This window comes from Amphiura filiformis, chromosome 5, assembly GCF_039555335.1.
Source record: "Amphiura filiformis chromosome 5, Afil_fr2py, whole genome shotgun sequence".
NCBI classification, from domain to species: Eukaryota; Metazoa; Echinodermata; class Ophiuroidea; order Amphilepidida; family Amphiuridae; genus Amphiura; species Amphiura filiformis.
The window spans coordinates 66,054,111-66,126,199 of record NC_092632.1 but is presented as its reverse complement, the minus strand read 5'-3'; the positions used below and the strand labels follow the sequence as shown (position 1 = coordinate 66,126,199).

General features: G+C 38.1%; 3 protein-coding genes across 3 annotated transcripts; 2 read left to right on the top strand and 1 right to left on the bottom strand.

Annotated features, from left to right (window-relative positions):
- Positions 1–6,900: 6,900 nt before the first annotated feature.
- On the top strand, positions 6,901–17,270 carry LOC140153568 (uncharacterized). Its single transcript, XM_072176347.1, has 5 exons — positions 6,901–7,255; positions 12,412–13,688; positions 14,409–14,543; positions 15,011–15,208; positions 16,282–17,270. The coding sequence occupies exons 2-5, from the start codon at positions 12,435–12,437 to the stop codon at positions 17,251–17,253; spliced, it is 2,559 nt and encodes an 852-aa protein (XP_072032448.1). The 5' UTR covers positions 6,901–7,255; positions 12,412–12,434; the 3' UTR covers positions 17,254–17,270.
- Positions 17,271–34,556: 17,286 nt separating this feature from the next.
- LOC140153569 (uncharacterized) lies at positions 34,557–40,632 on the top strand. Its single transcript, XM_072176348.1, has 4 exons — positions 34,557–35,976; positions 36,570–36,707; positions 38,279–38,533; positions 38,980–40,632. Exons 1-4 carry the CDS (start codon positions 35,017–35,019, stop codon positions 39,745–39,747), a joined length of 2,121 nt encoding a protein of 706 aa, XP_072032449.1. The 5' UTR covers positions 34,557–35,016; the 3' UTR covers positions 39,748–40,632.
- Positions 40,633–41,430: 798 nt separating this feature from the next.
- On the bottom strand, positions 41,431–43,409 carry LOC140153571 (GTPase IMAP family member 7-like). Its single transcript, XM_072176353.1, has 2 exons — positions 42,921–43,409; positions 41,431–42,481 (listed from the first exon to the last, which is right to left on the bottom strand). Exons 1-2 carry the CDS (start codon positions 43,345–43,347, stop codon positions 41,859–41,861), a joined length of 1,050 nt encoding a protein of 349 aa, XP_072032454.1. The 5' UTR covers positions 43,348–43,409; the 3' UTR covers positions 41,431–41,858.
- Positions 43,410–72,089: the final 28,680 nt, after the last annotated feature.

Sequence of the window (72,089 nt, the reverse complement as noted above, 5' to 3'; positions counted from 1 at the left end):
ACTTCACCACACTATTTCACTGAGAATAAATATTACAGCTGCGCAACAGAATAGAACATGTTGCTGAGATAGAAACTGAAGCTGAAGTGAACTACTCACACACGTACACTCATATAGTCATACTATTATGCAACACAAAGAACCGTGACATCCAACATGTTCTGATTTCATTTCATTCTTAATTACATTTTGACTTAATAAAGATGAAACCTTCATGTGATTTGTCTCACTCTTGCGATACTCATTTTCGACGTCCTGTCCTCAATTTTGATCAATTTTAATCAGATCAACCTTGACATAAAGGGAGTGGAGGGTGGGAAAAAAATTTTACGTCCGATTCCGAATGCTTGACTGATATAGAATGAAAACCGGTACACATGTACCTAACGGCAACCCGGGCGAAGCCTTGGCCGCGAAACTATCACGTGACTTCCTTACGGAAGGCTATTTCCGCCACCGGGAAAATAGTGAAACGTGACTTCACTACGGAAGGCAATTTCAGTCGCGAGATAATATTATGTTTCATTAGACGAGCTAATTAAACTGCATTATCCCTAGACACTGAAATAAAGAAATGCCTCACACCAATTTTTGGACACTTATCAGTCATTCAGAAAGAACGCATAATTTATTCATGCAATGCTTTGAGAAAATTCATTGGAATCAGCCAACTAATATTTATTGATTTATGGTCAACTTTTTCGCTCAGAGTAATTACCCGACCGAGCCTCCCAAACAATTACTTCGAAAGCCAGTTGCGCATATAAACCAAAAGTTCCCCTAACAGGGAATGCACTATCTAACGATAGAGAAAATATAAAGACTCGATTTAACAATGGATAGAATATAAAGACTGCATCTAACAATGACAATATAAAAAGCCGCGGACTTACATATATCAAAAGAAATTAAATGGCTGACCCCTTTCTCATTTTCATATTATATTCATATTTAGATTACATGGTGGGCATCAGCATAAACCAACGCCAAATCTTCTAGTAGGCAAATACCCACGAAGATTGGAAAGACAAAATAGAATTTATTAATGTAATATATGTATAATTATGTACATTAAATTGATCATTTTAGAAAAGTGATCCAAAAGACTGCCAACCAAGTTCCGTAGACAAGTCAAGGAACTTGCCTGGCTCCCCCCCCTCTGATTGCAGTTTATGTTTTACATGACATCTACCCTTCCGCCGAGCTTTGCGGTGAAGAAAATGATTGACGGTTCAATTGACCAGTGCATTAGCCATCGTTATGTTTGGAATAACAAAAAGTCTGACGGGCAATAAATACTCCTACAATGTACTACTATCTTTTGGGTAGATTTACGAACAAACCCAATGATTATTAGCCTGCTTTAATATTGGCGTTATTTGAATTTTCATCCCTCAAGGCCTACATGTGATGTTCAAATGTAGGCCCTATATGCCACTGTCGACTTCCCAAGTTTTGACAAATGCCCTACATGTTTCATGCCCACTTAGGTGAATTTCCTTTTGTCTCTGGGTGTATCAACTAGGTGAACCTATTTAACATTGTGACATACAAACACCGTAAAAGAGAATACTGTAATTTGACTACTGGAGAACTAATAATAATAATAACAATAATAATAATAAAAATGATAATAATTTCTTATATAGTGCAATCACATCAAAAGAACTCAAAGCGCTTTACAAAACATGGTATTATATAAAACCACATACATTGTAAAAAATGAGAACAATATTTGAGTTTACAATTTTAGAACATACAAAGAGTTCGAGCAAATATATTAAAATATTAAAACTAGTTTTAAAAGACAAACAATATATTGCACAGTGTAAGCCTAAAAGGACACGATTGATCAAGATGCAATTAACCGTGGAATATACATTATAAACCACGCAAATTAGCAAACAATGCACACAGTACATATTACACAACGTAAATGCAACGGTAATTTTGAGATCAAAAAACAAGAACCCATGCATGGTTTCATGCCCACTTAGGTGAATTTCCTTTTGTTTCTGGGTGTATCAACTAGGCGAATCTATTTAACATTGTGACATACATACACCGTAAAAGAGAATACTGTAATTTGACTACTGGAGAACTAATAATAATAATAAAACTGATAATAATTTCTTTTATAGTGCAATCACATCAAAAGAACTCAAAGCGCTTTACAAAACATGGTATTAAAACCACATACATTGTAAAAAATGAGAACAATATTTGAGAAAACAGTTTTTAGAACATACAAAGAGTTCGAGCAAATATATTAAAACTAGTTTAAAAAGACAAACAATCTACAGTAAGCATGATAAGCACATCAAAACTATATAAAGCAGGTAATATTGAAACAAAATTATAGCAATATCGTCATAAAATCAATGTACATTATGACATAGAGTTAAAAAGAAAACCACCGCGATTTCGATAAAAGCAGAAGAAACATCCGTGGGCCCGTCACAAAGAAGCCACATTGCACGCTTATTGTTAAAAAATGACGATGCGATAAAGAAGGGAGAGGTTGCTAGTACATCACCCTTATGGATACACAGATCCAGAAATACATCAATGACAAGGCATCAAAAGGCAAGGCATCAATATTTGCGCACACTAACGTCTGATTTGATTAGTATATTTCAATCCCATCTGATTTCTGCTATAACGCTTGTCGCTATTTGTCCAACTAGCCAAAGTCAAGTTGTCCGATGTGGAATGACCCTTGTGTGTACAAATATATCAAAGATAATTTATGCAATAACATATTTGGTTAGCTGCTATCGAGATAAAACTCGCTAATTTCAACTACTTGCTTTCGGATCAGTTCAGCGCTTAATGTATGAACTTTTATTAATTGAATGATCCATTGATGACACCCAAGATTATTCTTTCATTCCCTCCAACTGTATCCTTACTGTGCTTCCTGAATTGTTTAACCTGGATAGATTGCCAAAGAATTGTATAAGCTCCTTCCACTGATACCAAATATTAAAAGTGTTGACCTTTCCATCAAGCTGTGAACCGATCTTCCTCTATTCCTCACTGCCTACCCATCCATAGACATGTTAGAATTCAGTTCCATAATTGCTGATGCTATTTTTACTCGCACGAAGGACTGTATAATATGTTAATATTCGAGATGCAACACTACTCAATTTGAGGAAACACTGTATTTTAATGAAGATGTAGATCCTTTGTCTCTTTGTCTGCACTAAATGTAGTTAGCCGTTGTAGGCCCATAATTTTCCCCAAATAGAAGTTCTCGTTCTTTCGTCTATCGTTCTTCCTTCTATCCCCCATCTCGTAAAATCCATACGACCTGCAATTAAAAACAGAAGAAAAGGGAAGCAAATTCTGTCTGCAAAGCCTACTCTAAATACTGTATGTCATATACATGTCTGTATATTATTAGCCTCGTATATATTCTACACTCCAACTCCTTCATTAATTTATTCTAGTTGATGCCAAAACGGAAACACGTATGGCTTCCACAATAAAAAAATAAAAAATGATTGCGATAAAATGTTTGAAATTGACATTAAAATTCACTCAAATTGCCATTATATCCTCAGAGAGATTTTCCAATTCCGAACAGAAATTTTGAGTATGATTTTTTTTTTTCTTCCAAATGTAAAATATCCCTGCTTGAGTTGAAATTTCATTTATGAAAACCTATATATACCAATGGCCGCCAATCGCGTCAAATGCACAATTAAAATGGCCTTTTTCTTTGACGACAATATTCAAGTTATCATTATTACTGTTATTATTTTTTATTTTGTTTGTTTGTTACGATTCGTTTCGTCAAAATGGAACACGGAACACTATCCAATTCGACCATTACGTGTCCAGTGCACATATCCTTGCGTTAAAATTTGACAATAACTTTCCCTCATAGGCCTATGGCCATTTTATACCAAGAGAGATTTTTCCAATTCAGAACCAACAACAACAACAACAACAACAACAAAAAATTGAACCGATTTTTACTAATAAATGTAACTTTTAATTTATTTAACCAGAACAGAAACAAGTTTCCTTCTTCCCGGTTTATGATGTGTTATAGAAATGGCCACCTGCATGATTCATCGATCTTTAGCATTCATGAGTACCAATAATTGTATTACTTTCTGATGGGACATACACGCATCTATTCAATTCTCTTGTCACTTCAATGAACATGGTGAATAGAACTGATGACCATTATGGTCATCTATGATAGAGGTCGCGCGTCCCTGAAGTCATGAATAGATTACGCAGAGTTGCCAAACCCGCGATTTGGGCGGCCAATTGGGCGATTTTCAACTTCAGTCCCGCGACAAAGAAAGTGCTCCCGCAATCTGATTACGTAGGCCTATTTGGATTGTTCTAAGAACATTAACCCAGATTTTCTACCCATGGCCCCTAGCTGAAATACAGCAAGATAACGTTAGATTGACATGTAAACCTGTATTTTAGAAGTAGGTATCCGTATCTGGAGCTATTCTCCATGGCTAATTTCTAAAGATGGGCTAGAACCCAGTTATTCACTGCTAATAAAACTGATTAACGGCAAGGTTTGACAAATTGTTGAAAACAAATATCTCACCGATTTATCCCCTGTTCTGCCCGTTGAAGCCGAATACAGAAATTGTGTTAGCCATCGGTCGTTGCCATTACACGTATGTTCAAGCATTAGAAACCCCGGAATATCAACACACACTCTTGATTATCGTCATACAGCGAATTGCACTCGTAACGCCTGACTTCCTCAGTATACTTGTATTATCGAGTAATTTACACAAAACTATGCAGACAACATCTTGATTTAATATCTGTTGCCATCACAGTTTATTCCATGTGAAGAAAGCTGTATTGTATAAGCTTGCTGATTTAATTCGGCCTCTTCGTTGTACAATAGACATGATACATAGAGAAAAAAATTTTACGTCCGATTCCGAATGCTTGACTGATATAGAATGAAAACCGGTACACATGTACCTAACGGCAACCAGGCGAAGCCTTGGCCGCGAAACTATCACGTGACTTCCTTACGGAAGGCTATTTCCGCCACCGGGAAAATAGTGAAACGTGACTTCACTACGGAAGGCAATTTCAGTCGCGAGATAATATTATGTTTCATTAGACGAGCTAATTAAACTGCATTATTGAAACAAAAAAGACATATTTAGTAAAACAAGGAAGTATAATGAACAGTCAGATCCGGCCGCAGTTTCGGCATGCAAAAATTAACAAGTATTTTACAAAATGCCTTAAGATGCCTTTTTCTGGTAAATAAACCAGTCCAAATGGCCTAGAATTATCGCAATGACTATAAAACATGCTATTAATAGTTATCAGGAAGAACTGGATTCCCAATACTCTTTAAATTCTTTATTTTGTTCAGGGGCCACAATTACCCCGCTTGGGGTAATTGTGGCCCCTAAAACATTATGTTAATTATTATGCAAATTGCAATATATTTTTATATTTATCACATCTTATAGGTACCCATTGCCTCAATCCACTCATGCAGAAATTTTACTTCTCCAGTTCATACTTCAAGATTACATGGTAAAAATGCAAAAGGGGGCCACAATTACCCCAGTTTCCCCTAAGCCTAAAACTAAAATTCGCGGCTCAGTTGGAAATCTGTAAAAAATATATGCTCCGAAAATAACCAATAAACAGTTTTGATGTGTCCGGAGAATTGAAAGTCTGCAAAATGTCGTCGAGGGAGCAAAGTTATTCTGCAGCATTTAAGCTCAATTATGAAAAAGAGCAACATTTTTTAGCATTCTCCGATTTCTCACGATCACTAGAAAGAGTGTATCCCGAGCCCGCGATTTAATTCATAAATTGGATAGTAAAATTAGCAGGAGCTAGCAGGCACTTGGGCTAGCTACAACCCTGATCATGCTGATTAGGCCTACTCGCAAAATTATTCCCGTTGCGCCAGTTCACGTTCACAATATCGTTTGCGGCTGGGTTTTGAGACTAGGGAGTATGTGATTTATGAGACGTCTTTGAATTATGATACTGTCAGGTGACTCGGCACTGAAGAGTCTTTGATATCAGAGACGTCTTTGAATTAGCAGTGCCCCCGAACTGATATAGTATGTTCGTGATAGCCGCATACAGTCTGACCCGAGACTACATCTAAACGCAATTCCAATAAGCTCATGGTGGCGCTATGCTGAGACAAATATATCTAAATATATAGGAAGTACCCACTGATTTACCTTGGGTGCATCGAACCAGAGAAGATGAGATTAGATTCTCATCTTCTCTCATCGAACCCCATAAAATTTTTCAGCATTTTGTAATGCCTTTTTTATCATTTTGGAACGTCATTTTTTGCTGCCAGCCGCAACGTAACTGCCTTACGGGAATTCCACGATTGACCAATTCACAATGGATGTCACCCTCTAGAGGGCATACTAACTGATTTTTGACTGATGTAGCATGCGGTTGGCGTTCCCGTACCACGTTTCACGTAAATTTCGTAATCTCTCTAATGGCCCTCATTAACCGTCATTTGTTAAACTACGATTTCTTTAATGATTTTATCGGAAAACTTTTCGGGAGTAATTAATTAATAATAAGTTAATTAATAAACAAACAAAAAATTGGTTGAATTCAATGTCAGGTTCTGACACAACTTATGCACATAATCGTATACCTATGTACACCAATTGAGTGTCTCAGTATGAAAACGGCCCATGGCACATTTTCAATTTTGAAAAAAAGTGACTTTTGCAATCTTGAATTCAAGGGAAAAATATGAATAGGTGTTTTCTTTTGCTTCTAGCAATAACTATGGAGTGTTTACAATAACTTAGTAACTTCATTGGCAGGTAAATAGAGGGCAGTATGGCACTTTCACCTCAAAATCTAAATTTTTTTGCAAAAATGTGCCATGGGACACTCAATTGTGACAACGGCTAAAAATAATAATAGAACCATTCTCTGTACAAAAGGTTTAGTTGTCAACCTTAACCTTGTAACCACCGTTATGTATGGAGTATATTAACTTTATGAATATAAAATACAAGAATTCTGCTAGGTCATTGTCTTTCCATGACGGTGGGTGTTACAGTTGAATGCATCCACTGACAATGACTGACATGCTTGCTTGACGAAGTACAAATAGAACTTGGAAAACCCCGGGGCATATAGACAGTGCCAGATTGCTGTCGATGGGCAATTACAATTGGAATATTGTAATAGTTCACACGACTTGGCTAAAATCTTATTGCAAATGGAATTGACCAAAACAGTAAGTACTTAAACTATTAAGTTCATAGTTACCATAGATGGACCAGAAGAACATTCTGTGTATATTGTCAACCTGTCATACTCGTATATTATGAGTGATTTAAGGAATACACTGAGGCGGAAATAAAAAAATGTTACAGTGTCACTTCTTGCAATGGAGTCAATTCTCTATATATACATGTAAACATGTAAAGGTGTCGTGGCCATGGCGCAGACGACATCGCAGTTAATTTTCTAGATTTACCAGTCCACCATTGGAGAATTGCTTAAGCTGGTTTTATGGGCATGTATGAATGATGTACATGTACTACGAGCTGAAAATCGGACCGCTTACCTTAAGTTGGTACTATACCCCCTGATAAATTTTGTATTTTTCTCAAAAAACAACTACACGCTGGTAACAAAAAGTTATGTATATAATATAATTTATAGGGGCAAGGAATCCAATTACTTCACTGAAATGTCAGTGATTCAAGACAAGTGGTTCATTATATGTTAAGAAACGGGGTACATTCTAGCGGTACCTCTTTTCTTATCATAAATAACGTACCGCTTGTCTTGAGTCACTGAAATTCCAGCGTAGTAACTGGATTCCTTGCCCCTATATACATAACTTTTGTTACCAGTGTGTTATTATTTTTTGAGAACAAATACAAAAATAGTCACAAATATATCAAGGGGTCGGTATGTAGTACCACCTTAAGTCTTCGATCCTGTAAGGCCAATTTTCATTATCTGATTCAATATAATTTGAACAAAACAAAAGTATATCTGTGGTATTTGAATTATTCTACACGCTCGCTATGAAATGATCAATGCAATTTTTCCAAAGCTCACTACCATTCGGAAGATGCTGTGAACTATCAGATCGGTACCAGTAGGTAGAAATGTGACTGAATATACCATGAATGTTTTCATCAATATCTATCAATGCATGAGGGGGTGGGGTATGGGGATTTCCTGGTTCCGGACCTGCTCAAGGTAGTTCTCATATAACAATGTCATACACACTGCATCCCCATCTCCCCCACACACCCCAACATAAGTGATCTATATATCATTGTGATACCTTGTTTTTGTTGTCATTGCTGTCTGATTTGCTCTCTGTATGCAGTCTGTGTAGAAGCCTTGGAGGCCCATCATACTGCAGTTACTGTCCGTTTTCCTATACAAAATACACAGTGCTCTTTCCCATTGACGCGTGACCTCTACAAATAGCCTACGTTAAAAGAATGGGGATATGCCTAGTTAACGTCGCTGTGTGAAAAATAACCGGCCAATATTAAAAGTACTCTTCTAAAGTTCTAGAAAATGTCCTAAATTTTTAGCTAATTTAGATGTTTGGAAATATTCGTACTTTGGTGTTTTAGTTAATGTTATAGGTAATAGTACATTGCCTAGTTAACGTCGCTGTGTGAAAAATAACCGGCCAATATTAAAAGTACTCTTCTAAAATTCTAGACAATATAGTTTTGTAACATGTCCTAAATTTTTAGCTAATTTAGATGTTTGGAAATATTCGTACTTTGGTGTTTAGGAATGATATGTAAACGACAGATAACACCAAAAAATATGAAGAAATTATTTCCAAACCGTGTTAAGGGATCTAAAATGAGCGTTTATTGCGTTTCGACAGTATTTTTTGTGGGACATGAGAGCACCTCGGACCTATCGAATTGCATTCTGAATACGAAGCATGTCTTTCTGATATCAAATAATTTTCATTTTTGAAAATCACAATATAATACAAATTTTATGACAAATTATAAAAATTTGATATTTGTCAAATTTTGATATATAACAGTCCTCGAAGTAAATTATATAAATCTAATGATATATTCTTAAAGTGTATGTAGCAGGGAGGAAAAGCCGACGGTCAATTGGAAATTTTGACCTTTCATATTGAAGATATGGATTTTTTTCCCAAAAAGACCTAATTTTGTTTGGTGTTTTGGGAAAAAAATCCATATCTTCAATACGAAAGGTCAAAATTTTCAATTGATCGTCGGCTTTTCATCCCACCTACATACACTTTAAGTATAAATCATCAGATTTATAAAGTTTACTTCAAGTACTGTTAAATATCAAAAATATCAATTTTTAATGATTTGCCATAAAATGTGTATTAAATTGCGAATTTCAAAAATCAAAATTATTTGATATCAGAATGACATTCTTCGTATTCAGAATGCAATTCGATATGTCTGATGTGCTCTAATGTCCCACAATAAATACTGTCCAAACGTTCATACCCCAGCCCTTAAGTCTGCAAACCACCATGTTTCTCATTTTCAAGAACGCTGGTTAACAATAAGCAGAGTTTTGTCTCATTTCGTAAACAAAAGCCCACACAGAATTGTTCTCTAGCGCTCGCTTTATAATCGTTCACCCAACTGAAACTATAATCCCAGCCATTGCTCCATTGTACGTGTAAAAGCAGAAACATATGATGTGTGTATTTAACCAGAGAAGATATGATTTAATCAGTTGAGCTGCTTTCAATGAGTGTTATCTTGGTTTAATAGCTTTTAATGGGGTTTAAGTCCTGCAAAGGTCGAATTGAATTCTACTGTAGACATGACTGCATCATGTGGACAAGGAGCAGTGCGGCCGGGGCCCTTTTAACATCTCCTTTATCAGAACTTATTTCATTTATCACCGACGCGTCGGTGCATCGGTGATAACATCTAACCAAAAAGTGAGCCTCTATAATCTATATGGTGTTACTTTACGTCGGCTTCATTCGATAATGGCGTAAGGTCTCGTAAGGTACACTCGCGGCGCGAGCACACACCCTACACACACATCCCTCCACCACATACAGTGGCGTAGCGTGAGGGGTTTTCAGCACATGATGCAGTCATGTCTACAGTAGAATTCACCACGAACTTTGCAGGACTTAAACCCCATTAAAAGCTATTAAACCAAGATAACACTCATTGAAAACAGCTCAACTGATTAAATCAGATCTTCTCTGGTTGTGCACATGTGTCTGTTTTATATGTGCGGTATCGCAATGAGCTGGTATTATAGCTTCAGTTGGGTAACCGATTAAGGAAACGCAAGGAAACAATGGTATGTGGACCTTTGTTCACGAAATGAGACAATGGTCTGCTTTTTTGTTAACCAGCATTCTTGAAAATGAGCAACATAATGATTGTTGACTAAACACGGTTTGGAAATAATTTCTTCATATTTTTTGGTGTTATCTGTCGTTTACATAATCCTTCCTAAAACACCAAAGTACGCATATTTCCAAACATCTAAATTAGCTAAAAATTTAGGACATGTTACAAAACTATATTTTCTAGAATTTTAGAAGAGTACTTTTAATATTGGCCGGTTATTTTTCACACAGCGACGTTAACTAGGCAATGTACTATTACCTATAACATACACTAAAACACCAAAGTACGAATATTTCCAAACATCTAAATTAGCTAAAAATTTAGGACATGTTACAAAACTATATTTTCTAGAATTTTAGAAGAGCCGGTTATTTTTCACACAGCGACGTTAACTAGGCAAATCCCCATACTTCTAACGTACGCTATTTGTAGAGGTCACGCGTCAATGGTAAGAGCACTGTGTATTGTGTATAGGAAAACGGACAGTAACTGCAGTATGAATTTTTCTAAATTTTCAAATTGATCGCCCCTAGCCATACACCCCACGTCCACCCCACACACGAACACGATGTTACATAGTAATCCGTTGACGTCAGTCAAAATCAACTGGACAATTGATCCTTCGAGTCATGTCGGCTAGACAACTTTCAGTTCGTACTATTAGATGATACCCATTTCAATGCTTTCAAGTTTCATGATTGGTTTCTGTTTATATGAGATGTAACTACATACCGTAAAATTCCGTCTACAAGCATATATATGCCTCTAAACGAGGTTTTTTTGACACAAGAGACAAGAGGCAGACACTCTGAACAAAAACGTTATTTGGAGTTTGAACAACTATATTACTGATAAAGGTGGCTGTACAAACATGTATATTTGTAAGACCAATCTATTGCAATGTTTTGAGAAGGGTATTGGCCTTTCATATCTTTCGTTAAAAAAAACCCTCGTTTAGAGGCATATATGCTTCTAGACGGAATTCTACGGTATGTATATTGCTGTATTCATTGATCATTAGACATAACGTTTGCTGGTATGTCATTCGAAATCATTTTTGTAAACTCCTCAAAAAAGTTTGTAAACTTTCAAAAACGGCTGTATATAAGAAATTTTTGAAATCTATCTCCATATTGTTTCATATCGGTGAAAACATTGCTTTTTCCTGTCAACAATGACATCTCATTTGTGACGATAACTTATTCCACGGCTGAGTAACTTTCTGTTAAAGACAGAGAGGTCTCAAAGAAAACGTGAACATTATCTGCGCTCATTTCATTGGTTTGAATGAATGAACGAGTGGGTTAATGCATGAATAAACGAATGAATAAAAGTCGTTTGCAGTATTATCATTTCTGCACAACCTTGGACCGAATGCTGTTCTACAGAATGATAACACTCGACCACACAGGGCTTGTAAATGACTTCCTGCAAGAAGAAGGAATTCAACGCATGGAGTGACCAGCCAATAACTCGGACTTAAATCCTAAACAACATCGCTGGGACCAACTTCGGGCTGTGCGCAGAGTGACAAAACAAACCACCTTGGCTGGTTTAAGACAGATCTTGCTTGAAGAGTAGAATGCCATCCCTCAGGAGCTTGTGGCCAGGTTGATAAGAAGCATGAGAAGAAGATGCAATGCTGTTCTCGCATATGGGTTCTCTACTCGTGACTGATTTTGTTTTAATGAAACAGTGCGATATTTGGCACATTTTGTTTGACACCTCCAAGTCTTTCCAAGACAGTTACTCAACCATCATGACATTTGTGACAGGAAAGAACAATGTTTGTATTGATATGAAACAATATTAGATTTCAAATATTTCTGATATATAGCAGTTTTGAAAAGTTTCCAAACTTTTTAAAGGAGTTTATGTATTTGAAGAGCTTTGATTCAAATATCCTCCGGTTGTATTTTGGTAGAGCCAGATCCACAAGGCCACTACTTTACAGTTCTTGATCCCCAACACTAATACCCAAGTACTTTTCTTTAACACTGTTTTATATTGTGTTTGTCTTACTTTTTAGGCTATCAAACTGGAAACCTCATCATGAGTTCAATGTTCATACACGGAGCAGCCCAATCTCCGCCTAATGAGCATGTAGCGATGCGAAAGATCTCCGTGGATAGTGGCCATGGTTGCAATATTCCTGATGATGACGGTGATGACGTCGTCATCAGGACTCAACCAACCGGGCAACAACCAACCAACAATTCTCTTTATAATTCTTCAGAGATCCACAAGGAATTTGACCCTGCTGACAATGACCAATGCTGTATGTGTAAAATTGGGAATTTTATGTACGGTTTCCCAAATGAAGAGACACTAGAAGAGACTCGCCGTCAATCTGGGCCTCGTTCGCAGAGCGTTATTAGTCGCAATTCCGATTCCGCGTTTTCTGAACTATCAAGCAGTCGTCATCAATCCTTTCTAGCAGCACCGAGTAATAGCCCAGAAGCATTGATTGAATCGTTTGATTACATTCACACTGACTGCTCTCATGAGCATTTAAAACCTTTTAGAAATAGAAGCAAACGCGTATCGTTTGCAATCCAACGTGATGCAAAAGAAAACGAGGATCCAATGGACGTAAGTAATATGCAGTCAACGGAAACCAACGAGAAAATTTTAAACCAGCAACAAGGTGAACAGACAAATTCACTCCATGCAGCCAAAGAAGAAGACAACGAGTGTGATTTTATTCTTCAATGTATCAAAGATTCAGCACAATTCTATGAATTGCCATCACATGAACTGTCTGGAAAACGATTCGAACTAGAAAACTTTGCCGCTATTTTCATCGGTAAAGATTTTGGCGCCGCAACCCTGAAGATACCGGGAACAGATATTTTCCTTTACATACCACCCAATGCCATGTTAAAAGAGAAACCAGAGCTTGTGTATATCTACCAACCGAATGAAAAGCCACATCTAGCTTCTGATAGTAAAGAAGCATGGGCTACACCAATCATCAAATGCGGTCCTTCCGGTCTGAAGTTTTCCAAGCCGGTGTTCCTATCGCTTCCCTATACGTTAGCGGTAGACGCATCTCAAATGAGCGTTTCTGCTTATCACAGCAAACGCTTTTCGAAAACTGGAGGCAAGTGGGAAGGTCTTCGAGATGGAGATGATACTGTGGTTGTACCACAAGATAAGGGGGTCACTATCTTGATCGACAACTTCTGCAGATATGGTTGTACTGTACAGCAGGATGCTAGCAAATGGATGCACGCATCAGTGCAAGTAGATCACGAGGAAGACAGAAAGTGCACCATTGGACTTCAATTATGTGATATTGACCAGGTAAACGAGTTTACTGCTATATACGTTAACAGAAACTTAAGGTTAAATACCACTACTTATCTATTACATGGTTTTCAATGGCTAATTTCGGGCGGAATTTTTTCATAATGAACTCTCACAGTTAAACGCCATCAACATCAGGTAAAACTTGATGATTTAGAAGCCCAATGATCAAAAACTCAACATAGGTTGACCTGAGACTTTTCTTGTTTTAACGCACTGAACCGTAAACACCTTAAAATGGCAGTGCGCCCTCGAAGCTGAAAGTAGGGCGAATATTTACTAAAAAATAATGCCGTGCGGAGGAATATTTGGTAATATTACAACAAAAATGTCATATAATGAGAGAAAATATACCATTTTGAAGGATCAAAACCCAAAATGTACTTTTTTTTTGGTATATAGCTTGGGCAATTTCAATGATTTTAAAGCAGTCTTTTCAGATGCCACACAAACAAATAGTTCGTCCTATTTCCATGCATCGCACAGGCTAGTATTAGTTATATTTAACCTTCATAATAAGATAATACGAAAAGATGGTATGAACGGCGCATTTTTTTCGGTAGCAAGACAACCATGGGTTTGGTTATTACGTATAGCCCAACAAACAATAATCGTATGTCCTGTCATATAAACGGTTGTAAAATTTCCCTACAACCCCTTTGCCTAAAATCGCTCTTACTAATATTGTTTTATTTGATCTGTGTCTTGTAACCATAGGTACAATCACAGAAAGGTGAGGGAGAAAGAGGAAGACAATCTTCAGTTATCCTTGTCAACAACAATGGCGGACCCATGAACATCTCCATCAATGGAGTGGACCGAAGGTGGAAACTGTCGAAAGGTTCATTTCAGGTAACGAATTACTATGAAAATCAAATATTTTATAAAGTTATTATAAGTGTCATTAATAGTTATGTGTCGGTAAATTATGCAAGCAAGTCTTGTTAGTATCTCTATCTACAACATGGTGGCAGCGGTGTCAAATACATTTTACAGGATCAAAANGAAGGAACTTTTTTGGAATTTTGGTACAGTATTGAAATAAGCTATCGTCATGGTGGTGAAGTTTGACACAAATCTAAGTTTGACGCAAACTTGTGAACTAAAAGCGGGTGTCTTGGGTTTTTATGCGCCGCTTACGGCAGCAAGTCGCGTTGGCATAGCTGTCTACAACAATTATTATATTAAGAAGTTGCAGTGATTGACAGAAATTTGGGAGTTCACTCTAGTAATGAGACAGCACACAACATCTACTTATTTTTATCTGAAATACATTAAAATAATATATTTCAAAAACGTGTTTATTCAATCATTTACAGCAAATATCGTGTGAGCAGCTCTGGTCGTCCCAATCACCACTAAAAGTAACATTTTGCGCCGAGTTAAAAGCCGACGCAGACGACGTTGATTTTGGCGCCAATGTAGACATCTACCAAGATGATAATGACCAGCCTAGAGCAAGCTTACCAGCAATAAGTACAAGACATAATAGTTTACCAACGCCGGACAAGACCGCGGTAAGCTCTAAAAATGTTAAACTTTTATCTTATAGATGCTGAGAGGTCAAAAATTACAGGTGCCCAGTGGGCACTCTTGAGCAATAAAATAAATATGAGGTCAAAGGTTATACAGGTGTCAAAACTCAAAAATTCAAAGTTATGCCAAAATATTCCTCAGGTCACAAGAATTCAGAAAATTGACCTACCTACGTCAAATCAGTCTGGAGTTATTAGCGAAAAGGTCAAAGGTTGAAAATTGGGCTCCATAGGGGTCAGACACATAAAAGTTTCCGATTTTGATTTAAAAAATGGTCTCAAAATGTGTGTCTGGTTATAATAATTCAGAAAAAGAATAGTTTTCACTATATACGATATTTCGTTACCTAGGTAATGCGAGAATACGTGAACCTCAATCGTAGATAGTGCAAATTAATTGGGGAACTTTTCTGTCTTTGACACCTATAGAGCCCAAATTCCAACCTTTGATCCTTTCGCCAATAACTGCAGACTGATTCGTTGTAGGTAGGTCAAACTATTTATTTTCTGAATCCTAATATGGGGAATGTTTTGCAATAGATTCTAACAAAATTAGAACAATTTTGAGTTTTGACCCCTGTGTAAACTTTGACCCTGAATTTCTCGGAATACTCAAGGGTGCCCATCAAGGGTGCCAACTGGGCACCCCTTATATTCTTACTCAATATTCTAGTACCTCAGATATCAATATTAAAGCAAAACATCTTAGTCATCCCAACTTTACACTCATAAGCAAGTTCTATCCGACTAAAGTTATAAATGATCATCTAAATAATGTTCAGTATGTTCAGTAGATCGTACATGTTTTTAAGTTATCTTAGTATAGATGAAGGCATGTCACTGACGAGACGTATATTTGTTAGTGTAAGCGCTTATTAAGTAAACCCCTAAGGGATGAAATCAAATATAGCGGTCGACAACCGGTTCCGGGCGGTTGGAGCCGATTTCTATTGTTCTAAACAATGGAATGCGGTTTAATCGGTGGTCGAAGTTTGATTTCATCCCTAAACAATGTAATGTTGTATTATTTATAAGATCAATATGTTTTATTTCAGAAATTCCAACAGGTTCGACAAACCATTGATCAACAATTTCTTCAAACTGCCATCAACCAATCACCCCATTTCATGCGCCAAGACAGCCATCAAAATTTGTGCGCTGAATTAGATACTGCCATCGAGTCTTGTGGCTGGAAGCAGCTCGCCAACCAGATAGGATTCGAACGCATGACAACGATACGATGGATGGACCACTACAGCAAACAGAGCGGCAATTACAGCCCAGGATCTATACTGATAGATTTCTACTTGAAAGACACAACAGATGATAATATTACTGAGAAGCTGCAGTGCCTTAGTAATTTCCTCCTGCATATCGACAACGGAGCAGCTAAGAGGTATGTTGATGAAGAAATAAGTCTGAGAATACGCGCTAATGAGCTCCAAGTTGCACTTGACTCTCTGGCTGAAACTTCAAATCCATCTAACACAACGAACCTAACTCCTGCGAGACAGAACAGAGTTGTACGCGCCACAAGTATCGCTTGGTCTAAAACAAAGAACTCCCTGACAACATTCGGTGAATTTATTAGAAGGAGATCTCAACACGATCGCCATGTTTCCGGTAATTCTCCCGATCAAACCAACTACTTGGAAAGTATGGAGCGTCTAGATTACGAATTTGGAGGAGAGAACAATCAAGGTTTCGGCGCTTCTGAAGATACTGCCGAGTCAGAATCACATAAAACAGACAGACATGCCGAAAGCATCACCCAAAATAGTGGAATTCCAAAAGTCCAAGTGTCTCACAGCAGTGGAGACGAATCATCATCTGATTCTCAACCAAATAACAATATTATGAAGTTTTTTGGTTTGCAAGTACCATTCAAGACAAATAGGAAAATCTCTACGGAGAGTCACGACAGTGGGATGGGTCAAAGCCGGCCATGCTCTGGGATGGATCGGCCAAGCTCCTACAGTTTTCCAGCACAACAAATAATGTCAGATGACTGGCAATTGAATTTTTAATATGGCAGCGGAACGTCATTTTTAAACATTTAACAGGTACAATTCTGGTGTTTTCAATACAATTCTGGTATACCATGCGCACCCTATTTTGTGGGGTTGGGGTTGGGGTTAGGGTTATACTCGTGCCCAGGGTATACCAGAATTATTCCAAAGATTCATGTCTTTTGATTGGCTAATTGGTTATTTTTGCTATTTTTTTAGCGTTGTTGGCTGCAAAAAGACTGTTGTACTCCGCGCGCGAGTGCAATATGGTCAATGTTCAGGGGCGTAGCAAGAACCTCCTTGCCCATGCCGGACAAGGAGTAGTGCGGGCCCTTTTAACATCTCCTTTATCAGACCTATCCCTAACCCACATGTTTGCTTTTGCTCGGGCCCCCTGAAACCTCGAGCCCCTGGGTTTCGTCCACCCTGTCCAAATGAAGCAGTGACCACCTCGACTCGCCAATTACAGATGTGGGTGTCACTTCTAAAATAAATATAGTTTAGATATTTTGTAATTTATTTTGTTATATAAAACAAACATTTGTTATATAAGTTATGTAAAGTTATATACAAGTTATATAAAACAAATTATTAAGTGTTTTTATTCGTTTTAATGGAACGAATATTTTCATTCCGTGAAATATGGACTGTTCCATTTATCTTGGCAAAGCCTCATTGAATGGAACAGTCCATATTCACCTGCCTGTTTATTCCTGCAATTGACATCATTTTATTCTGTATAGGGTCGAGACATCACGTTAGAATTAATACTTTGTAGAACAAACGTGGTGCCCTGATATTTTAATTATTTAATATAATAGTATTATAGAATTGTATCATTGTCATTATACTCCAGCTGCCATGGTTGCCATGGCTTCAAGAAATGTTCAAAAAACAACTTCCTTCGAATATTGCACAACTAATTGGCTTTGGTATTAAGTACTTAAAGTACAAATCTTATGTAACTTTCATAATATGTAATAAGAAAGGATCATGAAAGGATTATGATTATCTTGGTGACATCAAGTCTAACAGTATGTATTTTAAAGCAATTGGATATCACAAGGATAATTGATAAATTCAACCCAAATAAGGGTGCTGGTAATGACAACATCTGCAACTTAATTATACAAAGAGTAGCAAATGAAATAGTGAAACCTGTCATGATTATCTATTTCCACTGAGCTTGTTCCAGAAAAGTTAAACATAGCAAAGGTTGAAAAACATTCATGCCGAAAAATTGTCAAGTTACCGACCAATGCCGTTGAGACAAACGAAACTACAATAGGTATCTTTTTAGACTTATCAAACGCATTTGATATTATTGATCATAATACCGTAAACGTTCGCCTAATGGCGCTTTTGGATTCTTAGAAATGTGAGAGCGCCATCCTTGTAAAATCTCAACAGCATTAAGGATACGTGTATGTTAAATTGAGCAACCTGGACATAATGCCTCAGAAAAAAATATCGTGACATGACAGCAAAAGTTTTGGGGTTTCTTCAGGTATTCTTTCTCAAAGTGCCATTGGACTTAATTTGTAAATCGATTCATATGTTATACCTAACTCATTTTGGTAAATCTTTTTATAACATTGTAATTTCTTCATATTTATTTAATATTCTTCAGTTCAAAATTACACCCGTCTATTGTCTGACCCGTTAGCTCAGTCGGTAGAGGGTGCGCCTTGAATGGTGAATGGTACTTGTTCGAATCTTGATTTCTGCCCCCACTTTTATGTGAAGAAGGGTCAAGAAATGTTTTTGGATTTTGTCCCCATTTTACGAACGAATATTGTGAATTTTTTTTAATTTAATTTTTATTTTCTTATTTTTTTTAGATTAATAGGCACTGCGAACAAACGGCAACAAAAACCGCTGACAAAATTTGCTCCACCTGCTACCTATCAATGCGTGATATATTCCACTACATTTAACAGTTAAATGACCTTTGAAAAATAGAACGGCCTCAATGTTTCAAATTGTGCAACTACATTACTTTATTCATTTATGCATTATAAATGATCAGCTATTTTTTCTTTTCTTAAAAGGATCGAACCCAAGTAGATCAGACCATTGATCATTATAACTATCAGACCACGAAGTAGTTACGTAACTCCGTGATGGTATCGGAACCAAGCACTGTTTGGTATGGCGATCATTACGATCACGCTATTTTGGTATGCCTTTTTTGTGTACTGATTGTTTCGATCGTGGTTCAAAAGCGCGTGATCCCGTTGACATAGTAACATTACGTAACTTCGATACCGGGCTTCGATACTGAATAGTTGTTGAGTGCACATAATATGGAAAGCCATTGGGGTATTGTGTGCCTTCCAAAGCGCATTATAACATGCTCTCATTGTGTTGTGGAACCCTAGCCAGTATTCAATGATAGCTATAGAGGCCTTGTGTTTATCGATTGGCTCCAAACAAAGGATTTGAACCGGTTTCTTTCCCGTAATCATGGCGCAGTGCAGTCCATTCAATCAAATGTTGTCATCAACCTATTTGATCGTAGTGCATTTTGTTATGTGTGTGAGACGAACTGTCGCGGTAGATGCAATCATGCTTTTGTTGAATGCATTTGAGTAGTCCGCCATATTTACGGGATGATACGTCATATGCTCAGCCTCTATTCAGTTGGTCGTTGTATGATTTTGTTCGTTCACTCATTCAAATTTTATTTATATCATTTGAAGACTGAGCCTATTATGATACATCCTCCGTGGAACAGTTTCAAACAAATATAGCTAGGGATTATTGGGGCAGAGCTTATCTTTTGAATCCTCTTAGGGGCTGTGCAATAATTATGAGCCCTGGGGAGGGTAAAATTGGGGGGGGGCAAGAAATTTTGGCGAGCCAAAGGGGGGGGCAAGCAATTTTTGGCAAGCTGAGAGGGGGGGCAAGCGATTTTTGGCACACATTCATGGGGCGCCTTTTAATAAAACGCTCTAAAAAGGCTTAGGAAAACAGTACGGAAACGCTTAAATATGCAAATTTTCCTGCTCGCTGCGCTCGCAACAGGTATATAGACCATTTAAGGTTTGTAAATTGGGATCCCAAAATTTGGCATGCGCAAGGGGGGGGCAAAGAATTTTTGGCGGGCCGAGAGGGGGGGCAAGCGATTTTTGGCAGGCCGAGAGGGGGGGCAAGCGATTTTTGGCGAGCCGTTTGGAAATTTTACCCCCCGGGGGGGCTCATAATTATTGCACAGCCCCTTAGAGGGCTATCATTTTTTTCGGAAGGGGGTCCCAAATTTACAAAAAGTCTGCGTCAATAAAATTGCGCACCCCCTATTTCGGCAACAAAAATTTTATGATCCCAAACCCCAAAATTGTATTGAAATCAGTCTTTTTGAATAAAATAACACCCTTTCTGTGGTCATCGTGTGACTCCCTAAATTTTGGTCATAAAACATTTTATGACCCCCTCCTATTATTCTTTCCAAGACTTTATGACCCCCGTATATTTGGGACCCCCCCCCTTTCGAATAAAATGATATACCTCTTATGACCACTGGTGCATTGGCAAGGACACTCGCGCGAATTGAAAGACTTGTCGCACAGTTCGTCTCACACACATAACAAATGCCTATACAATCAAATAGGTTCATTACAACATTTGATTGAATGGATTGTTGAGTTACTCTAAAATGAAACGATAAAAACAAAGAATCATGAAAAAAAGACACATACAAGATAAAATAATAAAATTATATAAACAATGTTAAAGATAAAATCAACAAAATAGAGAATAAAATGTCCTCAAATCAGAAAAAAATAACATTGACAGACATCATAATATGTCAGAAATTACTGCATGAGATTCGAACCATCAATCTTCTCCACAAGTTCTCTTTATCCTCGCACTATAGTCTAATGATTACCGCATTATCATGAACAAGTTTGTTCGATCTTGTTCATAATTGTATGTGTCGATAGGTTTCACCCTTTAACTACACGTACCCTTAATGATCAGTGATAATAGTCGGATTTTACAGGGATGGCGCTCTCTCATTTCCATGAACTCCATAGCGCCATTAGGCGAACGTTTACGGTATACTTCGGCACAAATTGGAACATTGCGGATTTCGTGGAATTGTATTAGAATGGTTTATGTAATAGGAAACATAGGATGTGAGTCTGATCATAAAGATATTATCTGTGGTGTTCCACAAGGGTCAATACTAGGCCCTCTACTTTTTATACTTTATAGTTATGACACAACTATTCTGTACTTGCATCCCAACATTGAAAATCAAATCAATCTTATAAACGAAGAACTAAAAGAAGTAAACAATTGGTTCAAAGCCAACAAATTATCAGTTAATGCTAGCAAAACGAACTGTATGATTCTTGGAACACCATGGTATAAAATATTGATAAATCTGATATGAATGTAATTTTAGACAATACCTGTTTGAAGAAAGTTAAATATAGCACGATTGCCTTACATGGAAAATCATATTAATTGTGTGTCCAAAACAATTGCTATAAATATTGGTGTGATGTATAAACTTAAACACTTTATCGCTAGCCGTATATTATTCATTCTTTACTGTACCGTTATTTTGCACTATGGTATACTTATCTGGGGAAATACTTGTAAATCCTATTTGGACAAACTCGTCAAGCTTCAAAAGCAATAAGGACAATTTCTAATACAGGAGACACACTGGGGTCCATTTTTGCCAAATACATTGTTTTAACCGTAACTGATATGTATACTTTTGAATTGGGTGTTTTCATGTATAGATACTCCGTGAATGAGCTACCTTCCTCATTTAAATATTACTTTAAAGGAAATCTGTACCATAAACTAATCAATGGCTAATATAGTTATATACCCCTAAATTAAACATACCAGACGGTCTATATGAATTTCGGAATATTCCTAACAAAGAAAAAGCACTTTTAATCCTTCGTTTCTGCGATTCATGGAAGCCGCCATGATAGCTGCTTGCGAATCCTTTCTGCCACAAGCTGTAGTGTAACCTTTCACACAGACCCTCGGCTACCTTCGGCGAGCGTGTGTTGCTTTATGGTATTCGCGACCCCCACAGCGAATTTTGTTTTTAGTGCTGTTTTTATACTTTTCGTTCTCAAAAGACATTGTTGATCATAAATATTACATAATATACATTTTTTTATGTTCTTCTGTAGTTTTATGGGTAAAAAGTGTCGCGTTTTCTTTTGAACGAATGTTGAATCTGAACTTTGGTAGTATTCGCTTCGTGTCACCAAAGTTCACGAGGGACGAGGCTTGTGGCACGGATTTCGCTGGTTTCAAAATCGGGGTACCGTTACAGCGTAATAAAAAATACATCGGGTATCAATATGGCAGCCATCGATCGGCTGATCGTCGTAAGGAATTAAGAATTTCTCCTTTATTTGGACGTATATAAGCGTGGGACTTTTACTGTTTGTCGTTTTTATTATTACTGCAACTATATAGCCATTGATTAGTTTATGGTACAGATTTCCTTTAAGAAACGGTCTGATATCCACAACTATTCGGCAAGTCACTGTAACAACTACAATCTAACTAAAAATAAGAAAACATTTTCGGATCATTCTGTTCGCACCAGTGGCCCCTATCTTTAGAATACTCTAGAAAATCAACTAGTAAACATTTCCGTAATCAATTTAAGCAAATGCTAATTTCAACTTACGTTTGATTTTTTTTTCTTTTGAGCACTTAAAACAAAACTTAAACTATATGGTTTATAAATATCTTTAAGCACCCGTCCTTTGTCTTGTTCCGTACTTGTTTTATCTGGTTTTGTTTTAATATATTTTGTTTGTTTCCTATGGGGGAAGGCTTTTTACAGGCCTCTTTGGCCTTCCAGCCTTACTGTTTTACTGATTTTGATGTATTTTGTCAATTTAACATTGTCTGATTTTGTTGTGTGTAATTATGTAAATTTTCGATATGGAAATATGACATATTGACGCTTAAATGGTCAAATATGGTTTAAAGTAGAACAAATGGAACGTTACCATGGTGACAGGAAAATAATACATTGTACCTTAAAAGATGCACTTCGCCGTGTAAGGAAATCAAAGTCTTGACAGATTCAAACTAGTTTTTAACTTCCGATATGAAACACACTCAAGGACATTTTTCTCGATAAGTTTATGAAACGTACTAGATATTTAAAAATGTATTTGAGTATGTTTCATATCGTTATAACAAAAAACAAAAACAAAAAAAGCGCAGTGATTTATAGTGCGCTACGCACAGGCACAACGCCTAGACGTTGATCCACAAGCTTCAGCAAATTTTACAGGTTGTCGCTGACCACTATGGCCCACATCATTCCATAAACCATTAAACTACAATTCAGGAACTTTGCTGCTTCAAGAGCGCACACCCTAGACATTCCACAAATAACCATCGCAACCAGGATCAGCTCCCCGAGTTTCGTACGGGTTACAACGAAACAAATTAGCGGTGACTTCCTTGTCCAGGGGAATTTCAAGGTAACTCAATTTACGCAGCAGTTAATATCAGTATTGTATTGTGTCATCCGGAAATATTATTTTTGATACGTATCAATAAAATATATTTATCCAAATCCTTATTGTCTAAGTTTTTGATTTGTTTTATTCATTGCTGTGACTGAGTTATACCTACGACCCAGGGGCTATTTGTAAAGTCTCGATGATCAACCAGCTGTGACGAGCTTGCGGGGAGGGGTGGAGGGCTGGTCCCTCTCCAGCTTTGGCGATTTTTAAAAATCATGCATTTTAGTGACTCATTTTTGACTTTACCTGATTGGACACTTGACACTCATTACATAGCAATACTTAATCTGTAAACAAACGTGCAAAATAGGTCTGAATAAAATTTGAATAAAAAAGCAACTTGGCCGAAGGTCTAATAAATTTATTTTAGAGGGGAAAATACTGCAGTCAAACGCTTTTCTCACTTGTAGGGCGTTTAGGACTATTTTTACTGGCAAGTTATCAATGTTATTAGCTCAAACGGGTGGGGTCCAAGGATCCACCTTAGATCCTTTGGTGGAATCCATCGTCAAAGCCCCTTGCTGGGGCAAGGAGTAGAGTCTCAAGCTCCCGAGTTTTTTAAAGGCCTTTTTTTTATTAAGTTTTCATGATTAACTTGGAAAGCGTTTTCGTGAAGTCGTTTAATAACGCCATCGAGATTTACAAGTTGATCATATCATACGATATTTACTTATTGTTTGGTGAGTGTAGACAATAATTTGGTTTAATTCATTGAGTTAAAAATTATTTTATTTTATGACCACTCAAACAGTAAGAACTTTCTTCTGTTGTGGTGTTTATTACTGACAACATAATCCCCACTATTTTGTTTCCAAACCACGCATAGTCACATGGATTTGTGCACACAAAAATCTAGATCCTGAAATGAAACGACAGGTAACCTACTTTTAGCCTTGGTTCAAGGCGTTAGGCTGCTTTTTTCACACCACTATTTTCTTTAAAATTGTTTAGTTTATTCACCATGGTCTAAATGGCTTTACTGCTTAAATATTGTTAAACTATGTCAAACCATATAGTCGGGATTGGGAACATTAGATTTGGTCGGGAACCTGGAATTGGAGTATAGGCCTAGTTTCAATTTTTTTTTCGCTTTTCTTGATTATTTATTATATCAGCCATCTTAAAAATCGTTTTTAAGACCTTAACCAGACATCTAGATGCTATTAAAAAGTTTTGACCAAAACCAAAACGCGTTTATAGCATATGTTTAGAACGTTTTCAAAACATTTTACCTATGTCTCAATGTCTCACTGAGACGAATCCAATTTCACGCATTCCTACACCTCAATGGCAGCCATAGCTGGGTCCCCCCTCCCCTTAGGTCTATTCCACTTAAAATGTGAAATGATGTGGCCTTGGGGGGATATTAAGCTGCATTCCATCACCCGTGTTACACGTAATACAATTCAGCATCGATTTTTAAGCGGATTTAATACACCCAATTGGGCAGTACGGACACAAGTTTTGTGCAGACGGGACCCAGTAATGGCCGATTGAATTCTGACCTTCACTTGGCTCGTTGGATGTGTCAATATATTATCTATTTGCCGAGATATGGGTTAAATTTGCTTATTTTAGAGATATTTCGACTCGGTGACTACATTGCAACCGTAAAGAACTATGTAACAAATACACAGCCTTCTGCTTTTCCATTTTAAAAATGTTACGTCCATTTCACAGTGTTTTGGTAGGCTTTGAAATTACTCAATGATGACAAGCGAGTCAAGGTCCAGAATTTTATTCTAAGACAGTGTCAGAGGATCAGGACCAACAAAGGAATTGCAACGATACTAGCGATTATAACCTTTTTAAAAATCAAAATTAACGATTATACATTTTGGATTTTGTTTAAAAATTTTTGGCCCTAAAATGATTCTCATAAGCCGTTAAAAATGTTGATGGCTACTAGTTACTGGGAATGATATATATTTTATGTAGCGTAGGCCGGAAAAAAGTAACAAATACAACCATCTTACATGACTGTTTTAAATACATTTTAAACTATTATGTCTTTTGGGTTATTTTTGGTCATTTTGGTGCCCCAAAAGAGGATTTTGTAAACATGTTAATGTCATTTATCGACTGGTATCTACAAAGAGTAAATTGTGACACCGAAACGAGAAAAACATTGAAGGCAATATGATTGTATTATTATTTTCTCAATTTAAATTCAATTTGAGTAGTTTTTGGTAATATATAGGTGATATTTCTCAATATATCCAAAGCTCAAAACTTCATCATGTTCACCAGGCTACGCCAGTGAGTCAGAAACAAATTACTAACAAACTACTACATTTCTGGTCCTTTTGGCCAAATTTTATCTCTAAAATGAGTGTCCTAAGCATTTTAATGCTATTTGATGTTTGATTATCTACTTGGAGTAGATGTGGTATACTTAAACTCCGAAAAATCATGCCCTTAATAGAAAGCAATTACCATTTTCTCAATTTTGGGTAAATTTCAGTCATTGTACATGTAGTCATATTTTAAATAGCTCAGTGATGACAAATAGGCATGTCGGATTTTATGTCAGGACATGTCACGTCAGAGAATCAGATACAACAAAATAATATAACTATAGACGAATCCAACAAGCCAAGTCATGGTCAGGATTTACTCGGCCATTACTGGGTCCCGACTGCACCAAACTGGTGTTATTACTGCCCAAATGGGTGGATTAAATCCGCTTAAAAATCGATGTTGAATTATATTGTGTTGTAAACTTTCATCATTCTTTTGTCTACGTGTAACACGGGTGATGGAATGCAGTTTAATATCCCCGCCAAGGCCACATCATTTCACATTTTAGGTGGATTAGACCTAAGGGGGACCCAGCTATGGCTGCCATCGAGGTGTAGGAATGCGTGAAATTGGATTCGTCTATACTGTAATTCCACGTTCACCTCAAGTACAGCGAATCCCGCACGTTTTGACTACATAATATAAGTTTATTGTACAAATGCGCACGAAGCGCGCGAACATTTTGCTATATTGAAGCTAAAATGGTGAAATATGGTGCAAAAGTAGAATAATTTGAATGAAGAGCGCAAAAATGAGCACGGGGATAAAATGACCAAATGAGATTAATTTGGACAGAAACCCACATACAGGTGTTACGTCAACGTGGGGGTGATTGTATATACTGTGCCCCTTATCAATTTTTGGTAGTTGCCGCACCCAACCCCATTTGCCACGCAGGTTGACAAAATGGAAAGTGACCAGAATTTGTTTTAATTGTAAACACTATCATGACTATCGTGAGCAAGGCGTGAGGGGAGGGAAAGTTGATGATACTAGCGGTTAGCAAACTATGTCTATAATATGCATGAGGCCCTGTGAAAATTAAAGAGTTTTCTAGAAACATGAGAAAGGGGTAATGAAGTGTAAAGGGCGGCCAGCGCAAAACCTTTGCCATTTCATCTGAAAATGACCATACGGTAGATGCTATATTTAAAGCATCCATATTGAGTTTGTCGAATAGCATAAAAATATTTTAAGCACGGATTTTTAATTCTCACTGCACGGATTTTTAATCTCACTGCACAAACGTGCCAGGAAGCACGTTAAAATAGCCCCTGCTACGACCTCATAATAGGTATGCGTGCGATTACATTTACTTCTGCTTTTGAAGTGTAATTTTTGCACGGGGTTGATGTACATAGACCGCTCGATCACTTGTTCAAAAAAGTTCAAAATAAGATAACTAAGTCGAAGCCAACCAATTTGCATGTACTATATGAACGATAATTGTACGAGGATTACTTAGCGACTTCAAAATTTGAAGAAAAAATCGCCTTCGGCTTAAAAATCCGGTAAAACTTGAAAATTTATGAAAATTCAGCTCAAAATCCAAGATGGCGGCCGTAAAGTGAAAATTGTCAGAAGAAGAAAACTAAATCGAAGCCAAGCCATTAACATGTCTCACATGATAGGTAATTGCATACAGATTAATTGGGGACTTTAAAAAATGAAGAAAAAATTCGTCTTTGGTTTCAAAATGCACAAATTGGCAAAAATCCAAAATGGCGGATATACGAACAAATGATCAGGGCCAACACCTGCTAACCACCACAAAATACCGGCCCTATTAAACTGTGTAAGACTCTCGTTCATCTGGGTATTTTGAAATTAAGATTTAATTTAAATCTGGGCAACCAGACATACCTATTTTGGACGGACGAACCGACGTTGTGACTGAAGCCTTCAGTCTTCAGCTGGATTGTGATGCAAATGAACCGTGGAGGAGTCAAACTTTCACACGGTTGGGACAGAATCATTAAGGATATTCCTCGCCGATTGTCATCTATACCCGAAGTGTCCGGTACTCAAGGTCATTTGCATCACAACTCAGCTAAAGATTGGAGGTTGCAGTGATAACGTTGGTTCGTCCGTCAAAAATAGGTATGTCTGGTTGACCAGATATAAATTAAATCATAATACCGGGCCTATTGATTTGTGTGCAAAATTGGCGTAAAAAGGAGCAGAAAAAATGATGTATTATAATTAAACAAAATAAACTAATTTCGGATTTTATATGGCACATTTTCCAGAGGATTGAAAGCGTGTAATTTCGCTGCGTGGTGAATCATCACAATCAGATCGCATCAACTAGGCTGGTTGCAGCCGAACCTGACGCAAACCTATCCGCACTTAGATTGTGCAGCTTTCTGCAGCTCCGTAAATTCCATTGGGTGAAGGAAGTTATTTGATAACCAAACAACTAATCACCGATTTTGAAAGCAGGAGGAAACCGGAGATCCAGGAGAAAACCTGCGAGAGCGAGCATGGATCGGGATAAACCAAGTGCACATACAGTCCTTGGGCACGGCTGGGGCTTGAACCTGGGACCTCAGTGGTGCAAGGCGAGGAAACAACCGCTGCGCCAACTCGCTCTCCCTTAAAACTCGCTCGCCCTATAAAAAATCTTCCGAATAATGTTCATATTACGCCACGCTGTTAGTGATTTCTAAATGCAACTTACATGCAACTTATAACACATAATGGACAAATTATTGACTTCAAGGAACACGCCCCCATATTAATACACCGTGATATTAATAGATCCCACATTACCTAGCAGGTTTGCGAAAAGGTTAACTGGAGTTGGGCTTTACCATTGCCCAAAATAGGGAACATAATTAACATAAGTGTTAGCATGAAAGTTCATCTGTATTGGTAATCCATATATAGAAAGATTTAACTCTTGATCACAATACAAAATATTTACCTCCGAAATTTTCAGCTGTTGATACTACAGCTTTCTTCAGCGGACTGACCCGATCGAGCACACTTGAAGTGTGACGTAATGATCGGGTCACCTTGGCAGCTTGTAGCGCCCTCCGTCCTTGTTCAGAGATGGTTGGTTGGCCCTGATGTGTATGGCTTCCTTAACTCCCCTCTCGAACCAGCGGGGCTCCCTATCCAAAATTTGGACTTTGTCCAAGTCAACGTGGTGGCCTGGTGACTCAATATGGATGTGGTTGGAAACCTCGGACGAAGTGGTGCTTGGACGTCTGTGTTCTAAAAATCTGGTTTTAAGAGAACGTTCCGTCTCACCGATGTATGATTCTTGGCAGGTTCCTCTTGTGGTCTGCCCCTGGCATGGAATCATATACACCGGACCAGTGACGTCCGTTTTCTCGGTTTTGTCCTTTGGCGCCACTAAAAATTGGCGCAATGTTCTTGTAGGTTTAAATGTCACTCTTATACCAACTTTCTGGAAGTTTCTGCGAAGTGCTTCCGAAATTCCTTTGATGTAAGGTAACACCACCTGTCCTTTAGATGTAACAGTACTGTCCCTGTTGTGGTTAGATTTCGCGCTCTTGGGTTTGTTGATTTTGTTGAACGCCCATTCGGGGTAGCCGCACTTAGTGAGAGCTTGCGTTATGTGCTGTTTTTCTTCTACCACAGCTTGGGGTTTAGTGATCACAGACTCCGCACGGTGAAACAAGGTCTGGATTACCCCAAATTTATGTTCTAAAGGGTGGTTAGAGGAGAAATGCAGATATTGATCTGTGTGGGTTGGCTTGCGGTAGATTTTTATTTCTAAGCTGCCGTCAGCTTGGATCACAGTGGAAGTGTCCAGGAACGCTAATGATCTATCCTCCTCTCCTTCAGTTGTGAATTTGATGTCTGGGTCTAATGAGTTAAGATGGTCTGTAAATTCCTCCGCGTACTCCTTCTTGAGTTTCGTGTGCGTGTCGTCGACGTAGCGATACCACCACACCGGGGGGTGGGGTGCTGTTCTAATGGCTATTTGCTCTAAATGTTCCATGTATAAGTTACACACAATTGGTGAAACCGGCGAGCCCATAGCTGCCCCATGAATTTGCTGGTAATATGTGCCATTATAAACAAAATACGTGCAGCGAAGGCACACTTCAAGAAGCTTGACCACATGGGCCGCAGACAACTGAGTTCTTTCTTTCAAAGTCTGATCGTTTTCAAGTCTGGACTGTATAATTGGAAGTGCTTTTTCCACAGGCACAGATGTAAATAATGCGGTTACGTCGTATGACCGAAGTTCTTCATCATCGTCAACGCGTTCACTTTTTATACAGTCCGCGAAATGTTGGGAATTGGTGACATGGTGTTTAGTCTTACCAACCAAAGGCGTTAAAATTTCAGCCAAGTGCTTAGCACAGTTATAAGTTATGGTGCCTACACTGCTAACAATCGGTCTAAGTGGAATGTCCGGCTTGTGAACCTTTGGTAGCCCATAAAACTTTGGTGGCGACTCAGTGGTGGGATAAAGCTTGCGATATTCTACCCTATTAATCCCTTTCTCATTCTCCAACTCTTGCAACACTGCCACTAGTTCTTTCTTATACTTAGGCGTGGGGTCTTTTTGCTTTATTTCTTATAGGTTGCTGTGTCACTAAGAAGATTTTCACATTGTGGTTGATAATCTGAAGTATCCAAAACAACAACAATTCTGCCTTTATCGGCAGGCAAAATCCGAATGTCCTGATCTTTCTTTAACTGATTAAGAGCTTTATGCTCATCTGCATTCAAATTGGATTCAAGTTTCTTTGGCCGACTCAACAAACCAACTACTTTTGATCTAAGTTCACTAGCATCCCGTTCGGGTAACTTACGGCACGCCGATTCAGTGCTGGTAATGATGTCAACAACGGGAACCTCTGTTGGTGCAACTGAGTAATTCAAACCTTTAACCAACACCGATAGCTCAGAATCGTTCAGGAGCCGTTCAGAACAGTTTTTCACCCATTTACTGATGCAATCGGACGCTAGAGTGTTGTTAGTTTTGCGAGATTCAAGCTCCTTTTTCCTTTCCAACAATCGCGAAAATTTGTTTTTCTGCCGTGTTTTGGACAGCTCGTGTTCCTTGACCTGTGACCTTTCCGTACGTGTTTTTATTTCAGCTGTGACGTTGCTTGGTAACTCACTGGCGCTATAAATAACCGATTCAAGACGATCTTTTTCTTGGTTTAAATTGTTGATTTTGTTAACAATTTGGCCTACACGCACATTAAGTAATGCTCTCTCAGCTCTCCGAAGAATATTATCGGCTTTTCTCCCCTTGACAGTACTTGACAGGCGTAAACTTACTGGTGTTATATTTTGATGTTTGCAATGAAGACTGAACCGAAGATGGTTGCGATATCGGGCGATCTTTTGGCCCGTTTTTTCCAAATGTCTGATGTTATCAAGGCAATCCTTGCCGTAATCAGTTCTGATATTAGCATGAAAGTTCATCTGTATTGGTAATCCATATATAGAAAGATTTAACTCTTGATCACAATACAAAATATTTACCTCCGAAATTTTCAGCTGTTGATACTACAGCTTTCTTCAGCGGACTATGGTTACAGTGGTTATCCCACCACTGAGTCGCCACCAAAGTTTTATGGGCTACCAAAGGTTCACAAGCCGGACATTCCACTTAGACCGATTGTTAGCAGTGTAGGCACCATAACTTATAACTGTGCTAAGCACTTGGCTGAAATTTTAACGCCTTTGGTTGGTAAGACTAAACACCATGTCACCAATTCCCAACATTTCGCGGACTGTATAAAAAGTGAACGCGTTGACGATGATGAAGAACTTCGGTCATACGACGTAACCGCATTATTTACATCTGTGCCTGTGGAAAAAGCACTTCCAATTATACAGTCCAGACTTGAAAACGATCAGACTTTGAAAGAAAGAACTCAGTTGTCTGCGGCCCATGTGGTCAAGCTTCTTGAAGTGTGCCTTCGCTGCACGTATTTTGTTTATAATGGCACATATTACCAGCAAATTCATGGGGCAGCTATGGGCTCGCCGGTTTCACCAATTGTGTGTAACTTATACATGGAACATTTAGAGCAAATAGCCATTAGAACAGCACCCCACCCCCGGTGTGGTGGTATCGCTACGTCGACGACACGCACACGAAACTCAAGAAGGAGTACGCGGAGGAATTTACAGACCATCTTAACTCATTAGACCCAGACATCAAATTCACAACTGAAGGAGAGGAGGATAGATCATTAGCGTTCCTGGACACTTCCACTGTGATCCAAGCTGACGGCAGCTTAGAAATAAAAATCTACCGCAAGCCAACCCACACAGATCAATATCTGCATTTCTCCTCTAACCACCCTTTAGAACATAAATTTGGGGTAATCCAGACCTTGTTTCACCGTGCGGAGTCTGTGATCACTAAACCCCAAGCTGTGGTAGAAGAAAAACAGCACATAACGCAAGCTCTCACTAAGTGCGGCTACCCCGAATGGGCGTTCAACAAAATCAACAAACCCAAGAGCGCGAAATCTAACCACAACAGGGACAGTACTGTTACATCTAAAGGACAGGTGGTGTTACCTTACATCAAAGGAATTTCGGAAGCACTTCGCAGAAACTTCCAGAAAGTTGGTATAAGAGTGACATTTAAACCTACAAGAACATTGCGCCAAATTTTAGTGGCGCCAAAGGACAAAACCGATAAAAAGGACGTCACTGGTCCGGTGTATATGATTCCATGCCAGGGGCCGACCACAAGAGGAACCTGCCAAGAATCATACATCGGTGAGACGGAACGTTCTCTTAAAACCAGATTTTTAGAACACAGACGTCCAAGCACCACTTCGTCCGAGGTTTCCAACCACATCCATATTGAGTCACCAGGCCACCACGTTGACTTGGACAAAGTCCAAATTTTGGATAGGGAGCCCCGCTGGTTCGAGAGGGGAGTTAAGGAAGCCATACACATCAGGGCCAACCAACCATCTCTGAACAAGGACGGAGGGCGCTACAAGCTGCCAAAGGTCTATGACCCGATCATTACGTCACACTTCAAGTGTGCTCGATCAGGTCAGTCCGCTGAAGAAAGCTGTAGTATCAACAGCTGAAAATTTCGGAGGTAAATATTTTGTATTGTGATCAAGAGTTAAATCTTTCTATATAACATAAGTGTTATTGATCTCTTCAAACTTTATGGTGTGGAGTTAATTAATAGTTATTAATAAGCCCCTCAAAATCACCTGTACATAATATGAATACGGGTTACTTCAAAATATGTGGAACGAATTATAGTCACTTACAATCGGACTGACGGTACACAGTGTCTTCGACCCTATATCTTCATGGCAGGAATCGCCATGGTAGGTTAAATCCACAGCCACGATTAGCCATTTGGTTCAAAACTTTAAAGCTCTTTTAAACTAATAATTAGTCGAGGGACATAACTAAGGCTACTCACAATAGCCGGGTAATCGATCTTGGTTGTGCGTGATTAAGCTTGTATACCCCATTGAGGTCAATGGTCATCGACTTTTATACTGCCTACAGTGAGTGCAGCTGTACTACACGCTGCACGCTGTAGTCCATAACAGGACCAACGCAATATAAAATGGTCAAATTTTGAGTTCAAAGCGCACGGCCAATTTTCAAAGCGCATTCTAGCGACTATCATATCTGTTCAACACGTATTCCAAGTTTATGAGACCAAATCTGGTTTCTTGAGAAAAAAATCATGACGGGAGATATTCATCATTTTCTAACCCGGTATCAGAAGATTTTCGTCTGATATCAAAATCGTGCATAGCAATTCACGTGTATCGATCCCGTGTATTCATTTTAGTGTGGCTTCTGCACCAAATAATTATTAGCCAGGCGGTGTCGGTGTGCGGTATTGCATGCATAATAATAATAAATACTATATATTATTATATACCTCATATATAGATTCCTGTCATCTGATTGGTTGAAAGTGCAGTCATTGAATTAACTATGCCCGCAAAATGAACTATGGACCGGTCCATGGAAATGAACTATGGACCGGTCACGTGCGTCAAGATCAAACTGCGCGTTTTTCCCAGCGTAAAATGATATTACGCACGCGTTAATGTTTTCACGCGTAATAATTACGCAGAAATCGCAGATTGTAATCTGTGTGCCGTTCGCATTGAAACTGTTAATTTCTCTTCCCAAAATCGATGCTTTTAACCAAACAGATGACAAGAATCTTACGATTTGGTATATAAAACAAATATTGACTGCTTTTTATTCGGGGCATGGTTTAAATTATAGGCCCGCGGTGATCACAAAACCATGACTATGCCCTCGGCTACGCCTCGGGGCATAGTCATGGTTTTGAGATCACCTCGGGCCTATAATTTAAACCATGCCCCTCATAGCAGTCAATATTTGTATACTATGAAAAAAACCCACAAACAATAGTTGAAAATTTCAACATAAAATATGTGTCAAAGGTGGCCATGAAACGGAACTTCCTTGTAGAAATTCCATGAACTTCTTTGTCGAAATTCCACGCATCATTACTTAAATTGCCGGGTGAGACCAATGTTGACATCAGGCTGTTTGGTTGATATGATCATGTAGCTTAATGTAAAAGGAAAATATCTTTATAAGATATGACAAGCAAATTTTAAACCTCTGTGTCATCAATACTGATTCATTTAAGATGAAATCCCACACAATCCCACCCACATACGATGAGTTCATAATATTACGCACATAGTAGAGATCAAGACCTATTCATTTCCAACAGAATATGTTGTTAATTACACTTCTGTTATACTTCTGTTCTTTTGCTAGACACAGTTTGATTAAGAACTGATAAACGAATCGGTTATTATGTCAAGTAAGCATTCGGTAATACATTGACTTTGGTTATGTATGGTACAGTGAATCTTTTCTTAACTCCTAGTATTCTGCTTTGACAGTATTCGTAATTACGTACACAAGTTACAACTCGACTAGCAAAGTTCCAATTCGTTAAATCATGGCGGAAGTGAAAGACACCAAGTTGATTCCAGTCAGTAAAGTGAACACCAATTCTGAAACTGAAGGTAAGAATCAACCTCATCAAAATCAACGATTTGAAAATGCTGTTGATTCTGATCAAAGTCAACCATTGGAAGGACACAGCATTGTTGGAAGTAAACCACCTGCGTCGCCACAATCGTGTCATGGGCCTCTGGAGCATATTGAGAGTGGAAGTAGTGGTTATTCATCCACTCATGTAGTTTCTCTCGAACAACTACAAAATCTTTCAAGTCAAGAAGAACTTAAAAAATTTCTTTCACCTCAAGACGAATCTTCCCAACATGGTAATCCCGAGCTTCAAGGTTATTTGTTAGTATTCAATGATTGGGTGCAAACTCACGTCGACAATCCCAATGCTAGTCTGGCCTATATGTCACAAACGGGTACCTTTGCGGCGGCCATCTTTGATAAATCTGGAGGATACCTTAACCTCCCCAGATATAACACATCTTTGTTTGTTCCACCTGGCGCACTTCGTAGAAATCAGATCCAGAAGTTGTATATTTTCGTGGAAATCAAATCTCCGTTAGCCGCGTGTCCAGTGGAAGGAGCGCAATGGCAGTCGTATATCGTACACTGTGGTCCACCTGGTACGCAGTTTCAATCAGACATTGTATTGAGTTTCCCTCATGGACTCTCTGAACAACCTTCTGATAACATGGGAGCTTGTCTCAGCAGTTCTGATGGAGAAGAATGGGCAAACCTTGATTCGCCAAATGAAGGTCTTGTTGCGTCTCATGAAAAGCTGGTCACGATAATGATTGACCATTTCACCAGATTTGCTAGTTACAGCTTCATGTATGATGTCTTCCGCGATGGAGACCCCCTCTCATTGACAGTTGGTGTGTTAATGCGAAGAGTACCATCAGCTGTCCAGTTACATGTGATCCTCTGGAATGCGAGGAAAGAAGAACAGGTAAGCTCAGTATAGTTAAGTTGACTGCACCGAACGATTGATCAATGAGAAATCTTGTGAATATAGCTATTTGTAAATACGACGTAGTGTATACATGAACACGATACCATTAATGTCTTTAAAACAATAAAGTTTTCGTGATTAAATTGGTTTACGTTCTTTCTTTATGTTTTGGATTTTTTAGGCCATGCATAATATACGATTTCGGTCAAATTTTAATTTTCCTATTCTTTACCAAAAATTGAAAAACTATTTTTTATGACTGACAGGAAAGTTTTCTGTCCATTTTATGCCGAAATAATGAGGTAAAATATAAGAAACCCCGTTTACTTAGTATCTTGGTCACTTAACTGTGGAGCTCTATGGGTAATCCATTGGGGATTTAATGTCTTAATATTATGACATTAATTCTGTTGTCTTATGTGCACAGCGAATGTGGCTGATTCCAGTTGGGACATGCGTGAACATAAATATGTCAATACAATAAGGTTTGAAACACATTTACCATATTCAATTAAAAAGACATACATTATGACTTTAAGCCATATGGTGCACAGAAATGTAAGTAATCATCAAATTCTGTTTTATGTTAGGTTGTGAATGAAGAAGCCTTGTTAGATGCTCGACTGTGTGACCGAACTAGAGCATTCAGAGTAAAGAATCCAGAGAAGGATGTTACAATCTACCTTGGACTGTCAAACAACGTCGGCCATGTCGTTAAGTATAGCAAGGTAAGATCATAATCATCATTATGATCGATTGACACTGGCATCGACCAACAAAGGATCTTTGAACGGATCTTTTAATGCGAGCCTGTCAACCTGTCACCTCACCTCATATGAATCATTCTACAATTAACCGGTCTTAAAATGATCATATCAATCATTTTAGTGCAGCGATAGCGCCATCTGTTGTTATTAAGTTTATGCCGTATGTAAAACGTTTTGAAGCTATATTTAACATCATAGAGTATAAGAACGTGTAATTTTGGGTTGTCGATAACTTTAAGGTTACGCATAATTATGGTTAAGGTTACGCATAGTTAAGGTTACGCTGGGGCCCAGTATCAACAAAAAGATTTAAAAGAATCAGCTATTGGAGTTGCAATATATAATGGCCTGGAGGGCAAGAAAGCAAGGCGTAACCTTAAGTTATCGATTTGTAATTGTTTTTAAATCTTTTAATTTTTACCGCTCACTTTTCCTCTTGCTACAGGCCCAGCCCACTGTCGGTGGCTAATTCATGGGTTAAGCTTGATCGCTATTGTTTTGGAGCAATATTGTTTCTTTTATAATCCTGCGTGGCAACCTTGAACAATATTGTTTTTGAGGGCTTTTGTTTTGACGGCCCATATCTCCCCAAGCCTCCTCATACTTCATTGAGGAATTTTACTTATCAAAATTTATCAAATGTTTTTATATTCTATGGTCTCAAGTGTAGCCTCAAAACGTTTTATTTACGGCATAAACTTAATAACAACAGATGGCGCTATCACTGCACTAAAATGATTGATATGGTCATCTAAAGTTGGAGAATGATTATGATCATTTGCATAGGGAGACTGGGTTAGATCCTGTAGGCTGTATCATGGTCACTTTCGCAAAGAGAGGTGTAAACTTTGTCACTGTCCCAATTCGTCTTGATGCTATATACAACGATTCACAATCAATAAGATTATGTATGTTCAGAGACATCCAGTATTTCAAAAGGTAACAAAAGGTTAATCAAAATTCTCGAGTCATCAACGATTTTGAGTTGCGTTACGACCTGATCACTGCACTGGGACTTCATCAGACTGGGTTGAGAGACTTAACGGGTGTTTTTGGCACGTGATGATAAACCGTCTTAATAAGACGGTTTATTACGATGGAAATGTTAGTCGAACGCGTATGCGATGTTCATAACAATGGCGTGCAGGACGGTCATACACACACATCAAACGATCGTACCGTAGCACGACCGACGGAGTAACACGCATTGGCGCTGGTAGTATATTCCATTTTTTTTGTTGCTTGTTCGGCTCAACATTAAAAGGGGACATATCTGACAGTAAAAGCTAACATTTTATGGAAAAAGAAATACTACTCTATTTTTATGGAAATGTTACAATATGGCTTTAAGAGTTATTCTCACGGGTGAAGCATATTCATTTTTTTCTAAGTCTCACACAACAAGTCAAATGTGCACACTGTGACAAATTTCACCGTAAAGCTTTTATTTTTCACATTCCCCTCATCTCAAGATAATGCAAGTGCCCCTTTATTTCACAAAGCTTCTATTTGTTACATTTCCCTCATTTAAGGTTATCAACATTGGAGCCATTCTAGACGAGCTACGCGGTTCACGGTATACATCACCATCACCATCAGTGACATTCGCAGCACTGACAGACTTGAATCCACCCGATCTGTTCACGTCTACGGTGCTTGTTACGCAACAAGAAGACGGCGACTGCAGTGGTGTCGATGCCGTGGAGTTCCTTGTATTGCCTCCGTCGTCACGTGTTCCGTCAAGTAATCTTGCCAGTGCAGGAAATTGCCAGATCCGTCCAGCTCATGTAAGTATTATGCATCGACGTCCCATGCCAAGTAATACTTCACGGGTAAACGAATAAAACGATTACAATCCCGTTATATTTTGCGTAGCGAAACACTGCGGCCTCTGATAGTGACAATTCCCTGTAAATAAACAGTATTTGCGCAATCCCACGGTAATCAGAGCCCGCGTGGCATATATCTTAGAAAGAAAGAAAACATAAATATAAACAGCAATCTCACGGTAAATCTCGAAAACAATGTTGATAGGGATAAGATCAAAATCCGAACGCCGGTTGAACGGCGGTTACCGGTGGTTGAACGGCGTTCCATTGAAACAATAGAAACCGGCTCCAACCAGACGGAGCCGCCCGGAACCGGCGGACGTCCACCGGTCGAGTTTTGATTTCATCTATAAGTTTAATACATACGTTACATCGCACTATTCTTGAATTCTTGTTTTTAATAGATACGGAGAGCTCAGTTCGCGGACGTTCGTAAGGACAGCCCAAACACCAGTTTTCGAATTTCTCAATCAGATTTAACACCGCCTGCGGGCGCTTTTACGGAATGTGCCCTAACAGTAGAAGAATTTACGCATCTTGCTGAAGTCATAAGCCGTGAGGATCCCAGAGGCACAGGTGATTGGCGATCATTTGCCGATTTCTTAGGTTTAAGGCCATATTATCAAGTGAAAGAGCGTGCTGATCATCAGTGTAGAAGTCCTGGAACTTTGGTACTGACTTATTTTCTGGCTAGAACGGGAGCTCGGTTGGGAAGGTTGGGTACTTTGCAAAAGCTACTTGATGTAATGCAGAGATGCAGAATTGAACATGCCGCGTCACTTTTGAAAGAATGGCTACATTTGAAGGATCCGTATGACGTGTGCGAACGGGATCAAGCAGAGGGTATTGATAACTCACCAAAGAGTCCAAATATAGCAGTGAGTGAATCACCATATTGCTTTGAATCAGATTCCGAAATGGACATCGCTAAAGTTCATCTAGCTACAAATAACCACGTCAACATGGTAAACAAGTCAGGTTCTTGCGAAGCAGATAATAACGACCCTATTGAGGCAAATCAGCATAGGTGCAGCCCAAACCTTCCATCTAGTCTCTCAGACCATGGACTAGGTACGTCCATAGACGCGTTGTCTCCAGATAGTTCCCGAAATAACAGCATTGGAAGCAAAGGATCTTGGACGATTATTCAATCATTATCATTGAATAATTAGAGAATAAAGGTATATAGCCGCTGTCGTGCATCTATCGTTTCATCGACATCATTATTTTTTGGCGCAAAACGTTGTTTTACTTAAAATGATGATGTCGCCCGTGTTATGTGAGACGATAGATGCACGACAGCGGCTAAAATAATACCTTTATTCTCATTCTTAAACACTTCGATTTAAATAAAAATATCATGAGTATACCAAATTTTAATCAAATAAAATCCTACATTTTGCAAGGAAGGGTAATTACCTATACCGAGTACGGGTATCGCGTCGATGCGCATGCGCTTAACAGTGTCATATCACACGGGTAAGAACCAATAAGATTGCAGGAACGTTCTCTAGTGTTTAAGAATACCCAGTAAAGTAATAATCAAGTTATCCCGGTCAGGAATTCAAACATCAACAATGAAGTTCTGAATGTCACTTTGAATCGTTCATAACCGTTCACGATTGTTTGATGGCATGTAAACTGTAGTCATTTTTAAGTAAAGGTGAACAATGATGGCGCTATTTATCTTAAATCTTGTTTGCATAATTACAAGGGGGTAGACACTTGTATAATGGTATTAGAACATCAGAGAAAGACCAACAAATGGCAGGGAAATTTTCACAAAAAAATTGAAATATAAGGAATAACTCATATTACTTGGCTAATTTTAATTAAAAAATTAGATGTAAATAGCGCCCTCAATCTGCACACAAATGTACAGTTTGTGGAATAAACGTTACCACCAAAAGAGAAAAAGATGAATAATTTGATATAGAAACGAAAATCTATGTTAAATATCGTTAAAAAATATTTGAATATTAGTGTGATAACTGTTGGTATTTGCCGGGTCTACACTCTTAAAACAGCGTGATCAAAATTGACCCCGTATTAGTCAACTATGCGTCGTCGTCGTCGTCGATCTACTCATATCTGAGTATTCGTGACCTTTCTGACGAAGTTTCTCCACTCATGTCGATCTTGTGCTTTGGTGTAACAGCTGTAAATTGACATTTTGGTTAACGAAACAATTCCATCTGTCCACCTGAGTCTCTGTCTTCCTCTGCTTCTCTTCCCCTCAACTTTTCCGAACATTATCACTTTCTCTAGATTGACTCCTTCTCGCCTGGCAACATGTCCAAAATACTGTAACTTCTGTTTCCTCACTGAGTTGATGAGTGAGACTTTCTCTCCTATTTCATGCCGAACACTCTCATTTGTCCTTTTGGCGGTCCATGGGATGCATAGAAGTTTTCTCCAGCACCACATCTCAAACGCTTCAATCCTTCTTTGATCTGCCGCATTGATCACCCACGTTTCACACGCATATGTTGCGATCAGGAAAATCAAAGAGGAGACAAGTCTAATCTTTGTTGACTTGCTGATGCTTCTGTCCTTCCATAACTTGTGCATGGTGCACATTGATGTTTTGCCATTGCTATGCGACGTCTGATCTCAGTAGAGCATCCGCCTTGGTTTGAAATCATGGATCCAAGGAAGTTGAACTGTTTGATAACCTCAATTGCTTGGTTTCCTGCATGAATAGTGGTGTTCTCTTCTTGTTGGTTGATGACCATCACCTTGGTTTTGCTTACATTTAGAAAAAGCCCAAAGTTTTATCCTTTATCCTTAAAACATGGTCAAATTTTGACCGATTTGTGGTTAAAATTTGACCACAATTAAGGGATAAGGTGCATAGTTGACTACTACTACGGGGTCAATTTTAACCACGCACACGCTGTTTTAAAAGTGTACAATTGAACATTATATGTTTTTTTCGATAAATTAATAAATGATCACATCAAACAACCGTGCGTTGACTCAGTTTTTTTCGATGAAATTTATGATTTATGCAACGGAGTAACCTTAATGTTGTGTAAAGGTTTGACTGTACTGAAATATTGACTACATGTTGAAGGATCCATGAAATTAGCCCATTATGTGACGTTTGTGAAGGTTGTGAGTCCAGTTGATCAGTTTTATGTTTAATTCAATACCAAATATGTGACATCAACAACATAATTATATTGATGACCAATGCAGGAATGATTGACTCCCCAGTTTTTTAAAGCTTCTTAACCGGACAGAAGCTGACAGGGTTTAGTTTTGACAACTCTAAACCTGTTTATAGAGACAACTTGACACGTTTACCCCCATTTGTACCGATCATTTGATTAATCAACGCCATTAGTTGCTTAACTTGATCTTGGTTGCCAGAAGAGTCAGGTGGACACGTATCAGCGAATCCAATATACCTATTGCCACAGTCGTGTAGTACCTGCTTAACGTCAATGTTTCTGTTGATGTATTCACTTAACGGTAACAGACTTGCTTCAGAAGCACCAAATCCTCTCGTGAACAGAACAACCACATGCTTGCACACATTCTCTCCAAAGCATCGACGCAGGTGAGCTACGGTGTTGCGTATTGTTTTAGGTGGCGAATTAATTCGAATAACCAGCAAGAATGCATGGGGTCCAGGAGCTGATTGAAATTTCACCTGAGCAACGATGCTCTTTATTCCAGTATCGCTGACTTGGAGACCTTCAGGGGTGTCAACAATGGAGATGGCTGTGCCAAACACCTCTCCTTGGAGCCGCTTGCAGGTTCTGGAGATGCCATGTAGCGCACTAGATTTTTCCACCTTTTCATCATTACGAAAAATGACGCGTCTTGATACAGCTGTAGTTCCAGCTCCCTGCGATCCGACGACAACTAACCTCAATGCATCAAATCTTGGAGTGTTATCTATAAAACAGAGGAATTACAAATAGTTGAAATTAATTGCAAAATAATGTCAGTGCCCGCATTTATAATTTCCCAGAATTTTTTTTCGACGTAATCAACGTAATCAACAGTTGTTCGACGTAATCAACATTTGTTTTGACTATTGAGGGTGTCCTTTTCAGCAAATGTTACAATATGGCTTTAATTGTTTGGGTATCTTAACGCCGCAACTAACTGGTGTGGTTGAGGAAGGAAGTCTGATCATTTAATCAGAAGAGACATAGGAAAAACTAAAAGCTCAATCTTGGAAAAGGAAATGGTGAAGAATAGTACTTACGAGAAACCCAATATGTACGCAACTCACTTTGTATTCTCATGAAAATATAACATTAGTAATTAGTAATTGCTTTTGATAGTTTGAGAACGTAACAGCGGACAGTACAAATCGTCGAGTTCTTACCTGAATGCAGAAGGTGTACTATGTCATCTGCCGTAGGTCTATCTTCTGGTTCCTTACTCCAACATAAGCGCATTAATATTGCAACAACCTTTGGACAATCACGTGGTACATCAGGCCTCAGATTGTTTTCGACCACTTGGTATACCACGTACTGCCATTCTGATCCTTCAAACGGTTCTCTACCTGATACCATCTCGATGGCAAGCATTCCATAAGCGTAGAGATCAGAAGCAAATGAGAAGTGGTTCTGGCTGTTGATCTCCGGTGCCATGTAACGCCGCGTACCTTTCTCGCTAGACGTCACCTCGGACCCATCAATAGCAATGTATCTGGCAATCCCAAAATCTGCTAGTTTCAGAAGGTTACCTTCAAAGATGATGCAATTGGCTCCTTTGATGTCCCGATGAATCACGTGATTAGCATGCATGTGCTGAAGAGCAAGCGCTGATTCTCGTAACCACTTCAAGAGCAGATCTCCGCGTACTGGTGTATAACGCTCATTCTACAAAATCCGGTGCCAATAGCCCTTTTTCCATTCTTTGGTCCACAAATACTTTGTCGAGCATTTAGGGCATCAAATATGTTTTTTTCTGGTAGAACTAAACGAGATCTACACGGACATATATAGTTGTCCATACTTTAAATGCTTTCTTCAGCCTGATTAACCCTTGCAAAGGCTCGAAAATCGCTAAAATTGCGTTTCCACTGCTCAAGTGTCAAATCTGATCCTTAATATTTTCTTTGAATAAATGTGATATCTTTACATATTTGTTGTTTTTTAATTAGATAAGGCGTCATCATATTGCATATCAACATTATTTTTTAGTGATTAAAACGTCTTTGTGTAATTCTAAAATAAATTGCACTTTCCACGAAAACGCTGTGAGCTACGTTACCACTTTTTAACACACGTTATTGGAAAGACGTAAAACAGAGGTATCAACGTAGTTTACGGTTTTGAAAGGAAACACTCATAGGTTTTTAAAAATAACAGTAAAAATCGTGATGCTGTAGCATTTTTGGCATAGAAATGTTGTAAACATTGAAATTTCGACCGACCATGTTAAGATTGGTGAGCTACGTTACCAGAATTCCATAGTATGCACTTGTATAACAAGTACTTCCTAATAATATGTGATAGGTACCAGTGATCGAATCCCATTTATATTAGAATTAACCGACATAACATTCTAACGTTCGCAAATCACATCAAAACATTAAAAACCCGTGAACTACGTTACTGTGAGCTACGTTACGCACTCATTTATGCATCTTCAAAACTTCTATGAAATGGTGAAATCGGTGTTACATTTCACTCAAGTGATCTTTCGTTTGCTTTTTATGACCTTGGATTAAGTAAAACCAACCCATTTTGTAGCCGGTAACGTAGCTCACATTACATTGAGTTTTAGTGTTAAAAAACATCATGATGTCCTGAAAGAAAAATATGCAAGTGGTGTTGACAATCTTTTACATCTGAAAGTAGTGATACATTTGCTCTTAAAAAACACAAAAAGCAGGTCTTTTTGAACAACTTTATTTTTTTCAATTTTTACAGTGGATTGGCACCGGATTTTGTAGAATGAGCGATAACCGTTGTGCTTTATGTAATCTCGCACTGAACCTAACGGAGCATATTCAAGTACGATCATGTTGACGGGACCTTTTTGGATGAATCCGTATAATTCTACAATATTCGTATGATGAAGATCTGCTAATATCTCAATTTCTTCTTTTCTCAGTTCAAGAACGTTTTTCACAGCAGCTACTTGGTTGCCTTTATACGGTTTTTTAAAAGAGGCGCGAGTCACAGTCGCACAACCACCTTCGCCTAGTTTTTCATGGAAATGAAAGTCTTCAAGTTGGAATTGTTTGGCGGATGAATCATTCAATCTGATGGCGGCCATTGTTATTACTGCTCACCAAATCTGTGCAGATAGTTCTGTAATAATATGAAAGAAAACGATGTTTCAATATGTAGCAAGTGATGACCCATCCATGGCCATGGATATTGCAATATATGAACGCTTGTCGCGATAAATCGCACCAAAATGATGAAATTAGGCTAATATCAAATCATTCATTGGTGGTTTTCGGTGCCTATACATTGCAGGTGCAGCTGGAAGTACATTGACTTTTTGCTTCAATGTGCGAGCACAATGCGTGACAACTACACCACAAGCAGACAATGTAATATAAAATAACAAAATCGGCGGGGTTTAGAGCTGTTTAGGCCTATTGTATTGGGTTTTTATATTAGCGGCAGCTGACATTGTTTCTTGAAAGACGAAAAATAAGTATTCATACACTCTAAGAAATAAAGTTTGCAAAGAGTATTTCATTTGTCCACACAGTGAAACCCTCGATGGGTCTTAAAGGCGCGGCATATTCAGTGATTTACTCATCCTAGGGCCGTAAAAATGATCAAAATTCAGATTTTGGCACATTTTTTACTGCGATGTGCTAACATATAGCGTACTTGTGGTTAAGCTAAAGCAATGTATAATAAGACATTTTACATGGATTTGTAATTTCTCTAAGTAGAGAAATTAACTACATGTATTTGAATGTGGCTTCCACTTTGTCAATACTGCCGTTTTCCTCTGTTTTTGCCAAATATTTCATTTCAAAAATACCTATAAATGACAAATGTAATGGCTTATCTTTCACGTTTGAGCAATTTATGCACAATTTGAAGTACACTTTCAATGTGATCACAAAATAAGCTTTTAACTTAAGTTATATCTGAGTGAGCACTCTGCAATGATCAGAAGAAATAGCCTACATACAGAATATGTAATGGCTCTTCCAACTGGTTTGGAATAACTATACCTTGACCTAAGGCTTCGGCACGGATGCTGATGCACTTTGCCTTGCCATCTGATCCATGGTGATTCCATGCCATGCCACTCGGTCTTCGAGCTAGGCAGTCTGATTTTATAGTGTCCATCCATCTTTTGGGAGGTCTTCCACGTGGTCTTTTTCCATGTACATTGACCTCTAGCAAAATTTTGGGGTATCTGTCGTTGCCCATTCGCTGCACGTGGCCAAAGAATCGGAACCTTTTTTGTGTGATTTTATCTGTGACTGTGTGCTTCAGCCCAAGTGTGTCTCGTATTATGGTGTTACGGGTTTGTCCAGACCATGATCTTCCTCAAGCATAACTATACAGTGGTTCCTTTATTAGGTTTCACATGCCTGGTCACCACGGAGGACACTTTAGAACACATTTCTAACTCTTTTTTAAAGTGTATCCTATGGTTATGTGTGCATTTTAGAAATAACATAAATAACTTATAATTAATTGATATGATTTTATTATTATACAATGCATTAAATCACAAGCATGACAAGTACATGTACATGTACTCACTATTATTTACCGAGCCAAGTTTTTTGCGTACATGCAACAATTTTGATACGTATACAAATGATTGCAATATTTGATACCATAAATACGAGTATAATCAACGCACTGAAGAGTCTATTGTTCTATTGTGTCCGATGTGAGCGCTGACATATTGGAAAATGTTGCCAATCAATATTAATGAAGTCGTGTGATCGACACCTACAACTGTTCAATTGGGCGACTTTATTGTTAGGTGCTTTTATTCATACATTGGGCGTATAGAGCTGTATCGGTTGGTCGGCAATTATATTTAATACAGTATTATAGGCCTACAAGTATGATTTACTTTGCTTTATTGATTGATTTAGAAATAGTATGGCTATATGCTTCTCGAGTTATCAGCAAATATATCACATTTGAGGTCCAGGGAAGACTCCTATATACGCGATGCTCATGTAAAATACTATGGTAGGCCTATACATAATAAAACACGATGTGGACCGCGGCTAATGTCCTTAAAATACTACAGTAGGAGTGATATCATAATTACTTCAAATCCTTATGTAGACCTATTGGCAAACAATGTAGACAACTTACTTGTGTAGATTCTTATATCCGCCACACAAAGCGCACACTTTGCCTATCCCAGTGGGCACAGGTTAGGATTTCGACGTTGTATCAACGTTGATACAACGTCGAAATATAACCTAACCTGATTTCAACCCGATTTCAACCTAGAGATTGGTTGAAATCAGGTTGAAATTTCAACGTGGATACAACGTTGAAATTTCAACCTGATTTCAACCATGTTTCAACAAACTGTCAATGCAAAAATTAAGGAGGTTGAAATCAGGTTGAAACTTCAACGTTGATACAACGTTGAAATTTCAACCTGATTTCAACCAATGTTTCAATGCACAACTTAATGACGTTACATAAAATATTATTAGGACGAAATATGCATATGCCTAGTATAATACATGTTTAAAGGTCGATAGCATTGAAATTTTAGCCAAGTTTTTCTATATATCCAGGCCGCATGATCTAACGATTTAAACCGAACTTCCGTTCCCTTCTTCAAGTGGCGCGCGCGGCGTGCACTACCTCAAATACTTACGCGAAAACACCGGGTGGTACGGGGTATGCTATACGGCCCCGTCGCCGCTCAATTGGCGGGCTGATGTTGATATGGGAATTCCTACAACATGGTGAAGTTGGTGCAAGAGACGTTCACAAACACTTGTTAGGGGGGCTGATGCAAAAGGGTGGGGAGGGCTTTAGTTTTGACCCTCCTAGGGGTAGAGGAGGGCCTTGAAAAATGACCAAAAATTTTCCCAGGAAAATTGAGTTTATATGATTTTCTATGGGATTGACCCATAATTTTTCATGTCAAAGGGGAGGCTGAATTTTTAGAGATCTGAAAGGGGCGGAAAACTTTCGCGATGATTTTTTTTGCATCAGCCCCCTAACAAGTGTTTGTGAGCGGTCCCTAATATGCCTATTCGCATATCTTCAAACTATTTTACTAACCCGATCATATCGCCCCGGGGAATTGCCCGGGTATCGCCACAACGGCATAGCCGGTGTAGCTACAAGGTCGGCGTATCGAGGTCGGCACCCATACGCGGGAGGCAACCGGGTGTGGGAGTGGGTGGGCCGGCCGCATCATAGGCCTATGTTGTCGATCATAGTCGGAGAAAGCAGGGGAGTGTTATGGGGGGACGCCCTCTCTTTTTTTTTCATGGGGACGGCAAGTGTTTATAGGTAGGCCTATACCGCACGTTTGCAAGATATTGTGGGTGGGTATGTACACACACAATTGTGTTAACAAGCGTTCGCAAATGTTTGCGAGTACGCACTCATGTTTACAAGTGTTCATGGGTACGCTTGCGTACATTGCCGGTACGCACGCACGTTCGCAAGTGTTTGCGAATACGCATGCGCGTGCGCAATTGTTTATGGGTACGCATGCACATGTTCAAGTCTTTATAGGTACGCACATGCGTTTGCAAGTTATTGCGGGTACGCACGCGCGTTCGCAAGTGTTTGCAAGTATACACATAATGCATACACAAGTGTTTGCAAGTACAAACGCACGTTCTCAAGTGTTTGGGAGTATACGCATGCACGTTCGCAAGTGTTTGCGTGAATACACTCGTTCTCAAGTATTTATGCGTACGCATGCACGTTCGCAAGTGTTTGCAAGTACGCAAGCGTATGCGCAAGTGTTTACGGGTACGCACACGCATGCGCAAGTGTTGATGGGTACGCACTTGTGTTCGAAAGTTATTGCGGGTACGCACGCGCGTACGTTACGCAATCGAGTTTGCAAGTGTTTTCAGTACGCATGCCCGTTCGCAAGTGTTTATGGGTACGCGAAAGTTATTACGGGTACGCATGCGAGTTCGCAAGTGTTTGCAAGTGCACACTCGCGTTCACAAGTGTTTATAGGTACGCACGCACATTTGCAAATTATTGAAGGTATACGTACGCGCGTGCACAAGTGTTTGTGAGTACGCACACAAGTGTTTATGGGTAGGCCTACGCACACGCGAGTGCAAAACTGATGCCACTGCCACGAGCGGGACGGCGCATCAATCAATGACATATTAAATGCCTTGAATGTGTCCGTTTGTTTGAACTTGATGTAGGATCTGGATTTGGATCTGGATAGGCAAGCAGTGAATTCTGCATCACGCTATAGAGTTGTAGGCTAGTCGGCCTAGGCCTATGAAACATGTTGAAAAACAATTTCAAATTTTTGGATATTCGTTAGTTCTGGTCGCATTTTTACCTATAAACATGTTTCTAATCCTATATCACCATGTTTGGACATTCAAAAGTTTAAAAAATTTTGGATTAAAATTGTAGTAGTATCGCTTTCGCCCAACACTTTTCCAGAACGGATATTGCCCAATGTACATCAGTATCACAGGCGTTTCGCGCATCCGGATGCCCACTGGATGCCCACTGGTGGTCCACTGGATGTGACATCCAGTGTCACTCCGGTTTAGGCACATCCAGTTGACAACCAGATGTTGACATCTGGTGTGACACTAGATGTCAATATGTGGTGGACTGCTAGTATTGGAAATCAAGCGGACCACCAAAAGTGTGCATCATGTTGTCTGCTGTTTGCATACATTAGGTGGCCTGGTTGTTGTGGTTATTTGGAAAGCTAACACAACAATGATGCCATATTTGGGCATACCAATTCTCATTTACAAGTCACGTGACCAAAATCTTAGCTAAAACGTCAAAAAACCATGATTTTTGTGATTTTGATGAAAATCAATGGGAAAAAGGTTTTAAATAAGTCTAACTCCGTTATTTTTTTAATCTTGGATCTGAAACTTTGCAGATTTATCAAGGTTGATAAAAACTTACCATATAAAGTAACATAAAGTGAAACATATATTTTCGCTATCTTCTGTTTCCATGGTAACGTGTTTAAAATCCACAGATTTGGTAAAAATGAGTCTAACTTCGTTATTTTAAGAAACTCGAACCTGAAATTTTGCAGGTGTGTCAAGGTTGATAAAAGGTAACCATATATAGTAAAATAAAGTGAAACATATATTTTCGCTATCTTCTGTTGCCATGGAAACGTGTTTAAAATCCACAGATTTGGTAAAAAATGAGTCTAACTTCGTTATTTTAAGAAACTCGAACCTGAAATTTTGCAGGTGTGTCAAGGTTGATAAAAGCTAACCATATATAGTAAAATAAAGTGAAACATATATTTTTGCTATCTTCTGTTGCCATGGTAACGTGTTTAAAATCCACAGATTTGGTAAAAAATGAGTCTAACTTCGTTATTTTAAGAAACTCGAACCTGAAACTTTGCAGGTGTGTCAAGGTTGATAAAAGCTAACCATATATAGTAAAATAAAGTGAAACATATATTTTCGTGATTTCCTGTTGCCATGGTAACGTGTTTAAAATCCACAGAGTTGGTAAAAAATTAAGTCTAACTCCGTTATTTTTAGAAACTCGAACCTGAAACTTTGCAGGTGTGTCAAGGTTGATAAAAGCTAACCATATATAGTAAAATAAAGTGAAACATATATTTACGCTATCTTCTGTTGCCATGGTAACGTGTTTAAAATCCACAGATTTGGTAAAAATGAGTCTAACTCCGTTATTTTTAGAACCTCGAACTTTGCAGGTGTGTCAAGGTTGATAAAAGCTAACCATATATAGTAAAATAAAGTGAAACATATATTTTCGCTATCTTCTGTTGCCATGGTAACGCATTTAAAATCAACAGATTTGGTAAAAAATGAGTCTAACTCCATTATTTTTAGGAATTTGAACCTGAAACTTTGCAAATATGTCAAGGTTGATAAAATCTAACCATAAACAGTAGAATAAAGCGAAACACATGTTTTCGTGATTTCCTGTTGCCATGGTAACGTGTTTAAAATCCACAGAGTTGGTAAAAGATTAGTCTAACTCCGTTATTTTTAGAAACTCGAACCTGAAACTTTGCAGGTGTGTCAAGGTTGATAAAACTAACCATTATAGCAAAAATAAAGTGAAACATATTTTCGCTATCTTCTGTTGCCATGGTAACGTGTTTAAAATCCACAGATTTGGTAAAAAATGAGTCTAACTCCGTTATTTTTAGGAATTCGAACCTGAAAGGTGCAAGGTTGATAAAAGCTATACATATAGGCTATAGTTTTTAAAAAAAGTGAAACATATTTTCGCTCTCTTCTGATGCCATGCACAATGTCAACACCCTATATTATAAATATTTTTGTGTCAGTTCCTGCAGAACTGACACCTTCTCCTACAGGTTTGACGATCACGTGACAATTCGAATCATCATATCGAAATATCACGTGATCTGTAAAAATATCAATATCAATATCAATACTATTCGTCAATTCAGCCCCAAACCAATTCGCCCACATGCTAATTCGAACCCTGTATATTGATGTACAAAAAAGGTTGGCCAAATTTAACTATTTCGTGATTTTCTCCATAACCGTTGTTTTTACACCAAATCTGTATATTTAGATGCCTTGATGTCTTGCATTCGGTCACAAACCAATTCGTTGTACTTTGTGCACTTAATCCTCTATCTTTTAAACCAAATATCCTAAAGAGTCGTGTGATATGTCGAACTTTTCCTCTGGTCATAAAGAACAAAATAAGTCAGCGTTCGCGTATCTGTGCGTAGCCGCAGTTTGTGGCCCTCACAACACGGTCCTAGGAAATGGAATATTACTGATAAATATATCCCGGGAAATATATAAAGATGGCAAAATCATTAAACCAGTTTAAGTTACAAATAAAAAAAAGTCTAATAAAAAATTACATCTAATATTTAGGCATTATTTAATGACCTCACACATCCCCACCCATCTCTACCCCAACTATCAATTTCGTCTGTGAACTGTAGAATGTCTATATGAAATGTTATAAATATTTATGATTGGTTCTTTCTTTGCATGTTCTTCTCCTCTTTCTTTTTCTTTTATTTGTTAACCTTGTGTAATATATTGTATGTTGTAGCTTAAGGCAGTGTAAGGGGGTGCTCGCTTCAGGCCTTTGGGCCTTTTGAGCATCTCCTCATTCAAATTTTTTGTGTCTTTTATATATTTTGTATGTCGATTTGAATGAAAATAAAATGATGATGTATGATGATGATGATGTACATCATTTCCTACAGAGTCGTGAGATATGTCAAACTTTTCCCTTGGTCATAAGGAACAAAAAAAGAGTCAGTGGTCGCATCCGCATATCTGTAGGATCATCGGTTAATAAGATATAGTCACTTTTTTTTAATTTGTAACCAAATATCCTAGAGAGTCGTGCCATATGTCAAAAAGGAACAGAAAAGTCAGTGGTCGCATATCTGTAGGATCATCGGTTAATGAGATATAGTCACTTTTTTGTACGTTGTACACTTAAACCCCTTGTTTTTTACTTCTGGATATCGTTTGGAGTCAAATGATTTTTCATTTTAAAGCTTATGATATATTTTCTAAACACGAAATAAAACAAAATTGACCATATTAAATCGTTTATCCCTTTTGGTCAATATCGAATTGGTTTGTGGCTGACTTACATGTAGCTTGGGGCCAAATGCATGAATTGGCATATGGCCAAGTCAACTGTGGACGAATTGGTTTGGGTCCGAATCGACCTGCTTCCATGCTGATACCAGGAAATGGCGAAAAATTACGTACTTTTACAAGGCAAAAAGCAACTTTTCTAGGCATTGTTGACATGGTGCCTTCGCTAAAGAAAGTTTCCTACTATAAAGACCTAACTTTTGAGATGGTTTGTATGTTTGAAGGTGCAAAATTAACAATAAGCTTAAAATAAGGCGCCCGGTTTATCTGTACTTGGAGCTGGTGGGGAGAGAAAGCATTAAATACATTCAGGAAAAAATACAACTCGAACCAAAGATCAAGGCTCCATTTCAAAATCAAGACTGTGGGTCTTGGATGAAGGAAGATGACGAAACAAGAGTCCTGACCCAATCCGAATCCTATTTTGACCTTTATACAAATAAACCACCAGCCCCCTTCTTCATCACATACAATATTTTTTATAAAAACATCCAGTGTTAATTAAACAAAAATCTTTTTGTATTGCGCTGGTATAGGAGTTGCAAGGGCCTGATACTTTGCTGATATCGAATGATGAAATTCGCCATCTTCCTCCTGTGAAAAAATTGGAAGAATAGAAGGCTGACGTTGCGCCAAAACACATAGGCCTATGTAAGTGTATAATTATGCCTATTTAATGATAAATGAACTACCACTAAATGTTCTTGTCAGTGCTGCAGTGCAAAACTTTACATTAACATTACATTAAAATAATAATTACATTGTAAATTGGAACTGACACCAATTTTTTTCAGGAATATCTTGTTTCCATACAGCTCCATACTCCGTTGGTGATCAATATTCTATTGTTGACACAGATAAAGAAAGTTTACATATGCATTGTGACATAGACGTGTGATTGAATATATTCTATACAACAATTTTTGACATGAAGATATAGGGATGATGACGCTGTGCCATGGTAACGTGTTTAAAATCCACAGATTTGGTAAAAAATAAGTCTAAAAGAGGAACAAGATCAAAACGCTCATCAGAAAAGTTTCCAAGTTCTTAGAACCGAAATGTCATCGACGAAATTGAAGCCTCATTCAAATACATGTAGCTATATTTTTAAAAAAAGTAGGCCTACACGGCTTTCGGCTGAACTACTAACAGGCTATGTTAGTACATCTATGGCAATGACTGTGGGCAATGACAAAGGTACCAAGATTTGAATTTTGATCATTTTTACGATCATACGGATGAGCAAATCACTGAATGGGCCTTTAAGCATTTTCATGCTTTAAAGTAATGCATGTATTAGTGCAATAATTATGTATCGGCCTACCCCGGGTGGTGCACTATGGGTGGGGGCCAAGATATTTTGGCAGGGGAATGGGGGGGGGATTGACAGGTCGGTAGGGGGAGGGACAAACGATTTTTGGCAGGCTAGTGGGGGGGGCAAGCAGGGAGGTAAATAGGTAAATAAGGATAATTTATTGGGTGGGCGATTAGGGAAAATAATTTACTGGGTGGGCAGCTGAAATTAATGGCATCCATACGTATGCATTTTCTGAAATTTAGACCTAGGCCTATTTTAGTGGCGTTCCGCGGCCGATCCTACCCGGGGGGCTGCGGAAAAGATAAACTTTGCCACCCGCTTCATCAACAGCCCGAAAAGGTTGACCCATTTTTTTCGGTGGTTTAAAAAGTGAAGAGCAAAAAAAAAAAAGGGGGGGTTATAGGCATTAGCGAGCTAAAAGCACAAAAATGTATGTATAGTTCAAATTTTTTAAACATTTTTCATAATTTCTACACCCTTGTTTGTTTAATGATTCTTTTTTACCGCTCCTTCTTCCAACGCCCCATCTTTTTTGCCGCCATGCTCACGCCCCCAAAGCCCCACAAATATGCGCATGTATGAGACAAAAAAACAAACCCAAAACAACACTCCCTAAATGGACATTTGGTGGCTCTTTCCATCATATTTCCTCAATTGGAATAGGTCATTCGTGATTTTGCTGTGAACCAACAATCACAGTGCGGGTTCCGCTCCAATAGATCAACAATTGACATGATCGTCTCGCTACGGTAACTGCAAGAAAAATGCAGAGAGCAGCATCAACCCCTTTATCTGGCATTCATTGATTTGACCAAGACGTTTGTTCTTCTTAGCAGGGATGGTCTATTCAAGATGCTTCCTCAGATTGGCTGTCCACCCAAACTAATCAGCATAACTCGTTCTTTCCATGATGGGATGATGAGTATACTGTCCAGTTTGATGGCTCAATGTCTGAAGAATTTGGTGTCAAAAGTGGAGTAAAGCAAGGCTGCGTACTCGCACCAACACTGTTTGGCATTTTCTTTCCAACTACTCAAGCACCGCTTCAAGTCATCCACAGAGGGAGTGTATCGTCACTCACGATCTGACAGTAAACTCTTTAACATTGCACGCCTGAAGGCCAAGACCAAAATAAGGGAAGTACTGATTAGAGACATGCTATTTGCTGATGATGCTGCGATACGATAGCTGCCCACTCTGAAGTTGAGCTACAGAAACTGATGGATCCTTTCGCATCGGCCTGCGACCTCTTCAGCTTAACCATAAGTCTGAAGAAGACTCCAGTCATGGGATAACATGCATATATTGGCCCAACGTTGGTTTTCGAACGCGAATCTTGGCATCGGCATTATTTTGCTGCCCATATTGGGCCAATCTTGGCTTACCATCGGTAATCTTCATACCGTAAACGTTCGCCTAATGGCGCTATGGGCTCCCTTGACATAACTGGAATTTTAGACACAAACTAAAAGTGCCCTTCCATAAAAAATCCCACCAGCAAATAAGGGCACGTACTCTTAATTCTTGTTGGGATTTTTAGAAGAGGGAGCTCTCTATTTTGTACATGAAATTTACCCCAAGTCAAAGGAGCCCAGGTGCGCCATTAGGCGAACGTTTACGGTATTGGCATCACAGTGGCAGCCTAAGTTGGTCCAATATATGCCCAATATTTGGTCCAAGCCCAATCTTGGGCCCATGAGCAAATTGGGCCATTGTTGAACATACATCGGGCCACCATCGCCATGGGATATAGCTCCACCATCAATCCACATCATCAGTGATCAGGAACTTGAGGCAGTTCATCAATTCACCTACCTATAGACTCTACTGCCACAGACAATGATCTATCTCTGGATGATGAGCTCAACAAAAGGATCGGCAAGGAGGTCTCTACTCTCTCCAGGTTATCTAAGAAAGTATGGGAGAACAGCTCACCAATACAATAAAAATGGAGGTCTACAAGGCATGTGTAATCAGCACGCTCCTGTATGGTAGTGAATCATGGACGACCTAGAAGAACGGAAGCTGCAAGTTTTTCACTTGAGATGTCTACGCCGCATTCTTGAAATCTCCTGGAAACACAAGGTCACAAACAATGAAGTCATGCCCAAGGCGGGTATCCCATCAATGCGCCTTCGAAGGCTAGGACATGTGAGTCGAATGGAAGATGGTCGCATTCCCAAGGATCTCCTCTACAGAGAACTGTCATCAGTCGGACACAGAAGAAAGGGTCGATCGCTACTCCGCTTCAAGGATAAGCACTTGGCATGAACTGGGTCACCTGGGAATCTATTGGTAGTGTCGGGATCGGAAAAACTTGAAAGCAACATCTCTCTGATGGCCTGAAAAGGGGAGAAGACCAGAATGCTGATGATCATGGTGATGACAAACGAGCAAGGTGCAAAGCCAGTCAGTGAGAAACATTCAAACCAACCCTACCAGATGCACCAGTCTTCATATGTCAGGTCTGCAATAAAATCTGCCATTGGTCTATTCAGCCACACAAGACGATGCTTTTCAACCACCCCAGACAACGCTACTCCATAGTCTGCGAAGACTGACCGATGCCAACAACAACAAAAAAACAATCTTATTATAATGTCCGTTTTATTTCAACAAGTATTCAAATTAACAAGATGTTGACCTTATTACTTGACAAGATCATCCATTTTACTTTGACAAGATTCTGTTATGTTCCCCTCTGGCAAGAATTATTCTAATTTTTTTGTTTTTTTGGTCATAGGCCTATTTGATACGTTGGGTCATTTTTGACAAGATGACAATCAATTGACATGTCAAATATTAAACTTGAGTTTCTGGTCATTGTGATGAGAATGCTCATAAATAAACATAAATTTGTTACCAGGTAGAAAAGGTGATACCGGCCGGGATCGAACCCACGACCTTAGGTTTACGGGACCTGTGCCTTAACCACTGGACCAAGGGAGCTTCCTGTTCGTTTTGATAAAACAATTCAAATAAGGATAGGATTGCACCATCTAAGAAGATGTTTTGTTACCTAGGTAACACAGAAAAAACTGGAAACAGATTTTTTAAAACTGTGAGAAATCAACCTATGAAATTGGGTAAAGTTGTTTTTGGACCACACTGTAAAGTATACATTGTTATTGTCGTGGAATGTTAGTTAAAAATGTGACATTTCTTGACCTATTTTCAACATGATACACATGGCAACATTTTCATTTTGTGGCAATAGTAGGATTAGGCATATCTGTTCATAACATCCTTTATCTATTCATTACAATAAGATGCACTCTGTAGCTTTTCGAGGATTAGAAATAATTAATTTACTAAAACTATCAGTTTTTTTAACAATAGGCCTCATGGCCGCAGCTAGAGGGGAGATAAGAGGGGAGATCCGGGTGGGGGAGGGGGGGGGGGGGGGCTGAGACCTCCCTTGTCAAATATGTCAGTAAAATTGTTCCATCGTCGGCAAATCGCAGAGGAGAGAGAGGCTGAGCTCGCAACATACATCTAGACCATTTAAAGTTTGCAATTTGGGATGGGGATTTGGGATTTGGCATGCAAGGGGGGGGGGCAAAGATGTTTTGGCATGCCAAGGGGGGGCAAGCGATTTTTGGCGGGCAGAGAGGGGGGGGGGCAAGCGATTTTTGGCTCAACATAATTGCACAGCCCCTAAACTATCTGTGGTCATCTTGTGACTCCCTACATTTTCGTCATCAAAAATTGTATGACGCCCTATTTTACTTTCCAAAATTTACGAAATGATAGCCCCTAGCTAAACAACATATAGCTTTTATAACACTGGGAACCACCCTGGAGACTTGGAGAGCGGAAACCATCAAAAATTATTAAAATTTCCAATCCATGAAAACAAAGATCAATCAATGCATTAGTACCAGCTGAAAAACATGGAGCCAACAACACTGGGAACCACCCCTATATTATTAATATTTGTTCAAAAAAATAATTTGCAACATCGAGAATAACAAAATCCATTAAAACAAAGATCTAGCAATTATGCATTAGTAGGCCTATACCAGTTAAACAACATGGAGCCAATAACACCGGGAACCACCACTGGAACGTGGAAACCATCAAAAGAAGATTTTTTTTTGTTCCAAAAATAATTTGCAACATCAAAAATAACAAAATTCATGAAAAAAATCTTGAAGCAACACATTATAGTACCAGCTAAACAACACGGAGCCAATAACACTGGGAACCGCTACTGAAACGTGGAAACCGTCAAAAGTATCATTATTGATAAAAAAAAATTGCAACATCCAAAATAACAAAAATCCATGAAAACAAAGATCAAGCAATGCATTAGTAATAGCTAAACAACTTGGAGCCAATAAAACCGCGAACCATGAATGGAAAGTGGAAACCATCAAAAAGTAGATTAATTTGTTAAAAAAATAATTTGTAACATTCAAAATAACAAAACCCATGAAAACAAAGATCCACCAACGCATATACGTACTATCCAAACAACACAGAGTTAGAAAAGAAAAGAAAATGGGAACCACCACAGGAGCCATCTGGAAATTAAATCGGCCAAAAACTTAAAAAATATATAATCATGCCAAAAATATTTTTGATGACTGCATGTAGATGTGCACGGTATGTCTACATCTGCAGTGCAATCGCATGTATGCAATCATAATGCTAACAGATGTCTACATCTGAATTCTATCTACGTGTGAACATCTGTCAGCATACCTGTTGTCCACATCAGGTAGGCCACCAGATGTCACCACATCCTCATGTCCACCTGGTGCAGCTGCATCCAGTTGCCCACTAGATGTCGCCGCAACCGGTGGGCAACTAGTGGTGCACCTGGTTGCCCACCGGATGTCGTGACATCCGGTGGGCAACTGGATGCGCGAAACGGCTGTGTAAGCAAAAGGAGTTGTACGCGTACGTGTGACGAACATAAACTTGAGGCCTAAATTTGCAAATAAAACAGGTTAGTAAACATTTAAATTTTCTTTAAAGGTCTACTTGACTTTTGGACACATTGCTGGATTTATATTTCAACTTGGTTTTCCATTTTGTATCATCAGGATATGTTAAAATAGTTAAGCTTACTGAGCAGTTAAATTACATGCCTGCTGCACATGCCATGCATGCTGTACAATCATGAATGCACCATTCGAGACACGAAACAGTGCCTTGAAGTTGACATGCTTAATGACTTGTACTTGTACAAGACCCAGTCATGCCAGTTTGGAATATTTGCTGGGGGCAATCAGGCCCGTAGTCTGGATTGATTGGGGGGGTATTGATTTGGAAAAAGTGGACTTTTTTCAAAATTTGGAACTTTTGGACTGGGCGGATTTCGACATTTTGGACGGACCAAGATTACAGAAGGCATAAAAACCTCTATTTTTCGCTCGCTGCGCTCGCAAATGGGACTTTTGGGTTAAAAAAGGGGAACTTTTGGGCCTTTGGCATTTGGGGGGGTGCTGGCTACGGGCCTGGGGAAATGCAAATGTTTGTTGTATAATTAAGAAACTAGTCCCCTAGAGCCTAGCCCTAGTCATATCATGCAGCAATGCTCATGTGCTACTGCTAGGTCATTACAATCGCACATTTTCAATTTGCGATTGTACTGTTTTTGGTCAGTTCTTCTTTCTTTCTTTCTCCTGTCAAACCTATAACGAGTCATCGTAGCCATATGCTCTAGGCCAGTGTCCAACTCGGGGGGTCAAAGGTCATATGTCATTTATGGCCAAAATGTGATTTTCACTCAAAATGCTTCATCTTCCACAAATTACATAATACAATGACGTCACTTGCATACCTGCATCGCCTTAGCCAATGTCTAAAAGTTGTACAAAGAATTGGGGTCAAAGGTCATTAAGAGGGGGATCTCACAATTGCATTATCTCGACATCCGTAATGGGTATGGGGCTCAAACTCGGTGACAACAAATCTCATGACCCGGGCCGGGGCACATTTTACAGGGGTCAGGTCAAAGGTCAAATTTTAGAAATGCATTTTCTGTAAGGGGTACGGGACTTAAACTCTGTGACAACAAACTGACCAGGGGAATATATTGAACACTTTGCAGGGGTCAGGTCAAAGGTTATCTTGGGTCAAATCTTATAATTTCTTCTTCTGGACTCAAACTCAGTGACAGCAAATCTCATGACCAGGGAAACATTTTGTAGGAGTCAGTGAGTTCAAAGGTCATGCAGGGGTCAAATTTTAGAAATGAATTTTTTGGACATCTGTAAGGGGTATGAGGCTCAAACTCGGTGACAACAAAATTAATGACCAGGGGGATATGTTGGAACACTTTGCAGGGGTCAGGTCAAAGGTTAACTGGGGTCAAATCTTATACCGTAATTTCATTTTCTGTAATGGATATGGGGCTCAATTTCGGTGACAACAAACTTCGTGGCCAGGAAACATTAAGGTCAAAGGTCAGGTCAAATGGTCATTAAAGAGTTACATGCCTTGCGATTGTCTGCGCTCTGTAAGCGCAAATCATTATCTCTAGTGTATTTTTTTTAGACATTAAGTTACTGGTAGGGCAGACTAGATGTGTCTTTGATGATTTGACATGAATTTCAATGTCAAAATGACAATTATTTTTAAAAATAATAAACTGAGTGATAGTGATACCAAGTTCGTGGAAGTCCACATCCCACTGACAAAATGATATTTTAATAAGCGCAGAATTATGAAGCATACATGGCCCAGGCCTATAAATATGGCTAGGCGTAAATAGTAGTACCAGTAATATTTAGTTAGACTAGGCTAGTGGAATGTGTGGAATAAAGTTCTTTTCAAATAGATAGAGCTTTTAAGAGCTCGGATAGCAACGTTTTCACGTATTTTGTGAGACCTGAGAGCACATCAGACATATCTAATTGCATTTTGATTTGAATACGAGGAATGTCCTTCTAGTACGGTATCAAATAATTTTTTTAAATTCGAGATTAAAAATTGATATTTTTGAAACAGTCCTCGAAGTAAATTCTATAAATCTAATGATATACTTAAAGTGTATGTAACTGGGACGAGCGGCCGTCAATCATATGAACATTTTGACCTTTCCTATTGAAGATATAGATTGTTCCCCAACAAAATTTAGGTCTTTTGGGAAAAATCTATATATGAAAGGTCAAATTTGTCAATTGATAGTTGGCTTTTCATCCCAGCTACATACACTTCAAGTAGATATCATTCGATTTATTAAGTTTACTTTGATGAGAACTGTTAAATGTCAAAAATTGCCATTTTTAATAATTTGCCCCAAAATTTTTATTGCATCGCGAATTTCAAAAAATTTAAATTATTAAATATATCAGAAGGACATCCCCTATTCAAAATTAATCATGTTAATGTTCGTTTGTGCTTCCTTGGTAGGCCTAGTTGCAACCGTTTAGTAAACATAACGGGTAGGCCTATGATATCTAATCTTTTCTGAGAGACTTAAGGTTAAATTACAAATATACATCATATGACCCTAATATTAATAATCTACTTATCTTCGTTTTTAATAGGCTAAATGAATTATTATATACTTTATTCAGTATTTGTATTCACGAGATTTAGGCCCTTAAAGCTATACCTTCCAAGTTATTAAAGGTCGTAAAGATCTTCCTCAAATAGATTCAACATTAAGGTGCAATCTGCAGTTCTCTAGAAAGAAAGTGAGGCTATTTTTAATTTTTCATTAAACTTATCACTGCTCTATGTCAAAAATATCATGTTCTCGGAGTATGCCTACTTTAAACATGTGCAAGCATGAGCCAATTAGTGTTGAACACTCTTTAGGCAGATTTTTTTAGGCAGAAGATTTCACATCCCCAAATAATTTCTCTAGTCTAAAGCATGTGTCTAAAGGAGCAAAGATAAGTTATACTTTCCCTCTTTTTGGTCCCAAGAATGGCCCTAAGAATTGTTCAGCAGAATTACCCTAAACAGTCAGGAGTAACAGGTCTACCTTCAGTAGGCCTATGCCTATTTTACATTAAGCATATTAATCGTACTGTAAGTCTATGTCAAATATAATGTTTTTGTATGTGTAAATTATGGAAATAATTGTATTTTTAAATCCCTAAATTGTTATTTTTGTCGTTACAGCTGACCTGTTGTTGTGCCACGTGACAATGGAATCAAAACAAGATTGGCCATGCAATAGACAGACTATAGTCCATGACAATGTACAATGTATAAAGCATCAAGAAAATTGACTTAACTTAGAAAGTTTAGATGCAGCCAAAGATTTCGGATGAACTGACAACTTGAGAGAGCCATAATTTTAATACATAAGAGCACGGTCAAATCAAAGATGGAGTAAACTGGCACGGCATGGCATGGACCAACTCCTACACTGAAAGTCCATTGTTGAGCAGTTGCTGCCACATACTACTCATCCGTTCAAGATCTAACTTAAGTTGTTAGTCATCATTCATTCCATATAGCCCGCAGATGGAATGAACTCACGCCTCACATTCCAGGAACTGTGAAATGGACCAGCTTCAAAAAGTGTTTTGGTCAAAAATGTGATTTTTGGTCAAAAAATGTGCAAACCCATCAGCTTAATGATAACAGCTGTTATTGCCTTGATATGTGTCTTGACATAGAAAGAACTAAGCAAGCAAATACAGATTCTGTTCTAGATTTTCTTAATATTGGTATTGATGACATCATCAATGCGATATAAAGCCTACTGATAGGGTTGACGTTTTCGATGCTTATCTCCTTCAGCTTAAACTGAGCACGACAAGGATCCTTTGAATACGTTGAAGGGTGGATTGCAAACGCAGAACACTTCCAAAGCTATTGATCACACTATCTGTATATGATCTGATCATCAGTCTAAGAAAGTTCTGTGAAGTTCTTCGATGAGAAAAATAGAAGTATTCAGTTGTATAATCTGTCAACAATTTCAAGTTTAGTTATACGTGTAAAAGTCAGGACTTAGAAACCATAATTATGTTAAAGATATCTTACATGGTATCAGAAGTTTTAAGTAAGTTGTAACGTGAAAAGAAGAAAAACTTGAGATTTTTACTCAAGATTTTTACGCAAGCCAGGGGAAACCCTATATTAACATTAAGTATAATGGGCACATTGCATCCAGTACATTCTTAAAAGGTTCCAAAAGGGTCAAGTTCTAAAGTGTCCTCCTAGTACATATATAGGCCTATGGATAACCCTCGCACTTTAACACAAACAGCTTTCTGAAAATTCACGAGTTCTTTTGAGAACCATAACTAAATCTAATGTATTTAGGCTCTAAATGTCCAGCTCTAACACTTTTTAAACAAATACACACGTTTTAAAGGAAGGCTCCGCCTATCACAACATTATGCCCTATTATATGTAAGAAAAATAATTATCAAGCACGAATCACGTGGTTTTATCTAAAACAAACTCATGGCGACCATGTGATTCGTGCTCGATTATTATTTTTCTAACATAAATTTATAAGGCATGATGTTATGATTGCCGGAGACGAAGTGCTTAGGAATAAAAGAAAATATTGTTTTCCACATTTTCACGAAACGATATGTATTTGTGGCAACTCCAACTCCTAAACATCACAAATCACAAATAAAAAGCTTACATATCTAATTTCTAAAAGTTTAAAATGACTTTCAGCCCAAAATTCCAAGCAACCTTGAATTTTCGATGTGTGACACACATCTTCATGGTAGGAAGTCCTATGATGTTGTTACTTGTTACATACATGTACATGTATCTAAACATGCATGTCACTTAGCCAAACGTAATAACAGTGTTGAAGACGGGATATAAGTGTTCAGGATGCGTTTAGATACCAATTGTATCAAAGTATGATACATGTAACCATGGTAACGTAACTTGAAAATAAAAAGGACGGAGCTGATTTTATTTTGGATTTGCGATGTGTAGGAGAATATGTTTCAAAATATGAAACCATAACTTACCCTGAATTCAAACTCTATTAAGGGATGGAGTATGCACGTTTGGACAGTATTTATTGTGGGACATTAGAGCACATCAGACATATCGAATTGCATTCTGAATACGAAGAATGCCCTTCTGATATTAAAAAATTTTGATTTTTTTTTAATTCGCAATGTAATACACATTTGAGCAAATCATTAAAAACTGATATTTTTAATATTTAACAATACTCGAAGTAAACTTCATAAATCTGATGATTTTTTCCTCATAACACCAAAAAAATTAGGTCTTTTGGGAAAAAAATCTATATCTTCAATATGAAAGGTCAAATTTTTCAATTGATCGTCGGCTTTTCCTCCCAGCTACATACACTTTAAGAATATATCATTAGATTTATAAAATTTACTTCGAGGACTGTTATATATCAAAAATGTGAAAAATATCAAATTTTAATAATTTGTCATAAAATTTGTATTGTATCGTGAATTTAAAAAAATGAAAATTATTTGATATCAGAAAGACATTCTCCGTATTCAGAATGCAATTCGATATGTCTGATGTGCTCTCATGTCCCACAAAAAATATTCATTCCAGATCCCTTAAAATTGCATATTATGTTCTAAAGACACAAAATAAAATTAGAAACAATTTTCTCAATTTCTTGAATAAGGACCTTAAAATATCCCAAATTTTGGTCAAAATTGTTGACCCATATTTTTGATTAATAAAAAATTATTGAGAGAACTGTTTCTAGTTTTGTGTCTATAGAACATGCAGGTTTTTTTAAGACACACAAAACTATTTAAGTGTTTTTGGTGTTTTCCAGCTAAGGCGGCAGCCACTATGAACGTGGCTATACCATCTTGAAAAAAATAATGGATTACCTTGTTCTGCAGCTAGAGCCCTATAATATTCCTGGTTGATTTTATACCAATAATAGGTGAAAGAAGTGTCCTGTATGTACATGTGTTTGTTGTTGTTTTCAGCTAAGGCAGTTGCCATTTATTACTATTACTTGCATTATAAAGGTACAAAAAATGCTTTGTCAACTCTATAATAACATGTTAATATATCGTGCATCTATTTTTCAAAAGTGTTTTTAGAACGTTATTAAAACGTTTTTATACCCTTTATATAAACCAACAATAAAACGTTATCTGTAAAATGTTTTGTGTTTGCTGGGCAACTCAACTTGCAGGTTCTACGACGACGATATGATGATGATATCAAAAATTAATTTCAAAGTTCAAGGTAACTCGACTTATGGCCTAAAACGCGACGCTTACTTTGCACGTAAAATCCCACAAAAAATATGCATTCCAGATCCCTTAAAATTGCATATTATGTTCTAAAGACACAAAATAAAATTAGAAACAATTTTCTCAATTTCTTGAATAAGGACCTTAAAATATCCCAAATTTTGGTAAAAATTTTGACCCATATTTTGATTAATAAAAAATTATTGAGAGGACTGTTTCTAGTTTTGTGTCTTTAGAACATGCAGGTTTTTTTAAGACACACAAAACTATTTAAGTGTTTTTGGTGTTTTCCAGCTAAGGCGGCAGCCACTATGAACGTGGCTATACCATCTTAGAAAAAAATAATGGATTACCTTGTTCTGCAGCTAGAGCACTATAATATTCCTGGTTGATTTTATACCAATAATAGGTGAAAGAAGTGTCCTGTATGTACATGTGTTTGTTGTTGTTTTCAGCTAAGGCAGTTGCCATTTATTACTATTACTTGCATTATAAAGGTACAAAAATGCTTTGTCAACTCTATAATAACATGTTAATATATCGTGCATCTATTTTTCAAAAGTGTTTTTAGAACGTTATTAAAACGTTTTTATACCCTTTATATAAACCAACAATAAAACGTTATCTGTAAAATGTTTTGTGTTTGCTGGGCAACTCAACTTGCAGGTTCTACGACGACGTTGAAAAATTTATATGATGATGATATCAAAAATAAATTTCAAAGTTCAAGGTAACTCGACTTATGGCCTAAAACGCGACGCTTACTTTGCACGTAAAATCTTTGGAAAGCTATTTAGGATTTGAAGGTTAAAAATAGGTCAAATCATCAAATTGAGGCTTTTACGATAAAAAGGTGAGAAATTAGCAAAATCGAATACTAAGAAGATTGCCCAAGTTGCATGTTTACTCAGTGGTGGCCATCTTGAAAAAAAAAATGTGATTTTTGGGCAAAAATTTGATTTTTGACAAAATGTGTTTTTGGTAAAAATGTAATTTTTGGTCATATATGTGATTTTTGGTCAAAAATATGTTTTTTTTTCAAAACGTGATTTTTGGTCAGGGGTCAAAATGTGATTTATAATAAAAAAATGTGATTCATGGTCAAAATGTGATTTTTGGTTTAAAATGTACTCTTGGTCAAAATGTGATTTTTGGTCTAAAATGTGATATTTGGTCAAAAATAGGATTTTCGGTCAAAATGTGTTATTTGTTCAAAATGTGATTTTTGGTCAAAAATGTGATTTTTGGTCAAAAATGTGATATTTGTTCAAAATGTGATTTTCGGTCAAAATGCGATTTTTGGTAAAATTGTGATTTTGGTCAAAATGTGATTTTATGGTCAAAATGTGATTTTTGGTCAAAATGTGTTTTTGGTCCAAAATGTGTTTTTTGCTCAAAAATGTGATTTTTGGTCCAAAATGTGATTTTTGGTCCAAAATGTGATTTTTGGTCCAAAATGTGATTTTTGGTCCAAAATGTGATTTTTGGTCCAAAATGTGATTTTTGGTCCAAAATGTGATTTTTGGTCAAAAATGTGATTTTTGGGCAGAAACATGACCGCCGCGCACGGGCCCGGGCACGGGCCCGCGCACCCGATTGCCTCCCGCGTTGCGGTGCCGACTGCACCGGCCCTCCGACTCCGACGCATGCTCCACTGCACGAGGCCAACTGACACCACACCCGGTAGACTCCCGCGTATGGATGCCGACTGCACCGGCCCTCTGCACCGACCACTGCGCGCGGCTCACCACGACTCCACACCCGGTTGCATCCCGCGTATGGGTGCCGACTGCACCGGCCCTCTGCACCGACAACGACGGCGATACCAGTTACCCAGGGGCGATACCAATCCTAGCCTATAATCATGAATTCATGATAATATTCTCCCAGACGGACCACAGCGGTGAGGTTCTACAAGTGGGTACGTATAAATTTATTACTATATAATAATTATATTTAAATAAATATCAGGTTAAAATCGGATTAAATTCAGGTTGATATTTCGGCGTTTAATACAACATGAAATTCAGGTTGAAATTAGGTTGAAATTTCGACGTTGAATCAACGTTGAAATCGGGTTGAAATCAGGTTAGAGTCGATTTGCAAATACAACGTGATTTCAACGTCGAAACGTCAACCTGATTTCAACGTGATTTCAACGTCGGGTGTGCCCACTGGGTATGCTACTGAACTGTCCGTAGCGAAATGGTAGAGCAAAGCGTGTTCACTGAGTATAATCAAATGAGCGCCCAAACCAATTTGGGCGCTGCAATAGGTTTGTATTGTAGGTGAACCTCTGTTTGGGTGCATACGACAACTCACGCACACCCTTGGGATGGACTAGTACAAAAGGTACCTCTCGTTCGTATAGGCGCTTTTACGTGACTTTCGTTTCATCACTTATTGACAGTAGCCTGCCTATTATAGCGTTAATACGCTGGTCAGTTCAGTTACTGATTTAATGGCGGAAGCCCTTTGTCTCGAACAAAAGGTACCTCTCGATGAATAGCGTGTCGGGAACTCCAATTGGCACAAAGGAACAATAAGCGTTACATAATCTATTTCTTCTCCTTCCTATATAAACTCCTTGAGTATAATCATGATAATGCACATCTAAAAAACGCCACAAAAGTGTAACTTGTTGCCGAACTTCAAAACTTCTCTATAAAGTGAATGTACCACTACTCATGTACATATTTTCTTGTCACTAATTTATTTACACATTAAACGAAGTTAAGAGATAAATGCTTACCATTATTTTAAGTCCAGGCAAGTTTAACAATCACGAACAACAATGAATCCTGCTTTCCATACATGTACGTACGCCTGTCTCGCTGCTAGTTGTACTGTGCACTATTGTTGTGTTGGTGATATTACAATGTTCCAGGCCTCGAACAAAGAACGAAAAGTCCCCGTTGGTAGAAATCCCGGTAGATATAATTATGACAACATTATAATTAACGATTCATCGCGCACATTTCGTGTGCGTGCTTCAAAATGAATTATCATACTGGATAGATAGTCCACATGTACAAATATTAATATCACTGATTATTATAAATAAAGCAAGCCATAACACGTTTATTATCTTATATTTGTCGCGATAATAATCATAATCTCATCACTTTGGTATGTGTTGAATAGTTCGTTAATTTCGCTCAAAACAACCTAATTTCAATACCTTTTTTTATCTTTTTCTTTTTTTTTTTCTGGTCTAAAATATATAAAAATATACATATTTATAATTGCAACCACTTGACAAATCAATCTAATTTTGGAGAAATTAAAAAACAAAATGACCTAAATTTGTTTAACAACATAACAAAAACATTTTTCAGTATAGGAAACGATTTTTGCTCGCCTGAAATTATCTGTTGTTAAATTTAGCTACAACCTTTTTCAGCAAAATAATATAGTTCGCTGATCGATTTGACGGCTCTTGACTGGTTAAGTGAGAACTGGATCGTTGAATCCTCTTCCCCTCTCTCTCCCCGTCGAGGATCTGCACTTTCTTTAGGTCCACGTGATGTCCTGGGGACTCTACAGCCTGTCTCAAAAAATTGTGCAAGTGAAAAGCGCCCTCTTTGGCAATTTGAAAATGCCGTTGTGACAAAATGCTTACATCAACGTCACGTGCGCAGACTTAGCTCTCAAATGCCGTTTGTTCTGTTCAATTTGCTTGTTCCAATTTCGAGATATGTTTATTTAACAAAGAAAGGGTAAAATCACAATTGTGCCACTTTTAATAGGGAAGAGAGCTGTACATGTAAATCAATGATAGCTGATGTTGATGCGTCTAATGCACTCCCCCTTTCGGGGCGCATGCATTAGACGCATCATTATCAGCACGCGTGCATTATTTTGTCTAATATCTCTCCCAACAAGTAATGCGCGTTCATTAACCTATAACATGTATAAGTGCGTAATATGTGTTTGTCTTTTAACATAATTATCTTAAGTGACTAAAAGAAAAGTATTTACCATCATTGACATGCACATATGCAGAATGTGAAATCCATATTTACAGCAGAATGTGAAATATTTATTTATCTTTTTTAAGTGGAAAAAGACAATCATCATTCCTGCATCATGATGAAACAGTAAAAACAGTTAACAAATTTTGTATTGGGTAATTGATGCATTCTTTTGATTTCACGAGGGAACTTGATGCTATCACTGTTACATGTAAAGCCCTCTTCCCTAGTAAAAGTGGCACAATTGTGATTTTACCCTTTCGTCTTTAACTAAACATATCTCGAGATTAAAATAAGCAAATTGAACAGAACAAACGGCATTTGAGAGCTAAGACTACACCCTTGACGTTGATGTAAGCATTATTTCACAACGGTATTTTCTAATTGCCAGAGAGGGCGCTTTTCACCTGCACAATTTTTTTTGAGACAGGCTGTATGTTATCAAGAGTCAGCTATAACGTCTATGGCAAGTATATTGCACAATAGAACAGAAAAACCTGGTTTTCGTCGATAAACCTGGTTTTCAATCGAAAAACCTGGTTTTCGATCGAAAAACCGGGTTTTCAAATCGAAAACCAGGTTTATCAATTCGATTGTCAGAGTTTTTTCATAAACTTGGTTTTTCGGCTGATAAACCAGGTTTATCAAAAACTATGACAATCCAATCGATAAACTTGGTTTTTCGATTTGATAAACCTGGTTTTTTTTTTTAAAACCAGGTTTTTCGAATTTGATTGTCATAGTTTTTGAGAAACCAGGTTTATCGGTCGAGAAGCCTGGTTTTTCACTGATAAACTTGGTTTTTCAATTCGATTGTCATAGCTTTTATTGATAAACCTGGTTTTCAATCAAAAACCAGGTTTTTCGAATTCGATTGTCATAGTTTTTGAAAAACCAGGTTTATCGACCGAGAAACCTGGTTTTTCGCCGATAAACTTGGTTTTTCAATTCGATTGTCATAGTTTTTTTGATAAACCTGGTTTTTCAATCTAAAAACCAGGTTTTTCGAATTTGATTGTCACAGTTTTTGATAAACCAAGTTTATCGACCGAGAAACCTAGTTTTCCCTGATAAACTTGGTTTTTCAATTCGATTGTCATAGTTTTTTGATAAACCTGGTTTTTCAATCGAAAACCAGGTTTTTCAAATTCGATTGTCATAGTTTTTGAAAAACCAGGTTTATCGACCGAGAAACCTGGTTTTTCAATTCGATTGTCATAGTTTTTTTGATAAACCTGGTTTTTCAATCGAAAAACCAGGTTTTTCGAATTCGATTGTCATAGTTTTTGATTAACCTGGTTTATCAAAAAACAAAAAAACTATGACAATCGAATAATATACGCTTGCACTCCCCGATTGCACTTAGGCTAGATCCTCCAGGCCTCGAATAGCGGTACTCATGCACGGCCGCTTCACTGTGTTGTATTGAGGACTGGAGCAGGGCCTGGACTGGAGCAAACAACGTTCGAAAATATGAATATTGAGTAGATTTTGATTACGTCATTGATTTCAGAGACGGGGAATATAAAAACAACAGACGCTTATGAAGCCGAGTGGATTTGCTGATTTATTGTGGTTTGTACGCTACATAGGCCTACAAGGAGCTTGAAAACCCCGTTGAAAACAAACTGTCGAGTACCACAACTTCGTACACGCATCGATTCCCCCTGGTACTGTACACTCCATGCCAGCAAATTTTCAGCAATTTTCCGTCCGCCATTTAGTGATAAATCATGATGTGCTGAATGCTGGCTACGCGCCTGTTTGTGTATCTATACAGCACCCAAACCGGCTTCACAGATTCGGCGAACAGGGCGCTCTATCCTTTCTACCTCGTTGATCACACCATGCCCGCGCGCCACGAAGTGTGTCGCCATTACTTATGGTTTGGAAATTCCGGTTTTTCGAGGAGCATTCGATTGTCATACAATGTAGTTTTTTGATAAACCTGGTTTTTCGAATTCGATTGTCATAGTTTTGAAAAACCAGGTTTATCGACCGAGAAACCTGGTTTTCGAATTCGATTGTCGTAGTTTTTGAAAAACCCAGGTTTATCGACTGAGAAACCTGGTTTTTCGCCGATAAACTTGGTTTTTCAAATCGATTGTCATAGTTTTTTTTGATAAACCTGGTTTTTCAATCGAAAAACCAGGTTTTTCGAATTCGATTGTCATAGTTTTTGAAAAACCAGGTTTATCGACCGAGAAACCTGGTTTTTCGCCGATAAACTTGGTTTTTCAAATCGATTGTCATAGTTTTTTTGATAAACCTGGTTTTTCAATAGAAAAACCAGGTTTTTCAAATTCGATTGTCATAGTTTTTGATAAACCAAGTTTATCGACCGATAAACCTGGTTTTTCGCCGATAAACTTGGTTTTTTAAATCGATTGTCATATTTTTTTCGATAAACCTGGTTTTCAATCGAAAACCAGGTTTTCAAATTCGATTGTCATAGTTTTTGATAAACCAGGTTTATCGACCGAGAAAGCAGGTTTTCGAAAACTATGACAATCGAATTCAAAAACCTGGTTTTTCGTTTGAAAAACCAGGTTTATCAGTGAAAACCAAGTTTATCGGCGAAAACCAGGTTTCTCGGCCGAAAAACCTGGTTTTTCACCGAAAACCAGGTTTCTCGGATCGAAAAACCAGGTTTATCTACGAAAAACCAGGTTTTTCTGTTCTATTGTGCAATATACTTGCCATAAACGTCACAAGTCAAGATTCGTCAAAACGCTCAACGAACTGGATCATTCTGCAGAAGAAGGTTGTAGCTTTAACAATAAAAAACTTCAGGTGAACTTGAACTTCTATATGTTGATTTATCAACACGAGGAACTTTCATGATAAATTAATTTAAAGCCGAACCAATAAATTTACAGATGTAAAATGTAGGGGCATGCTGTAAATATATTTTTAACAGTTTGGTGCTATTTGGACATTAGTTTAATAAATAAGTGACGTTATATGTCAGAAATCGGGCCTGTCAGTTGCAATATATACCAAACGGTTCATGACACCAAATGTATGAACAGGTGTTCGAGATAACAACATCGTACACAACTAATAATAAGCGCAATCATCGCAAGTTATCTGTGTGAGTCTGGAATACTGTTCACAATCACAATCACAAGGTTCATTACCCTTTCGAGGTAGCCTAGGTAAACCTAATGTGGTTTGGTCTGCACAGTTTCAGCTTGATTTAGTATCTTGTTGCTGCTGTTGTTGTTATTAGTGCTGGTTTGCTTTGTTTTCACAATCTATTCGGTGAAAGTGTTTGTCTAAT

What these genes read in the sequence shown, in the direction of transcription:
- LOC140153569 (XM_072176348.1), top strand. Translation starts at nt 35,017, where the DNA reads ATGGCGGAAGTGAAAGACACCAAGTTGATTCCAGTCAGTAAAGTGAAC. An exon ending in ATGCGAGGAAAGAAGAACAG is followed by an intron (nt 35,977 to 36,569) that starts GTAAGCTCAGTA and finishes GTTTTATGTTAG; the next exon opens with GTTGTGAATGAAGAAGCCTT. An exon ending in GCCAGATCCGTCCAGCTCAT is followed by an intron (nt 38,534 to 38,979) that starts GTAAGTATTATG and finishes TGTTTTTAATAG; the next exon opens with ATACGGAGAGCTCAGTTCGC.
- LOC140153571 (XM_072176353.1), bottom strand. Translation starts at nt 43,347, where the DNA reads ATGCATGCTAATCACGTGATTCATCGGGACATCAAAGGAGCCAATTGC. An exon ending in AGTACACCTTCTGCATTCAG is followed by an intron (nt 42,482 to 42,920) that starts GTAAGAACTCGA and finishes TCTGTTTTATAG; the next exon opens with ATAACACTCCAAGATTTGAT.
- LOC140153568 (XM_072176347.1), top strand. Translation starts at nt 12,435, where the DNA reads ATGAGTTCAATGTTCATACACGGAGCAGCCCAATCTCCGCCTAATGAG. An exon ending in TGTCGAAAGGTTCATTTCAG is followed by an intron (nt 14,544 to 15,010) that starts GTAACGAATTAC and finishes AATCATTTACAG; the next exon opens with CAAATATCGTGTGAGCAGCT. An exon ending in CAACGCCGGACAAGACCGCG is followed by an intron (nt 15,209 to 16,281) that starts GTAAGCTCTAAA and finishes GTTTTATTTCAG; the next exon opens with AAATTCCAACAGGTTCGACA.